Source organism: Heteronotia binoei, chromosome 2 (genome assembly GCF_032191835.1).
Source record: "Heteronotia binoei isolate CCM8104 ecotype False Entrance Well chromosome 2, APGP_CSIRO_Hbin_v1, whole genome shotgun sequence".
NCBI classification, from domain to species: Eukaryota; Metazoa; Chordata; class Lepidosauria; order Squamata; family Gekkonidae; genus Heteronotia; species Heteronotia binoei.
In genome coordinates, this window is record NC_083224.1 from 130,684,939 (window position 1) to 130,757,027 (window position 72,089).

Genomic DNA, 72,089 nt, shown 5'->3' on the forward strand with positions numbered 1-72,089 from the left:
GCCATTTTGCCACATAGGGGTCACTGGGGAAGGAGCAGAAATGTTTCCAAAATGCAGGCCCCAGAATTGGAGAAAGTGAGAGGAGGTACAGCTGCTTTCTGTCACTGAGCTGGAAGGGGGATACTTGAGGCAGGAACAGCAACAAGGTGTTATGTGGAAGGGGAGGATGCTTCCCACCCCCCACTCTGAATCACTGCTTTCAGAGTCCTCCTCTGCAAAGAATGCGAGCCACTGCAGGTCTCTGGACAATGCTAATAATGCTTGAGCCTTTGTGGGGGCCCCAGGAACATATCAGAGAAAGGAGGCTCCAAGATTCCTGATGATGCCCTGCTGTGGGTGGACTCCAGTGGGCTGGCAGGATGGGCTTGGTGCCCAGGGATGAGGGGCTATGGTATGCAGTGGATGGAGGATATCTTCCCCCCATGATGTGCATACTTTGCATCCACTTTCACTCTCATGGCACAGAGATGTTCACAATCAGGATGGGTGGGAAGGTATAAAATGTGAGTCCTCAGCTGAGGCACCCAGTAGCTAAGCTCCTCTGCTTGGCATGAGCAGAAAAACAGGATGGCTCAGAGCCCTAAGTCCACCTAATACCCCCAAACCCCATCAGGGGAGAGGAGTTCACAAACAGGAGGGAATGTTCTGGTAGTCTGCTTTTAGTTCACAAACAGGAGGGAATGTTCTGGTAGTCTGCTTTTAGTAAATTCCCTACCTCTCTGTGTAACTACCAACAGATGACAGAGGAGAGGGTGTGGAGCTGAGTTGAGCATTCTGATTGCATGTAGAAATGTCAAACGACTCAGGGTTGATGTTCATTGCACCAATCTGTCTCTGCTGCTCGTGTCTGAGTGACAGTGGTTGTGTTGCTTTATTTTTATACATTCCTCTGTACACAGTCATTGACTAACAACATGCAGAATAATGAGACCGATGTTTACCTTAGCTTGTTACTCCAAATGTGTATTCCAGGAAGAAGGTGAAAGGGCAGCACATTCTGAGGCCCTCAGCATTCTTGCATAGGGCAAAGTACATAGAGGCTTAAGCCTGCCTTCTAAGACTATAGATGAAGTCAGAACAAGGTTGGCCAGGCCATTGCCCTTCGTACATCCCATTGTTTTCTGTTTTTTTAAATGGTATCATAAACATTCTAACCCCTCACCATCACTTTCTGGAATCGATTGTATTAAAGGGGTGTATTGTTCCAATTGCTTTGCTAATACATATGCATGATTGGCTTGCAAGGTATATTCTTCTCTTGACGGTTTACATATTCTTGTAAGCAAAACACATAGTCAGCCTGAAATAATAATGCCATATCAGAAATCACAGGTAGAGTCTAAGGGGACAGTTTCTCTGCTAATGCGTGAGGCAGAGGATTCCATAAGCCAGGATCTTTGAGGCAACACCATAGCAAGGCGACTTAAACAACATACAGAAAGAGATATATTAGCAAGAATATAACAAAAAGTTCAGGTGGTAAGGGAATATAGCCATTATTACTGGTTACATTAATTGTTGCATTACATTTCCACAAAGGGGCATCTGTTTGCAGGCAACTGTGCAATGGCTTATGGTGGGAGCAATTTACCATCTGTGCACAAGTAAGATTTTCATGGTTAGCCACATATGGGATATATAGAGTTAAGGCATCCACTGGAAGCTTATAGGTGGGAATGCCCTAGTTGGGTAAAGTTGCATAAGAGATTTGGGATTCATTTAAACATTTACCAAGAGCTGTGTCAGTTCCTGGATCCTTGCAAACAGGAATTAGACAGGTTCCTAATAACGTACGTAAATCAGTGTGTTGTGTCAGACAAAAATGTGAAACGTTAATGTTAGCTAAACATTCCCAAATATTAAACTGAAGATGATCTCCAAAACTAATAGCCTTGACAGGAGACAAAATACATAAAGACAAACAACAACGTTTGTTAGCTGTGCAAATACAGCTGCCACCAAGTCCTCTGGAGATGGCTCTCATCCAGCCTCTTCCAACGTTTGTTGAGCTGGATTAGTTAGACACTTCACATTCCCCCATGTGACATCACGAGCTGTCTGGGTGTGTGGGCGTCACACCATCTCCCGTGTGAGGCTGAGATTTAAATTGGGAATCGGATTTGGGAGACCCTGATGCCACGCCATCTTTAGCGGGTTCTGGCACAACATGCCAGAACCCGCAAAGGACCTGTAAGAGAGAACACAGGAGCATGCCAGCACCCCCAGTTAATAAGGGGAACTGGACCATGCCAAGTTAATAAGACCAAATTCAATTGTTCCTGAACCTACATTTGGGTAGGAACCTTCATTTTCACTCCTTTTAATTGTTTTTGAAGAGTGGTTTTCAAAGTCTAATTAGCATGTTCCACAATAGCTTGACCTGTGGAATTATATGCAATTCTATGCTGGATTTGAATGTTCCATTGTGTACAAAAATCAACAAATTCAGAAAAACTATATACTGAGGCGTTATCAGTTTTCAACAGTTGCAGACAACCCATTACCTCAAAGGCAGAAATAAGGTGAGCCATGACATGTTTTGTGGCTTCTCCCCCACAACAGACACCCTGTGAGGTGGGTGGGGTTGAGAGGATTCTCACAGCAGCGGCCCTTTCAAGGACAACCTCTGCCAGAGTTATGGCTGACTCAAGGCCATTCCAGCAGTTGTAAGTGGAGGAGTGGGGAATCAAACCTGGCTCTCCCAGATTAGAGTTTGCACATTTAACCACTACACCAAACTGAAACATATATTTGTCACTGTATGGCACAGAGTGCTGGACTGAATGCACTGTATGGCACAGAGTGCTGGACTGAATGGGCCATTGTCCTGATCAAAAGGTAATGAGAACTGTTTGACAAATGCTTTGGCATTGTGGTGAAAATAGCAATGACTGAGAGAGGGATTAGTAAATAGAGAGGTAACACTTTTTAAGCCTTATCAGCATGCATTGCCCTGAGCAATCAAGCCAGGAAGATTAGAATGGCTTGGAATAGTAGCAAAACAAAAATTGGGTAACGCATAGCAAGAAATTAAAAACTGCAAGGTTAAAAATACAGCCAACAAATCAGAGTCAATTTGAGACGTGATACATGCACCAGCAAGTTGATGAATCAAATTCAATGCATATAAGGTGTCAACTATTAAGAGGAAAGACCTTTGTAAATAGAGTTTTTCTAGCAGCGTTTTCAGCCTGCTACACTGAGTGCTGTTGCAAAGTAAAGTGTGTCTTTTACATTTTTCTCTCCAGCAAACTGGGTACTCATTTTACCAACCTCAGAAGGATGGAAGGCTGAGTAACCTTGAGGCAGCGACCTGAACCTAGCTGCCGCCGATATCCAACTCAGGCCGTAAGCAGAGCTCAAGACTGCAGTCCTGCAGCTTTAACATTCTGCACCACGGGGCTCTTTCTGAATCCAAATTAGCATTTTCCTTGGCCAATTTCATCATCAATTCTCCTGCTGCATCAGGATTATCAACCTGTCTTTTGATTGCTGCCTGAAGACAGTTGAGAAAGTCTAAATAGGGCTCTTGAGGCTTTTGACAGACAGTTGCAAAACTATGGGCTGATTTCCCTTCTGTAGTTACTTTGGCAAAGGCCTGTAAATCACCTTTAGATATTATAGCAAGGGTTGCAACAGAGAGCACAGCTTGTGCTTCAATAGTACTGAACTGTCCAGATCCATATAGTTGTTCAGCAGTATAAGTTCCATTGGAGCCACGCCCTTGAGCATTAGCCAAATTACAATATTCACTGTCCCATACCTCATATTGTCCAGGAGTTAACATCATCCCCACCATATTTTTCCAATCTTGAGGAATCACAGAGTATCCATTAGAGAGTCTTTCTAAAAGACTGCACATCGATTCCCCTTATGCCCATGTATCTGATAACCTTTTGAATTTCACTCAAAACAGAGTGGGGCAACACAGTATAGTTAATAATCTGTTGCCTATTCTCATTCTGGGCAGATGTTACTGGGCATACTGATAAAAGGTCAGGCAACTCTTCCCCTGTCAAATGTACAGGGCAAATAGACAACATTTCTGCCAATTCTGGGACATTTCCAATTTAGCCTGATCAAGTTCCTTCTCCAAAACTTCACAGACCATGCGTCCCGGGGCATTAGATAGTGGGCCCACGGGTGGATCTGTTTGTGGAGGAGGAGGAGAAGGAGGAGGAATAAGAGGAGGGGCAGGGGGCACAAGTTGGACACCAGTGCATTTTAGGGGACAATCTTTGGAGAGCTGGCTTGTGTTAGAAACAGGCATAAATTTCTCTACTGCATACCTGCATTCATGCCAGGCCTGCAGAAGTTCAACAGAAGCTCGGGGCTCTGTATGAAGGGTCTTCCCTATCTTCTCCTAGTTCCGAAGAGAACCTCCCTCCGGGTACCAGGGGCATTGCTTACTGATCTCTTGTAAGAGAGTCTTAAGTTGCCCAGAAGTCACGGACCCGCCGTACTTCTGAATGAGGAACCGCAGCTCCTCCAAATGTTTCTGCTGGATTTGCGAGAACTGTCCTCCCATACTCACCAATGAAGGGGTCGTTTAGAACGACAGAGTGTACTCAAGGAGCCTGTTCCAGACGTTGATGAGAGGGGTCCCTGTTCGCTGCGCCACTTGTAGGAATGTCACACGACTCAGGGTTGATGTTCATCGCACCAGTCTTTCTCTGCTGCTCATGTCTGAGTGACAATGGTTGCGTTGCTTTATTTTTATACATTCCTCTGTACACAATCATTAACTAACAACGTGCAGAATAATGAGACCGATGTTTATCTTAGCTTGTTACCCCAAATGTGTATTCCAGGAAGGAGGTGAAAGGGCAGCACATTCTGAGGCCCTCAGCATTCTTGCATAGGGCAAAGTACATAAAGGCTTAAGCCTGTCTTCTAAGTCTATAGATGAAGTCAGGACAAGGTTGGCCAGGCCATTGCCCTTCCTTCAATTGCAGAGAGCAGAATAGGAACTCTGTTATTGGCAGCCAGCAATGCCTGTTAAACTCTGGAGGCTCTTATTGGTGTTTCTAAGGCTGGATAATTCCACCCCTCTGTTGCCTTGGAGTTTTGCATACAGTTTAATTTTTTCCCATTCAAATTTATTTCTACTGCTACAAATCTTCCATTTTTATCTTTAAATACGAATTTCCGATCCAATTCCTGTTTAATATAAAAAATCACTCCACTTTTGTTCTGCTCAGCCAGGGAATAAAATTCTAATCCCAATTGTTTATTCCATAAAAATTTATAATCCTTCTGTTTTATGTGTACTTCTTGTAGACAAACTATATTGCAATTTTGCTTTTTAATCCAATGAAATGTTGCCCTTTACCATGTTCACACACAGCTTACCTCGCAGTCACAATCCTGTTCCCTCCGTTTTTCCACCATCTGCACCAGAGTTACAGGAAGTGCCGCAGCTTCTGCGTAGCAAACTGGGTTTTAGCGGTTTATGTTTGCTACGCAAAAGCCGCGGCACTTCCTATAACTCCGGCGCAGATGGTGGGAAATCCGACCGGACGCTGCGGAGGGAACAGGATTGTGACTGCAAGATAAACTGTGTGCGAAAATGGTCCTTTTTTGTGGTGAATTTAGTCCATTTACATTCCATATATAATAATTTGTAATCCATCATGATGCAAATTCTTTATGTTCTTCATAAAATCTACGTAGTTCCTGTTCATTTGTAATTGAAATTCTTTTCCCCTGAAGTTCAAAACTCAAACCTTCAGGTATTATCCATCTATACCTCATTTCATTTTCCCGTAATTTCTCTGTCAGTTTTTTGTATGTTCTTCTGTCATTTATCACTTGCCTTGGTAACTCCTTCATGATTCTTACTCTACTACCTTCCACTATCAATGTCTTTTCAAAATTTTTGTTTATGATCTTTCCCACCATTTCCTTTGTCATATATCTTATGACCACATCTCTTGGCAGATTATTTTTTTTTTTGGCAAAGAATGAATTCACTCTATACATATAGTCATATATATCTTTAGTCTCTTCAGGATCTTCCTCCAAAAATTCTGCAATTGTTTTTATTATATATTCTTTTAAGTCACTTTCTTCCTTTTCAGGTACTCCTCTCAGACGTATCTGAGTCTCCATCAATTTGCAATCATGGATTGTCATTTTTTCTTGTATTTTCAACAAGGTGGAATCATGTACTTTCATTCTCCCTTCTACCTCCTGCACTTTTTTAGATGTTTCCTCAGTCTCATTTCTGAGATCCTCAATATCTTTTTTAATCTCTTCTATAATTTCTTTCTTAGAGTCAGTTATCATCTCTTTCATACCTTTCATCATTCTAGCCTCCATTGCCTCTAATTGTTCTTGCATTTTCTCCAGAGAAGTAGCCCTTGTACGGGTTTGCTTATGCTCTGACATTTAAAAACACCGAAAATTTTGCTCTAACCAATTTAAAATTTGACTATCAAATTCAAAAGATTAGAGCTTGCTTTTTCCAAGAAGCCTAATTTCACCATCCTCAGAGCCTCCTAGGCTGAGATATTAATTTTTAAAGTTTTTACTTCTTTCAAAATGGCGGTCACGGCATTCTACTTCCCTTTAAAAAAATTATTTTTCTTTTAAAAGCTTCTAAAATCCACTATTAACAATAATATCCAATAGTATTTATCTTTTTATCATCACCTCAATTGTTTCCAACAATTATTAATGTCCCGAACACCTTAAAAATATTATTTTAATTTTGACCTCCTTGCAAAGGCCGCCAATGTTTTTCTATGGTATTATAATCCTAGAGTAGGCTTTTCATCTAATGCTTCCTGCTTTACTTGCCACCAAATCCTATTTTCACTGGTAGAGAGATCTCACGATACTTGACGTACTTCCTGTGTTGACTGTGTATGCTGCAGGTCTGTGATGATGGTGCTCTTTTTTCAAAACCACAAGTAGACCAAACAATAAATTCCTTCTCACTTTTTAGCACTGTCCTTTAAATTTAAAAAGTCCAAATTTCAACTCTTCATCCCTTCTTCTTCCAAGCTTTCTAGATTTCCATTTCCTACCTTCTGAATTTATTCTGTTTAACTTTAAATAGTCCCGGAATGAAAGATAGTAATCTGTACCTTTTCTGCAAATTATCCAGATCCACACCGGTCTTATGTAGCTTTAGATGTTTAGTAATGTCGAAGAAGGTTAGGATTCTGTCAAGCTTATGTCAAATAAATGACTCTGGAAACTTCTGCAGATGATGAAAATGCAACTCTTCTCCAGAGACGCCTCAAAGGAGCCCCCCCCCCCCCGGGACTCCCTTTTAGCCAAGGTGAATCTCCTCAAATTTTTTTGTGCATATCTTGGACTAATCTCTGACTGAGAAAAGTAGGCAGTAGGCATTAATTTGCCTTCCACTACCCCAAATAGAAGTTCCAGCCTGCTCCCTTTATGAGAAGCAGCTCAGCTCAGCATTTTCCTACCCCGGAATTTATCACTTTGCAATTCATGAACCAGTCAAAATTCATGGTGAACTTTACTTCATGAGCTAAGTACAATCAAATATCTGCAGGATTAGACATTTGCAGAATTATTTAGTTGTGCATTGATTGATCCATGTGGTTTGGAACTACTTTTATGCATAGAAAAATGAAGTAATGTGTAGATAGGAGATCCCTGCAGTTGTTTGGCTATACATACATATATCTGAGGGCAAGGCCACCTTCTGCTCATCTAGTCCTGAACCTCAGCTGTCTAAAGCTGTTGTATTTAAAAATGACATGGAAATTAACAATGTGCTAAACATAAAATGTAGTTACGCTGTTAAAGCCCATGTGTTATCTTCTGTGGAAATATGTCTTGTCTCCTGGGATATTAACAATGGGCAGGGCTTGACTCTGAGCTAAGAACGGGGGAGGAGGGTGAGGAAGTTAAGTCATGGCCTTCCAGATGCATCTCTTAAGGAATGCTAATTAATCTAGCAGGAGAGACAATAGGACGGGCCAGTTCACAACCCTTTGCTTGCACAAAGCATAGAGTTGGAAGTGTTAAAATTCTAGAGAGGCTTGAAGAAGTAATTTTTTAGAGACAACAGGAAAGGAACCTTTGACCTGGATTGACTGTGGTCAAATGGGAGCAGACAGAGATTTATTAAAACCACCTTGCAAGGAGAAGGTGGACTCTCTTTTCCTTAGGATGCTGAGCTGAACAGACCTGTTCAGAGGTGGGGAGCAGGCAGCAATATGCAGTTGGACTAAAGAGCTGGAAGCAATCATTAAGATAATGGAAAACCTGTTCTAATTTTCATGTCTAGTTAGGGCATGTTTTAGAGAGAAGAACAGAGGATTTGTGTTTTACCATTTCTTTTGTTCTTCCTTGCTTCAGTCTGAGGTGGTGCTAAAAATATGCTCATAAACATTTTTATTTAAATAAATACTTTAAAGTTTTAATTCTATACCACATTAGACCCACACTGTTTTGGACATGCTATTTTAAAGGGGTGTCCCAGAAGGGTTAAAGGCAAGCAGTTGGGAATTGGCTATTCCCCCAGGAGCAAACGAGGCATTAATCTTTCCCCATGGTTGCCAAGCACCAGGCTAATGGGAGACACTGAGGTAAGGCTTCTGTGCTTGGAAGGGAACCTTAGGGTCCTGATCCCTTCAGTGGGAAATTCCTATATTGAGCAGGTGGTGGTAGTGGCTACTCAAACATAAAGGAAAAGTCCCTCCAAAGAGTTGGCAATCCCTAAGTGGGCAGGGTGGAATGGGGCATGCAGGACAGAAGTTCCCCGGCCCCTTTCCTATCTCAGAAGTTGGGGAATGATGACACCTAACTTTCTCCAAGTGGATTATTTTAAATTAGAAATTGTATTTTAAATGTATTTTAATGGCTACTTGATATGATATAATTGATTTAGATTATTTATTGTTTTGAGTGTTTTATTTTGTTGTAAGCCACCCTGAGCCCTGCATGTAGGAAAGGTTGGCCTAAAAGTTTAAAGAATAAATAAAATATAAATAAATAAAATTCTGCTACACCTCCCATGTCCAATTCATATATGCTGCAGTTACTACAAGCAGGAATATATGTAAAAGTTATAAGAAGCCCTCAAATATGCTGATAGTCCTGAAATTTCAGTGTGTGGCACTGAAGACCTAAAAATTGCCCCTGAGACCTGATTCTGAAGGTTGCACAAACATTAAGTACTGGACAGCTCGTCTGTGCCCCTCATACTTCCATAACATACCATCTTGGCTAATAGATCCAAGTGGGCAGACGTGTTGGTCTGAAGTAGTTGAACAAAGCAGGAGTCAAGTTTCACCTTTAAGACCAACCAAGAGGACATGAAAGCTTACGTTCTGAATAAAACTTGGTTAGTCTTAAAAATGTAACTTGACTCTTGCTTTGTTAATCTTGGCTAATGTTTATCCAGCATTGTCGCTCCTCACTTCAGTATGTTCTAGCCTTAGACACCTGAACAAAATTAAGCAGAGAGCTTTGCTTGAAATTCCTAGATATAAAATTGGCAAAACATGGTCTGTGGATTCTTATATAATTAGGACGCTTTCATTTAAACATGGTGCAGCAAATGCCCATGAAAGATGCACAAACATATATAACCTCAAATGGATGGCTTTTTATTCAGATATTAGCCCTATAGAAGGACCATGTTTACAGAAGATAAATGAGCTCATCCAGGCTCAGATCATCAAATTAAAATTAGCATTGTTATTTTAGCAGTGGTGCCCAATTTCTCTGCTATTAAAACCAAGGGCCTGACAGCATTTCCATTTACCATCCCTGTTTTAGGGTTTATTATCTTTTCAGTTCTGAATTCCATTAGGCTCCAAATTAGCTGTCAGCATGAATATGAGTTATGACCCAAATTGCTACATTCTGTAGGAAAACTTGCCAGAGAAAACTCTTGGGTACAGGAGACTTCTCTTTTTTAAAATCCCCTCTTAATTCTTCTGGTGGTGAAAGAATCTGTCCTGTGCCCCCTGTTAGCAAGAATAAAAGGTATGAGCATAACTGATTTCTTAACATCACTACACATATTCTACCCTACAATTTAGATGCTAATATATTTTTAGAATGGTGAGATTCTCAAGATTTGAACTTCTGTGATTCTGGGGAATAATGCAAAAATCACAGCATACACATAGTCCTATTATATGTTCCTGCAGAAATAAAGGTTCAGCATTCTTTCTGCTCTGCATGTTTATGGAAATGTGAGCATTTCCCAGACTCCAAGATAAGCATCCATTTTCCCAGCCTTATCCAGGATGCAGAAGCCTTCCTCTGCTTTCTCCAAAAATATGTAACTCCTTTCTCCCTGAGAATCTAACCTAGAATTTATATTCCTACCACTCTACTGGGAAGTGAAAATTAAACCACAGAATTCAGTCCAGGGTCTTCCCAGCTACCCTCATTGCATATGGAGAAAAACAGAAGTGAGGCAAGTCTATTTCAAACTTCTAAAACAATTCTTATGAGATAGCTGTATTCTGAGGCTTTGTCTCATTGAGATTAAACTGTAAGCATCTTCATTGAGTGTGGATATAGAATTTGGATTTCAATAGCACAGCATTCAGATCTGGGGGCATTGCCACGAATTACTCTTACTTCTGACTCATCTGTCCTCATGCACTCACTGGTTAAGAGACAAGAGGATAGAGAACATCAAGATCAAACACCTACTAAGTCCTCAAGGATGGCAAAAAAGTGAAACAAGATAATTATTGTCACTTTGCACACTAGATCAAAGGCAGCTTGAGAGAATTTTCAATATGTTTGCTCTACTTTTTTCAGGTTAAGGAACCCATTACCTTGCTCGAGAGACCCAATACACTACAGTACAGTTTCCCAAAAGAGCATTTTTCTTGAGTGATAAAATTCCTATCACAGTCATTTCTGTGCTTGATTCAAATCCAGTTAGAGAGACAGAACTGTTATGATCAAGCTGTAAATCCCCCACATTCCTACATCCAGCTCCTATGGTCCATTTTCCTTTCCTTGGTGTGTCACTTTGGGGAAGAACATTCAATAGGATATGATGACAAAGACTGAGCCATCATTGAAGCAATTTTCACAAGTGTGTGAGAGGAAGACTTTGATCTGAGTTAAGAAAGAAATGAGCAAAAAATAAAAAGGGAAGTAGAAATTGGCTAGAGAGAAGGCATAGCACATTTCTTAAGTGCTCAAACCATGAGCATAGCCTTCTCAAACATCAAGCCTGAACTGAGCATGCTGAAATGTTTAACAGTGACATTAGCATAATCATTCCCCTACTTGCATCACTTTATCTCTTTACCATGGCCACCATTATTCCAGCATTAGATTGATTCAATAATGCAGCAACTTCTAGAGTAATCCCACACTACAAAGACAGACTCAGGCGTGAGATAATTTTGATCTAAATATGTGAGACTATACTAGGGCATCACCTTTTCTACAGTGTGTGGTTTTAAAGGAGAGGTATGATTTCTATATATATGTGCCCTTCAAAAATGGAATGCAACATGTATATGTTTTTATTCAGTGTTTCTATGCCCAACTAAAATGAAACCCCAAAACAGAAAGCATGCCTTAATTGCTTTTACTGACAGGATAGTTTTTCAGAAAGATGGCTTGCTTTTAAGTCTCAAGATCTGACTTAACCTTTCAGGATTTTAGCCTCCTCCTCAGATTTTCCAGTACAAAGAATCAAATCTCAAGGTGAGAAGAAGGAGAAAGGCTATTTTCACATTTGCAGCTTTCCCCCTTTCCCCGAACACATACTATCAGTCTACAAAACATTAATGATTTAAACCTGTATTCTGTATGAAACATGTAAGATATGTAAGCTATATGTAAGAAACTATAAGAAATATGGGCAACTCAATTACTGGCTGAAAACTTTCAGTCTTGGACTCTTTCCCACTTCCCTGTTCTATTCCTCCTGCTTCTTCCTCATACCTATTGTAGTAAAATCCGTTGTATTTTACAATGTTGAGGAATCAATAATTTGTGATCACATTACCTTAACTTGCTCTAGAACACAGAGACTGCTGTACTAGATGCTTTAATTGTTGTTGATATTAGTGCTGTTACAAGTCATTAAAAATTCTGTCAGTCTCTGTGGGTCCAAAATTTTATACTACTGACTACTCACTGGGGGAACCAAGGTGCCTGCACCAGAGGTATGAAGATAGATTTGGGCCTTGAATTCAGAAGCAGCAAAACCTGGTATTAATATTATGATGACAATGATGAGATGTCAGAATAGACTGCAGAAAATCAGAGCACAGGTGAAGGAATACATTGCTCAAAGTTCTCCTATATTAGCCAAATTGCCTTCAGAAGGGGTATGGGGGAATTAGTTAGGTGGGCAAAGATGGCAAAATATATGGGGTCGATAACTTGTGCATACAGGAGTCAGTCCACCCAGAAGCCCTCTTTGAATAACGAGATTGGTGTACTAAAAATAGGTTTTTATTAGAAAAATTACTCAAGCATACAAGAAACACAATTATCAGCAATCACACAGATCTAGGAAAATAGGTAGGAAAAATTGATAGGGACATATGAGGGAAGACAAACAGGGTTATACGTTGCTTCTCAGTTATGGAAAAAGGATGAGCCTCCAGCAAAGACAGGAAAGGAAGGGGGAAACAAGAGATGACCAGTGTCACTTGCAATAATGGGCCCAATACTGATCAGGAATTGAGTTGGCTCCAGCCGCAAGGTAGAGGTACCATCAGAGACACACCTGGCTGGCCAAAAATCCAGCCTTCTTATAGTCAATTTCATATTCCAAGACAGGATCATGTGAGGGTTAACACCTACCTGAAGATGGCTTCCAGGAGAGAGGACAAAAGAATTTGATGGGCATTGATAGTTGAGTGCAAACCATATTCCAAACAAAGAAAGTAGAGTGGTCAATCTAGAATTGAATTGTTCCCTATTGTAACACCTTGGAAGAAACAATGGAAGGGGGACATGGGGCAGGATGTGGCTGTTGACATATGATTATCTTCAACAATGGTCTATTGTGTAAGAAGCTTGTCTTGATGGGCAACAGGAAGATTCTTTTGTTTGGTGAGAAGATGTCGCAGCAGCTTATTGTTGACTGCCTCTGCATCTGCATTTTCAAAGCACTGGCTGGTCTCTGGAATGTGATACATCATGGAGACATCTCTGCATGGTGATTTGCATGAGAGAGTGTTGCCTTGTTGGGGCATCTCAGGAAGGTGGCTTCTGTCAGGGTTGCTTCTGGTGCTGTCTTCTTGGTGACAGAGATGCAGTTACAGTTCTGCAGGGTTGAGCAGCTTGTCTGTGAAGCAGTATGGAGTCCTCTTAGTGTGGCAGGCATAGGCAGTTCACACAATAACAGGCACAGGCAGGAAGCTTGCTGAGGCCTGGCTGGAAGCACTGCAGTATAGTCCATACAAACTAGATGTCTATAATGAGACTGGCACAGGAGCCAAATGATTATAGTCCATTGGGGCTGAATGTCCATAGTGAAAGAGGCATAGAAGCCATATGATTGTAGTCCATTGAAACGGAATGTCCATAGTGAGTCTGGCCTAAGAGCCAGAGAATTATAGTCCATAACAGTTGGAAAGGGGGTCCAGGGCTAACATCTACATTATAATAATTCCTTACAAATGGAAAACAGGCATAATATGTGAAAGACTACCCTGACTACTCAATGTGATAATATTACTCTTGCATGAAAATTCTGTGGAGGAGGAACATGGGATGGATCCAGTTGGCTTTCTCACTCAATCTCACCCACCCTCATAACTACAGCCTTCACCTCATATTACCTTTTCCCAAGCAGGCCCCATAATCCCCAGCATATCCTTTTACATGGTCAAAGGCAACGGTGCCTACCCTTTTATACCCAAATAAAGCAGAACACAGTAGAAGATTCCAAACAAAACAATAAAGCAACTGTGTAGCCAAAACAAATCACTTAGTATCTTAAACAAGTATCTTAAACTTCCTATATAAAAGTATCCTATGCAGTCCAAAGTGCCAAAAGGCACCACATAAATAGTCTTGAAGTCCAAAAACTTGTAAAAAACCACTAAGGTGTGGTCAAACCAAGGCTGTTTCAAACATGAATGGAACGGTGAAAATGTATTCAGAGGATGCCTCTGACACGGCTTACTGCAGCACTCCTTCTCCCTTCTCTCCCGAAGCACAAAGATAAATGTGTAGAAGCTCTCAACGCATTCCTCGACTTGGCTTGCTGCATGTTTTGAACAACCGCTTGACGGCAGTTCCAGCTTTTTCAAGAGCAAATCAATGAAAACATCCTTCTCTGTACTGCATTTAGGAAAACATTTCTACAGTGGCTCACGCTCAAGGCAAAAGTGTTTCAAACAACTGCCCGAGGGAAATATTACAAAGCTTATCAAGTCTTAAAGTTCAGCATAGTCATGGTCATAGCAAACACCCTCTTCCAACAACCTAAAAGGCGACTCTACATGTGGACATTACCTGATGGGCAACACAGAAATCAGATTGTTTATATACTCTCAAGTCAAAGATGGAGAGCTCCTTACAGTCAGCAAAAGCAAGACCTGGAGATGACTGCGGATCAGATCATGAGCTACTCATCGCAAAATTTAGGCTTAAACTGAAGAAAACTGGGGAAACCATTAGGCCATTCAGGTTTGAACTTGATCACATCCCTTATGAATATACAGTGGAGGTGAAGAAAATATGGAGCAGAGGTCCATCAGTGGCTTTTAGCCAGAGCATATTATTGGAACTGTCTGGGGCAGTGATGCTCTGTATTCTTGGTGCTTGGGGGGCACAGTGGGAGGGCTTCTAGACCCACTTGTGAACCTCCTTTTGTTTTGGCCACTGTGTGACACAGAGTGTTGGACTGGATGGGCCATTGGCCTGATCCAACATGGCTTCTCTTATGTTCTTATGTTCTTAAGGTTTAAGGAAGTTAATAGACAGAGTGCCTGAAGAACTATGGACGGAGGTTTGTGTCATTGTACAGAAGGCAGCAATCAGCACCATCCCAAAGAAAAAGAAATGCAAGAAAGCAAAGCGGCTGTCTGATGAGGCTTTACAAATAGCTGAGGAAAGAAAGAAAGGGAAAGGCAAAAGTGAAAAGGAAAGATTCACCCAACTGAATACAGATTTCCAGAGAACTGCAAGGAGAGATAAGGAGGCCTTCCTGAAGGAACAATGCAAAGCAACAGAGGAAAATAACAGAATGGGAAGGACAAGAGATCTCTTCAAGAAAATTTGAGAAATCAAGGGAACATTTCGTGCAAAGATGGCTATGATACAGAACAAAAATGGTAGGGACCTAACAGAAGCAGAAGAGATCAGGAAGAGGTGGCAAGAATACATAGAAGAATTATACAAGAAGGATCTCAATGTCCCAGACAACCATGACAGTGAAATCGATGACCTTGAGCCAGACATCCTAGAGAGTGAAGTCAAATGGGCTTTAGAAAGCATTACTAACAACAAAGCGAGCGGAGATGATAGCATCCCAGTTGAGCTATTTAAAGTCCTAAAAGATTATGCTGTTAAAGTGATGCACACATTATGTCAACAAATTTGGAAAAAACAACAGTGGCCACAGGATTGGAAAAGATAGGTTTATGTTCCAATCCCAAAGAAGGGTAATGCCAAGGAATGTTCAGACTATCGCACCATTGCACTCATTTCACATGTATAGCCAAAGCAATGATATTCCCACTAGTAAAATATGGCTGTGAGAGCTGGACGATAAGGGAGGCCGAGTGCAGAAGAATAGATGCTTTTGAGATATCGTGCTGGAGAAGACTCTTGAGAGTCCCTTGGACTGCAGGAAGATCAAATCAGTCAGTCCTAAGGGAAATCAACCTAGACTGTTCCCTGGAAGGTCAGATGCTGAAGCTGAAGCTCAAATACTTCGACCACCAAATGAGAAGGGAGCACTCACTGGAGAAGATCCTGATGCTAATAATAATAATAATATAATAATAAATTTTATTTCTATCCCGCCCTCCCCACCTCAGCAGGCTCAGGGCGGCTAACAACATTTTATAAAAACATACAATGATAATAATAAAACCTTTAAGTTTAACAATATAAAACATCAACAATAAACTTAATAACATTAAAAACCAGTTCAATAAATACAGTTATTCTGCGGTATAGTTCTTCAACCGCATTGGCGGCTCCTTAATTTCTGATCTTCCTAACAGTCCGGGTGTGCAAATTTAAAAAGGACGGTCTTGCAGGCCCTGCGGAACTGCTCAAGGTTCCGCAGGGCCCGCACCTCCTCGGGGAGTCGGTTCCACAGAGTAGGAGCCGCAATCGAGAATGCCCGTGCTCTGGTGCTCTGATATTTAATCTCCTTCGGCCCGGGGATGGTCATTAGATTTTTCCCGACTGACCTCAGTGCTCTCTGGGGTTCGTATGGGGAAAGACGGTCCCTCAGGTAGGCAGGTCCTCGGCCATATAAGGCTTTAAAGGTAACGACCAACACTTTGTACTGGACTCGGTATACAATCGGCAGCCAGTGCAGTTCACGCAGCCCCGGCTGTATATGCTCCCGTTTTGGGAGTCCCAACAACAGCCTGGCTGCCGCGTTCTGCACTAGCTGCAGTCTCCGAGTCCGGCACAGAGGTAGCCCCAAGTAGAGGGCGTTACAGTAGTCTAGTCTTGAGGTGACCATTGCGTGGATCACTGTTGCGAGGTCCCGGCGCTCGAGGAAAGGGGCCAACTGCCTTGCCCGCTTCAGATGGAAGAATGCTGACTTGGCAGTGGCTGCTATCTGGGCCTCCATTGATAGTGAAGGCTCCAGTAAAACACCCAGGCTCTTTACCTGGCGCGCTGCTTTCAATAGCGCACCATCGAAGGCCGGGAAAGCTATTTCCCTTCCCAGAGCGCCGCGACCCACGCAAAGGACCTCTGTCTTCGCTGGGTTCAGTTTCAGCCCACTCAGCCTGAGCCATGTCGCAACAGCCTGTAAAGCCCGGTCGAGATTCCCTGGTGCAGAGTCGGGCCAGCCGTCCATTAGTAGATAGAGCTGGGTGTCATCTGCATATTGATGGCAACCCAGCCCAAACCGCCGGGCAATCTGGGCGAGGGGGCGCATATAGATGTTGAACAACATCGGGGAGAGAACTGCTCCCTGAGGCACCCCGCAATCCAGTGTGCGCCTCCGGGACTGTTCCCCCCCAATAGCCACCCTCTGTCCCCGACCTAGGAGAAAGGAGGAAAGCCATTGCAAGGCCGACCCCTCAACCCCAATGTCGGCGAGGCGGCGCGTCAGTAGCCGATGGTCGACTGTATCGAATGCAGCCGACAGATCTAACAACATCAGCACCGCAACGCCGCCTCGGTCCAGTTGCCGTTGGAGGTCATCCACCAAGGCGACCAGCACCGTCTCTGTCCCATGGCCCGGCCGGAAGCCCGACTGACATGGGTCCAGGACAGAAGCGTCATCCAGAAACCTCTGAAGCTGCAACGCCACAGCCCTCTCAATAATTTTACCTAGAAACGGTAAATTAGACACCGGTCGATAGTTCGCCAATTCGGCCGGGTCTGCTGTAGCTTTTTTCAAGAGAGGGCGGACCAAGGCCTCTTTTAGGGGTGTTGGAAATTGCCCCTCTAAGAGGGACCTGTTTATGATGTCCCGTAAAGGACATCTAAGCTCCCCCTGGCAAGATTTAATCAGCCAAGAGGGGCAAGGGTCCAGATCACATGTTGTCGGGCGAGCAGCAGAGAGGATTCTGTCGACTTCCTCCAGGCTGAGCGGGTCGAAGTGGTCCAGCACTAAACCTGAAGACAGGCACGGAACCTCAATTTCACTCACTGTATCCAAGGTGGTAGGCAGGTCTTGGCGGAGCAACGAGATTTTATCTGCAAAATATCTCGCAAATGCCTCACAGCCTATTTCCAATTCTCTAACGTTTGGTTTGCCTTGAGGCAACGTTATAAGATCCCCGATTATTCTAAATAATTGTGCTGGGCGCGAGTTTGCAGATGCAATCCTGGTTGCAAAGTATTCTTTCTTTGCAGCCTTGACTGCCATCTCATAAGACTTCATAAACGTTCTATAGGATGTTCTCGTTGCTTCGTCCCGAGTATGCCTAAGAAAGACAGAAGGCAAAAGAAGAAGGGGACGGCAAAAAGTGAGATGGCTGGACAGTGTTACTGATGCAACAAACACAAATTTGAGCAGACTTCGGAGGATGGTGGAAGACAAGAAGGCCTGGCGTGACTTTGTCCATGGGGTCACAAAGAGTTGGACTCGACTGTGTGACTGAACAACAACAAAGTTTAGCAAAATTCTCCCAGGGGGGCTTGAACAATGGAGCCCAGAAGCAATTATGTGGGTGGGGGTGGGGGGTAAGAAAGAAAGAGCAAAATAAAATTTAGAGGTTCTGGAGTTCCTGCTCAATATGAGGCCTGAGGGCAAGGATGATTGTATATAAATAGAGACTTGGAGACTCAGAGCAATTCTTTGCCCACTAGTCCATATTAAAAGGCCAGTGTGCTAGTATACTGGACCTGAATTACTTTTGAAATTTTTCCAAATTAGCTATACAAACTTTTTAACTAAATAAAATATTGAAACCTCCTCTGTTTGTAATTATTTATATCCAATATTCACATCCATCATATCCATAATAATATCCTAATATAAAGAAACTAAACAGCATGCAGAGCACTTAAACAATATACAAAAATAAACACAAAAATCTATAATCTACTCTAAAGCAATAATGACACAACATGTCTTACAAATAATGCATTTAAATTCAGGAAAAATGTAAATGCAAGTTAACAGCAACTGGGAGTCAAGAAGAACAAGAAAATGTGGGCAGCCAGTTAACAACCCTGTTTCAAAGCATATCTTCATCAGGTCTGAAGAAAGTTAATAGTTCAATGAATTATGGATTCTTGCAAATTTATGTGTTGAATAATATTGTTTATAGGTTTCTAATATTTTAGTTAGTATAACATATTGAGTGCATATTGTATATTTGATAATACATAGAGCATATTTTGCATGGTGTAGTTTTGTTCAGTATTAGTAGCCCAACAAATTAGAAAGAATATTGCATAATTTGTTAAACAAATTCCACAATGATTTATTAAAGTTCTTCATGAAAACAACAAAATAATCCTTTCTGCCAAATAATGTTCTTTGTGAAGATAGGGGGATAAAAAATTTCATGGTATTTAAATAAAGATGGAAATTGATATTTGTCAGCATTCAGAATAAGGTACCTACTTTGCCTGTCACATTCTGCTGTACATAAATATTGTGGTCTAATCTGTATCTTCAGGATTACAGATTCATGACACAAATGGTAAGAGCTTTCTATAAGGGGATGAAGTTAGAGATGTCAGCTTTGAATTCAATTGATTTTCTGGTTTTAAATAATACCACTTACAATATTTTGATGTACTTCCATATTTAATTTTCCAAAAGTATAACCACATATCATCCCAGAAGCTCTTTACTATAAATATTCATATAAGTACTGTATGTTTTCACATTAGACTGCTCTCCTCTAATTGTATTTTCATAATGAAATTTATTTAAGTCTAATATAAGCATAATGTATCTTCTGCATGGAAAAATGAATGCTAGGAGTGTAAGTTCATTATATTTTCTGCAGCAGATCCCCTTTTAATCTCTGCTCTGTAGACATTAAAGTAATTTTTTTTCTTGAATACACTAATGAAGGTTCAAAACGACTTTTCAGAAAAAATTATCACTCTTTAAGAGAAGACTTCTGTTGTCCTTTACTCTACAAGTGTGTCTTATTTTTGAACTTGACATGAGTATGTAGATGGAACTTCCATTATTGTCCTCCATTATCATCTATCAATGGAGACATCATTATTGTGGAAATTTATTTCTTCATTGGGAAGAAAATAAATAAAATGTTAATTCTTATGGGTGATCCCAAATGAGAAGTTAGTATTCAAGTGGCATTTCCTGGAAATTTTCTGAACAAAAGTACTGGAGGAGCAGTTGAGTCACTAAGGCTCAAAATTGGCTCTATTTGTGAAATCACATGACTTATGTGGCTGCATGTAAGTTTTACAACATAACTAGCAGTAGTTACATGAGACTGTTTAATTAGAAGAAAACAGCAGAAAGGGAAAGTATGAGAAATCTGTGCCCTTTTTTTTTACATGTGAGATGAGAAAAGGGTATGCATGGGTCTTGAGGGCACAAAATGCCCACTAACTGTCTGATTCAAATTCCTAGTATCACTCCCCCACCCCGCCCTGGCACAATGTCTTTGTAGCTTATGAATTGGTCCTAGGAATGCAGGGATCTGGGTTCAAATCCCAATGACCCATGAAATTCAATGGCTTACCCTGAGCCAGAAACTATTTCTCAACCTAGCCTACCTCATACAGCATGTATAGTGCGACATATATGCTAATTTGATTTCTCTGGAAGAAAGGCAGAATGAACATATAAACACATAGTATATCGAATTGCCTTTCAGTTCAACAAAGTTAAGCGGATCTTAATGGTATACTACATTACTTTTTTAAAAAAGAGAACAGTAGTTTAGATTCCATGGATGGTGGGGAAAATTGGACTCCCCTCCCCTAGAGAGCCAGTATGGTGTAGTGGTTAAGTGTGCGGACTCTTATCTTGGAGAATCGGGTTTGATTTCCCACTCCTCCACTTGCAACTGCTGGAATGGCCTTGAGTCAGCCATAGTTATCACAGAGCTTGACTTTGAAAGGGCAGCTTCTGGGAGAGCTCTCTCAGCCCCACCCACCTCACAGGGTGTTTGTTGTGGGGGAGGAAGATAAAGGAGATTGTGAGCTGCTCTGAGACTCCTGAGTGGAGGGAGGAATATAAATCCAGTGTCTTCTATATGAGTAGAAGATCCTCCCTGCTTTGGACCCAGCCCAGTATCTTGAATGCCCACTGAACAGATGAATTTCATATGTTTAACTGATATTCATAAACTATTTAGCAATATTTTAGCACTTTAAAAAGAACTTTTCTAATTTTCTGATAGTCATCCTTACTCAATGAACTCAGCTCAGTTATGAGGTTAATCAATGCTATTTTACCCTCCCTTTTCTATACTCAACATATCTTGTTCTCCTTGTATCATTCTGTTGACATATTTTTAAAAAGTCAAATACACTAGCAGTTTTGAAAGCTATTATCACAAAATTGATTAACTTTTTCCATTTTATTTTAACAAAAGCCTTCAGTGATGAGGGAAAAAATGCACTCTTAATCCATGAAACAATTAGACACATATTACTTCATCCATATGGTACAATCAATACAAGTTTCACTGTAACGTGCCATTTTTAAAATGTATTAATTTCAGCAACTTGAATTCATGAAGTGAAGCTGTGTAACAACCAAAGTTAATAATATGAGTACACTGCCAGCATCCTAATTAGCTCTAGTATACACAGTATATGACTGTAAAAATATTAAATTTCATCCATTTCAACCAGATAGTGCCAAATTAATATCATTAGAGTCTCATCCAACTCTCAATTTCTTTTTTGCTGTCAAGTCACAGCTGACTTATGGTGACTCCACAGGGTTTTCATTGTGGGAGATGTTCAAAGGTGGTTTGCCATTGCCTGCCTCTGCAAAGTAGCCCTGGTCTTCCATGGTGATTTCCCATCCAAGGGACAACCAGGGTTGACCATGCTTAGCTGACAAGATCTGACAAGATCAGGCTAGTCTGGGTTATCTAGATCAGGACTTTATCTCAATACCTGCTGAAAACTGAAAAGATTATAGGAAAATACTGACCACTGATGGAGTTAATGCAAACTACTGTTTGAAGAGCAAGGTGGTTAATTGGAGATGCAATTATACCCTAGAAAATAATTCATATGAACTGTCAAGCATGCGGTTTTCAAGAATGAGTCAAGTGGATACAAAACTACATTTATTGATAGACCGATATGCTCTCCTGGTACAGGTTCTTGAGAGTGATACTAAAAATACGTTGATACAATTCTTTTAAGGCATACTTCAAAGGGTTCCCAAAGGTGGGGGCGAGGGATGCACTCTAACATAAACTATCATAAATGTCTACATTCTCACAATGTTATCAGTGTCTTGTCCTTGCTTTCCCCAGATGTTTCACACTCCCAGATAGGAATGTATGGGAAGATGCTGATTATTCTTTCTCTTGTTAGTTTCGTTTCTCACTACTCTACTTCACAAGCAATAAAGCAGGAAGGGGAGGGGGAAAGAATAACAGAGCTAATACACTTTGGTCCTCCATGATGTTTCACAGACCAGCTTTATGGAGGACCCTAAAACAATTAATTACCATTGGAATTTTACCATGCTTGACATACTGCCCTCCCTTTAATCAACGCCAGGGTTTCTGAGGGAATGCTCTGTAAAATTTATTAATCAAACCAGGAGCCAAGACATTCTGCTCTGCCACCCATTCATTCTGGCTGGCAGGGAAATGCTTCCACTTGATCAAATAATACAATACTCCACGCTTAAATTTCGCATCTAAGATTTCTTGTACTTCATGATGACTCTGATTCCCAATCTGGATAGGTTGTGGAGCTGGTGGTCAAGGGTGCCAAGGAGTACCACCCGGGTCTCTGCGCAAAAGACTGCAATGAAAGACAGGGTGCATTTTACTAAACATCTTGGGTAACTCTAGTTTTACTAGAGTAATAATCTTATTGATTACCCTCTTTATTTCGAATGGCCTCAAGAACCGATAAGCCAGTTTCTTTGAAGGCTGATTCAGCGGGAGATTTTTGGTGGACACAAACACAGTGTCTCCCACCTTAAAGTCCCACACAGGGACATTTGATTTATTATACTGTTTCTTATAAGCCTCTTTGGCCGCTTCCAGGTTTTCCTGGATTCCATTCCAGCTCTTCCCCAACTTTCCCCACCACTGCTCAAATGTTGTGGGGTCTCTGGTTCTTCCTCCCCTTGGTAACAATGGGATGGGCTTGCCTTCGTACCCGTTTACAATTTGGAATGGGGAGGCTTTGGTTGAGCTATGGACACTGTTATTATAACTATACTCAGCAAACAGCAGCAGGTCTACCCAATTAAACTGTTGGTGATTCACATAACACCGTAAATATTGCTCTAGCAGCGCGTTCTGTCTGCCAATCTGTTTGGGGATGGTACGCTGAGCTCAAACCTTGTTCTATACCCATTAGCTTGCAAAACTTCCACCAGAAGTTGGCAACAAATTGGGGGCTGCGGTCACTAATTATCTTATCTGGGAATGAGTGGATTTTCACAATGTGATGGAAAAACAGATAGGCTAGCCTCTTGGCTGTTGGCAATTGCGCGCATGGGATGAAGTGCGCCTGTTTTGAAAAGGTGTCCACTACTACCAGGATTATGGTTTTCCCTTGTGAGACTGGTAGTTCCACTATAAAATCCATTGATACTACTGACCATGGCCGCGTTGCAATTTCCAGAGGTTTCAACAGACCGGGGAGGTTTCCCTCCCCTCTTTTTTGGCCATAGACATATAGGGCAGGAGGCCACAAATTCAGAAATGTCTTTTTTCATAGAGGACCACCAAAATTGCCTGTTAATCAAATGTAGTGTCTTCACATACCCAAAATGCCTCGCCAGTTTGTTAGAGTGGCAGAATTGTAAAACCTCTGCGCAGAGGCTTTTGGGGATGTATAGTTTGCCATCTTTGTACCAGAATCCATCCTCCCCCTTTTGCACCTCGCTCAGCTGGTCTTCCCCTTCATTTTCCACCTCCGTGGTCAGCCATCTCCCCACCCCCCTTCTCTGTCTGAAGATTCTGCTTTGACTTAGAACGGGTGGTCACCATGGCAGCTACTTGGGAGGGTGAGATCAGGGAATCCACCACCTTTTCCTTTTGGCTATTGTGCTGGGGAAGGCGCGAGAAGGCGTCTGCCCAATTTTTTTTTCCAGGAATGTGCTTCAGAATGAAGTCGAATTTAGAAAAAAAAACCCACCCACCAAATTCATTTCTCTGTGAGTTTACGGTGGCCGGTGAGCGCCTCCAAATTTTTGTGATCGATCCAAATTTAAATACTTTAACTTTATTAATTTTACAATTTGTCAAACTTTTTAATGTTAATACATTGTGGTACACCCAATGACCACGACAAAAGACTATCTAACCCTAATAGTAAAAGCAACAATTATTTAACAACTATAATAACTCAGATATAATTCTTCATTGCAAATTAGTCAATGCCCTTAAGCAACTAAGTTTATCTTCCACCTGCTCATATTGTTGCACAGAAGTGGGAACCATGTCATATAGTGCCTCATATTTCCTCTTTTCTACCTGTAGGCGACCCGCCTGTGCATTAGCCAATGTTAGTTTGTGACAAGCCAGGTCCCTCCGAAGTCCATCGAATAGAGACCACACACTGGGATGACTGAAATGGAACAAAGAATTAAGAGTATTGTGCCCCCACAACAGTTTATCTGGAATCAATAGCTTTATTATTTCAAACATTCTATTATAGGTGTACATGTTCTTTTTTTGAAATAAAATGTAAATACATGGTGTATATGAATTACCCACCTTGGCATGCCATGTGTACAGTTGGTAAAACATATTTGGCACTTTATAGATGGTATCTTTGTTTAATTCAAGCATAAGATCTCTATCACCTAAAACCAGAATTCTGTCTGGATTTTTCCACAGCAGAATCGTGAAGTATCAGTTTTATTTTATTTATTTATTTATTTGAGATTTATATCCCGCCCTTCCCACGAATGGCTCAGGGCGGCTTCCAACAATTTAATCAAACATAAAATTTAAACAATATTAAGTATAAAACAATTAAATATTTAAACAGTTAAAACTTTAAAACAGCATGGAATGTCAAAATGTATGGGTTTTGGTTAGGCAAATTACTGCCTGCTCTGTGATAGCTTCTCTTTCTTAAATAGCAGAAGTAGTTAAGGCCTCATAGATCTAAGAAGCTAAGCAGGACTCACTCTGGCAAGTATCTGGAAGGAAGAAATCAATAAACATAGTTGGAATTAATTAAAAAATGGTATAATGGATAATTAATCCACTGGTATTTTAAGCTCTGGGGGGCTGTTTTTTGTGGTAGAGGCACCAAATTTGCAGCATAGCATCCAGTGTCTCTCCCCAAAATACCTTCCAAGGTTCAAAAGGATTGGACCAGGGGATCCAATTCTATGAGCCCTGAAAGAAGGTGCCCCTATCCTTCATTATTTCCTACAAAGGGAAGGCATTTAAAAAGAACATGGTCCCTTTAGATGTAATGGCCAGAACTCCCTTTGGAGTTCAGTTGTGCTTGTCACAACCTTGCTTCTTGCTTCACCCCCAAAATCCCCAGATATTTCTTGAATTGGACTTGGCAACCCTATTCCCTATTCCATGGCAAACCTATCCCACAATTATAAACATCTATGGTGCTTTACATATTTTCCATAGGAAGAAGAATTGCAGATTTATACCCCGTCCTTCTCTCTGAATCAGAGACACAGAGCGGCTTACAATATATATACACGCAGAGCAGCTTACAATGTATATACACACACACATATATTGGCCACTGTGTGACACAGAGTGTTGGACTGGATGGGCCATTGGCCTGATCCAACATAGCTTCTCTTATGTTTTTATGTCCTATATTTTCTCCCCCCACAACAGACACCCTGTGAGGTGGGTGGGGCTGAGAGGGTTCTCACAGCAGCTAACATTTCAAGGACAACCTCTGCCAAAGCTCTGGCTAACCCAAGGCCATTCCAGCAGGTGCAAGTGGAGGAGCGGGGAATCAAACCAGGTTCTCCCAGATAAGACTTCACACACTTAACCACTGCACCAAACTGGGGTTTTTTCCGTGTGGGCTTCTTTCCTGTGAGCATTTATGTCCATTGGGTTTTTTCTTTGGGCTTTCTTCTTCTTCTTCTTTATTATTATATCTTCTTCTTTATTATATACACTACACACTGTTACTGTCAGAAAGCTGAAATCTTGTACAAAAGACACAGTCACACAGTCAACTTCAGAAATGTTTAAGGGTATTTTTCCTGTTCAGCATTATTAACCTCCACACCTTTGTAAAGTAAACCTGATGGTAAAACATATCCACATTGACTTTTATAGAATCTTTATTTAGATCCCCTCCTCACACATTTTTTCTTCATATCAAAAACATCACTCATCATACTGGACAGGTAAGCTTAGTTAACTGCTATGCTACAACCCCCCCCCCCCCCGCCTCAAATTTTTCTTTCAGAAGTTTAAATGTTTTGTAAGTTTCCCATATATTTTTTTCTGCATCATAAGATAAAATAAATTTGCCAGAGAGCTGATTCAATATTCATTTCCCTAGTGGGGGGGGGGGGACCTAAATTCTTCCAAACATTGCTTCAGCAAGATGGTGTAGAGGAGGTATGTGTACATAAGAGAAAGTACGAGGTGGCATTTAAATAAAAAGAAAGCAGGAGAGACATTATTACCTGTACTCTCAAAGGCATCCTCCTCCAACCATCTCCTCTGATTCTACAGGTTTAGAATATCAAAGACCTGGAATTTTAAATGGGGAGAATAAAGCTTGAAACATTGGTAAAGACAGCTGAGATTATGCTGTAATCACCTTCTGCTTTCTATCACTATCTTTAAAGAACCCATAATATTAGGTATGGGATTTAAATGTTTTAAAAACACATGAAATGTTTCAGAAGCTTAAAGTAATGGCTCTTTCTTCTCATTTTCTTTAGTTACCATGAAGCAGGGTAAGGCAATTATTAAAAATACTGTCAGTTGCTGGCTGCAAAAAGTAGATAATGAGTGCAGTATTCCCAAAACAAAGGTACATACAGAAATATTATAAAAATACGTTTATAACTGCATGAACTGAGAATAATCTGCTTTCTTTCAGTCATAAAGTCCTGCATTCAAAGGTATTCTCCCTTTGTAGATGGAAGTAGTAGGGTTTTACTAATACTGACACCATGAGTGAAAAGGTCCATGAGTCCCAGTATACACATGGCTTCCAGTTCAGTTCTATGAAAAGCAAAACTCAGGAACACTTCCAAGAAAGTAGCAAGAAGTTTCCCTTCTCATAGAAGAGATTAAGAAATCCCTTTGCACACTGAAATTTGAAACACATCCTAGACATTTTTCTCCTTCAGACTTTATAAGAATGTAAGAGGAGCTGTGCTGGATCAGATCAATGGTCCATCTAGTCCAGTATCCTGTCTTACAGAGTGGCCAACCAGTTCCTCTGGATGATCATCAGCAGGGCATAGAAGCAGAGAGCTTTCCCTGATGTTGCCTCCTGTCTCTGGGATTCAGAGGTTTAGTGCCCTGAATATGGAGATTCCCATCAGTCACCATGCCTAGTAGCCATGGATAGACCTCTCTTCCATAAATTTATCTATTCCCTTTTAAAGCTGCTTATTCCTGTGTCCATCACAACATCCTCTAGCAGCGAATTCCATATTTTAATCATTCTTTGTGTTTAAAAGTGTTTCCTTTTGTCCATCCTGAATCTACTGTCCATCAGCTTAATTGGCTGCCCTCGAGTTATAGTATTTTGGGAGAGGGAGAAAAAATTATCTTTGTCACTTTCTCCACCCCATGCATAATTTTATAAACCTCCATCATGTCCCCCCTATAGTAATCTTTTTTTTTTAAGCTGAAAAGTCCCAGACTCATCATTTTATTGTTATAGGGAAGGTCTGCAATGTCTTTTTTGAGATATAGTGAGCAGAACTGTACACAGTAGTCCAAATGAGGCCACACCATAGATCTATACAGGGGCATTATAATATTGGCCATTTTATTTTCAATACCTTTCCTAATAATCCCTGATATAAAGTTTGCCTTTTGCACTGCTGCAGCACAGTGGGTTGACACTTTTATTGAGCTATTCACTATGGCCTCAAGGTCTTTCTCCCCTTTAGTCTCAGCAAGTCCATTAGCCTATACTTGAAGTTGGGATTTTTGTCCCAGTGTGTATCACCTTACCCACACAACTTCATTTGCCACATGGTTACTTATTCACCCACTTCGTGGAAATCCTCTTGGAGCTCTTCACAGTCAGCCTTGGTTTTCAACATCCTGAATAATTTTGTGTCATCTGCAAACTTGGTAAATTAAATGGTATCAACCCATGTACCAATCCTTGTGGGACCACTGCTTTTTTCCCTCCACTGTGAGAACTGGCCATTTATTCTTGCTGCTCACTTCTCTTAGGCCCCCTATGTGCCCCTGTAAAGAGCACACTGGGTAAAAGACATCCCTCATCATCCTTCACCCCCAGTTCTTTAACAGTACAAATGCCTGCCTTGTCTAGCTCAGGAGTGGGCCAGAGTGGGGCCTGGAAGTAAAAACTAAGATGGAGTAGGACCAAACAAAACAGTTCCTAGCAGGGGTCATTTTGCAGACAAATATGTGCTGGAGGTTATTTGCATATGCCACACACCCCTGGTATCACTGGAAGGTGTACTAAATTATATCAGTTCAGCATCTACCTTAAAAGGCTTCTAGAATCATAGTTATCATAATAAAATCTCACTCCCATCATACTTTTTAAAATTATTTTCTCCTATGTGGCCACAGTGGCAAGAGGAAGATTTCCATCTGTCTGCTTTATATATTTTGGTTATTTTCCCATGTTTTTGGGGGGAAAATATTAGAAAGTTTGTCAAATTTTAGAGTTCAGCAAAATTCTCACAGGGGGGATTGAACAATGGAGCTCAGAAGCAATTATTGCAGGAGGGGTCAGAAAGAAACAGGACTGTCACACATACACAAGGACAGTAAAATTTAGAGGTTCCATAGCTCTGCTCCTATGAGCTCCTGCCCAAAATAAGGCCTAGTTCCTAGCAGCTAAGCACAAGTCTGACTCGTTATTTTGGGAGGTGGCTATAGGGCATCTCCAGGCATTAGATTCCCCCTCTCTAAAACAAAAAAGATATTCTTCTGCATTAAGAAGCCCAAAGGAGAAAACAATCCTTATCACAAAACCCCAGCTCCTGGTTCCTCCCTTCCTGATCCAGTGATAGGGCTGCCAGTTCCCAGGTGGGACAAACAATGGAAGTTAAACAACTACTGTGACGAATAACAAAATTTATTATAACCATTTAAAAACCTTCATATATTTTAATGCTCCACATTTAAAATTTTGCATAGTTCATGTTATAATAAAGGTCCAATTTAAACATCCATTCATGTATTTTAATACTTCATATTATAAATTTTGCATACTTCATGTTGTAACAGAGATCCAATATTGACATTCCCATATTGCAAAAAAAAGTCTATGAGCACCCAGATATAGGCCCATTTCATCAGTAGACTTCCTCAGGAGTAATGCCTTTCTATGGTTTTTTCAGGTTTAACAGCCACTAGTACCAACCAAATGTTCATATTCTTCTTACTACATTGTTTGCCCCCCCAGTCGGAATGAAGAGGCAGACACAAGTGTTGGGTTTTAAACCGGGCCGCTTTATTAACAATTAACCTGTAACTGGCAGGGGGGTGAAAGTACCGAACCAGACAAGCCCTGGGGTCAACACCTGGACCCCGCCTTGTCCAAAAGGGCGAGCCACCCTGCCCCCAGCACAAGCCCGCCATATTCGGGTTGTAGCTGAGCGGCCAGGCCTCCAGCCATCACCCACTGGGCTGGCATCAATCCCCATGGAAAGATCCACCCAGGTGAGGCTCCCTGTGATCTGCATCACCGCACTGAGCCGTTTAGCCCATCTACGGTTCCTGCAGACCACCGCACCAACGGTGCTAGGCCATAGGTGCTCCCCTGGAAAACCCTGTGGCCAAACCTCCTCCAGCCTGCGACCATAACAAATACCACTAACAAATCCTAACCTACTAGGCAGTGCAAGGTAGGCAAAAAACACCCCCACATGCGCCAATTGTGTGGAAGTGAAAAAATTCCTACCTGGCCCCTAATAAGGCGACCGGCATACGCCTGTACTGCCAAAAGGGAAGGGGGGGTGGGCAGAGAGCCAAAGGAACTGCGTGCTGAGGGGGCGGGAGCCAGGGCTTATAAAGCCCCGGCTCCGCGCCCCGGACAAACACCCGTATGTCGGGTGATGTCGCCCCTCCCTCCTTCCAGGGAGGCAAAGACGGCCCCCAGCCCAAGCGCCGGCAAGCCGGCTTGGCTGGGAAGGGGCCGAACCTTGCCCCCCCAGTCGGAATGAAGAGGCAGACACAAGTGTTGGGTTTTAAACCGGGCCGCTTTATTAACAATTAACCTGTAACTGGCAGGGGGGTGAAAGTACCGAACCAGACAAGCCCTGGGGTCAACACCTGGACCCCGCCTTGTCCAAAAGGGCGAGCCACCCTGCCCCCAGCACAAGCCCGCCATATTCGGGTTGTAGCTGAGCGGCCAGGCCTCCAGCCATCACCCACTGGGCTGGCATCAATCCCCATGGAAAGATCCACCCAGGTGAGGCTCCCTGTGATCTGCATCACCGCACTGAGCCGTTTAGCCCATCTACGGTTCCTGCAGACCACCGCACCAACGGTGCTAGGCCATAGGTGCTCCCCTGGAAAACCCTGTGGCCAAACCTCCTCCAGCCACCGCCAATGCCAAGCCTCTGCTTAGGCATTAGCGCCCCAACGGGTGGCCCAGAGCCAACCGCACCCCCTGCCGTAACTCGTCTAAAAAGGCCCGGTTACCCACCTCAGACAGATGAACGCCATCCGGCCGATACAGGACGGCCTGCTCGACCCATATGGCCGGATGGGGGAGAAAAATTCCCAATCCCCCCTCCATGGCTTTCTAAATGGCCCTATCGGCCTTACGCCTGGCGCGTTCAATTCCACCCGCTTGGAGAAATGGCCTGGCTCCACACCCTACGCGGCAGGATTGTCGACCCTGCCAAAATAACTCCAGGCCACCTCCGCTGAATTTCACGGAGGTCGGCCAAGCCTGCTGGGAGAGAGCCCAAGCCATTCTCCATGGCTTTCATAGGGCCCTAATGGCCTTGCGCCTAGCGCGCTCCATACCACCAGGTGAAAGGGGGGGGCACCTCCACTCTTGCATGCCGATCCAGCTGACCATACCAGGGCCAGCCGAGAGGACAAGCCCTGGGGTCACACCCTGACCCCGCCTTGTCCATAGGGTGAGCCACCCTGCCCCCAGCACAAACCCGCCAGATTCGGGTTGTTGCTGAGCGGCCAGGCCCCAAGCCATTCACCACCTGTGATAGCGTCAATCCCCCTCGGAAGGATACGCTCAGGTGAGGCTGTTCCGTGATCTGCAGTCCCCGCACTGAGCCGTGTAGCCCATCTACGGTTTATGCCGACCACCTGCACACATGGTGCTAGGCCATAGGGGCTCCCCTGAAACCGCCCAGGTGAATGCCGAGATGTGCGGAGAAGGTGCCCTCCTCTCTCCGCACTACAATGAGCGTGCTGGGTTGCCTGGACACCCTGCTGTGCGCAGATGAGAAAACGATCCTCTCACTATGAGCCACAGCACCTGAAAGATAGAAAATTGTCAGAACAGATAACAACCAGGAGGCGATGAAACCACCACCCTGCACAAATACCCCCTTGGTTACCAACGGGCGTACCTAGCACCAAAGGCTGTCGCCATCCACAGGCCAACCTTGTTGACATCCCTGGCCTGGGGCACCCGCCCCGTAGGGCGGTCTTAAACCGTACACCCACTCGCTAAAACATAGCGCCGAAAAAGGCCATCAACAAAGCCGATGAAGCAGAGCGGCCCTGGAAGGGGGGCTGCATAACCATGCCACGGAACCAGCCAACTAACATGCAGTTCCGCACTGTCGAATGCCCTCAACAAACCCAGGGGCTTCACTAATAAAGGCCCACGCCACCAGTTGGACCCGAATAGTCCTCAACCCCAAACCTCTCTTTCTGCAACACGCAGAAGTACATAAAATGAGCCGCCGAAAACGGCTAGTAATCCTGCAGCGCGCAGCAGCCCTCCAAAGTCCCGGAATAGGGAAGCCACTCTACCATAAATCCTTTTAGTACTAAGTCCAAAACCAGCTGAATGACCTAACCAGGTTCAGCTTCCCAAGATACCAGAGGGCCAGTGGCATTTGCGCCAACCGCGAGTCCACTTCCGGGGCGAGCTGCCGAAAGCGCTCCATCTATTGGCAAGATAGAACGTCCTCCACCCCATTGCAGCCTCCGGGTACGTGCCCTGTCGGGAACCAAGTATTCCACCGGAAGTAAAACAGTGTAAATAACCTGAGTACATCACCAACCCGACCTAGAGGTCAAAGAGTTGATAACTTGTCATCGCCCGAGACAAGCACAAACTGGTTGGCGAGTAGCTCACCCCAAAGTCAAATGGCCGCTAGAATAGGGACAATTTCAAAAATTACCATATCCCTACTAAACCAGCTGCCCACGCCGGTGACCCCTAGCGTCCCAAATATGCTCCCAAGAGGCCCTACCGGGTGCACCACTTTGCATGCAAATTTAAGGTGACCAACCACCTGATGTAATTAGAGCAGCGACCCCTCGCGTTGCCCCCTCCAGGGCACAAACGGCCCCTAAGGTCAGCCACCTTATTCTCTGGTCACCGAAACGCCTGCTGGCGAATATCAAGCTCAATGCTTAAAATGTAAGCACCGTACTAGGCCTCTCAGCATTCTTGTATGCCAAAGGTCCCCCAGCCGAATGGCCAACACCTGAAAAGCATGTAAGAGCCAGGCCCATCACCTTACAACCGCTGGGCCGACCAAAGAAAGGCATCCCGATAGTACGCCGTGTTATTGAACCCGACCCTATCCTATAACGTCCCCTCGACCGAGGAGCTGAAGCGCTCAAATACAGAGCAGGAGACCGAACCCCCAACAGGAGGGTGCGATCCATGTAAAATTTTGCTCTTAAAACCAAACCCAAGAACTCGAGATCCTTGTGATGAACTGGCAAGAGGCAAAATGCCGACTTAATGTCGCATATTGCCATCGCAGCCCCAACACCACAACCCCACAGTAAATTTGACCGACTGGTCAAAGAGAGTGCATCGTACCGAACATAATTCCATAATTTACCAGCCCCCCTCCAGGGTATGACCGGTGAAAATTGAGGTGATATTCCCCTGGCGCTTTATTAGGCACCACCCCCAGGGGGGCTATGCACAATGTGGGCCTAGGCCCCTGATAAGGGATCCAAAACCCCAAAGAAAACACCTCCGGCAGATACTGACCCTCCACTTTACATGGGAACTTTACATGGGAACTTAAGTAATAAGCAATTGGGTACCCCCAGTTGAATGGGGCCGGGCACCTTTTCCAGGGGGGGGCTGCTGACTGCAGCCACAACCCCCGCCGGGGCGCCTACCCCCGGGCCTCGGCTTCGACCTGGTATAGGCGGAGAAGGCGTGCCCCCCCCGTAAAGCGAACACTCGCACTTAAAATTGTAGGGTTTTCTGCCCTGCACACTAGGCCCAGCCTGGTGCTACACCAGGCCACGCCCCCTGCAGATGTGCATACTGCTGCCCCCCGGGGCAAAATGCTGGGGGGGGGGACACCGTGGGAACAGCAAGTGTCCCTGCCGGGGCAGCCTGGTGACCCACCCTGTAAGCCCAAACCACCCAATGCGGCCCGGCACCCCACTGCTCAGCGAGAGTTCCGGACCGCCCAGTACTCCAAGCCCCACCCCCTGCCGCCAGGGCGGGGGATGGCATTTTAATAGGACCCCAGGGGCACCCATGTGTCTGCTGCAAAAGGAGCTTACCCCCAACACCAAGGGCGTTCAAGCCACAGCTGGGGTCCGCTGCACCTCACCTCCAAGCGCGTCGCCGCTCACCCGATCACCCGACAGACCCTCGTTCGGGCCATCCTCCCGGTCCGGTTCCACCTGAGGTTCGGGCCCAGGTGTGTCGCCCTGTAAAGAAGACAAGTGGGCCAGCACTTCCATCAAAAGTCAGCTACAATGAGCACCCAGAGGTGCGACGATGCCCCTCCCCGATGGGAGCACCCCGGCGACTCTTCTCTGCTCGCGGGCCTCAAACAGGCCCGTAGTGGCCCATCGGACCCACTTACCCTGCCCCGGCTCTCAGCAGGACCGGGCTGCGGGCCTGGCCCCCTGGCGGGCGGGCAGGCCGTTTGCCCTCAGACCCGCCCTGCACTTTCATGGGTGCCATCAGGACACCTCCAACCCGCAGACAGGCACGAAGCAGTACATGTGCGAAACCTAAACCGGCCGGTCCCAAGTTCCCCTGACCAGCCTAATTGACACAATAAGTGGAGGGGTGCCCAAAAGCTAATGCGCCCTGCAGCCAACCACCCAACTAGGGGAGAGAAAATCAGGCCAGCCCCCAAGCAGCTCCAAGATAGGAAAAAGAAGATATTGGATTTATACCCCGCCCTCCACTCCGAAGAGTCTCAGAGCGGCTCACAATCTCCTTCATCTTTCTCCCCCACAACAGACACCCTGTGAGGTGGGTGGGGCTGGAGAGGGCTCTCACAGCAGCTGCCCCTCCAAGGACAACCTCCGCCAGAGCCATGGCTGGCACAAGGCCATGCTAGCAGGTGCAAGTGGAGGAGTGGGGAATCAAACCCGGTTCTCCCAGATAAGAAACAACACACTTAACCACTACACCAAACTGGCTCTCCCCAAACTGGGGAGATAGAAGGCTGAGTCAACCTCGAGCCAGCTACCTGCACCCCCGACTTCCGCCAGGGATCAACTCAGATGAACATATGCCCCTACGAACATATGAAGCTGCCTTCTACTGAATCCGGCCCTGAGTCCCTCCAAGTCGGCATTGTCCTCTCAGACTGGCAGCAACTCTCCAGGGTCTCAAGCCGAGGTTTTTAAACCTAATTTGCCTGGACCCTCTCTTGGGGATGCTGGGGATTGCACCTGGGACCTTCTGCTTCCTTAGCCACTGCTCTACCACTGAGCCACCGTCCACCCTGGTAAGATCCTGAGCAGAGCCTGGGCCTGCAATATTACAGCGTTAACCTCTTCCCCGCCATCAGCGGGCACAGTGTAAAAGGAGGGAGAGCGCTTGACTGCGCCGACCCTGAAACACGGCAACGTCCCTACCATATGGGAGCCACTGATCAACCTGGGAGGATGGGGGGGGTGGATGAGGCAAGGCCGGGCCCATCAGGCACAATAGAATGAGGGGGGGGGACCTTCCCAGAAGGGCACAGATTAAAGCCCCAAACCCCAGCTCACTAACACCACAGCTGCGTGATAGAGCCATAATGGCCAGCTGTCTACAAACTCCTTATATGCAACCAGTGAAGAAGGGCTCAGACTGACCGGCCAGAGAAGAAGGGGAGGGGGGGTAGGCAATTATCTGCGCCCACCAAAGTACCCACAAGCCCCAACTCCTAACCAAAAGAGCAGCTCAGTGCTTAATGACCCGAACTGGCTGAAGCCCCACTCCAACGGGCTCTAGCCCAATGAAAGGCAACTGCCCTGCAACTGATCCCCCGCTTGCGAACTACCCGCTAAGAGGGGGCCGCTGCGCGCTCCCTCGCTCTGAGGGAAAGCAAGAGTGGCCGCAGCACGCTGCCACCTAAATTGCCGCCCAGGATCGGCCCCACATGGCCAAGGGGCTGGGGAATCAAGGCCGCCGCGCTAGCTTTGCCCGCTCAGGCCTACCGGCCGCTAATCGCCAAAAACACAGTAACAAGCTGAGCCTCGCCAGCGCCAGTCAGCCGCCGCACGCGACCTCGCCGAGCGCACAGGAGCCGACGCTCGCGCTGCTGCAGTTCCCGCCACGCCGAGGTCCCTCTCCGATCGGGCCTCTCCACGCCGCAACCGCACGTGGCTCTCCTTCAGAGAGCCAAAGGAACTGCGTGCTGAGGGGGCGGGAGCCAGGGCTTATAAAGCCCCGGCTCCGCGCCCCGGACAAACACCCGTATGTCGGGTGATGTCGCCCCTCCCTCCTTCCAGGGAGGCAAAGACGGCCCCCAGCCCAAGCGCCGGCAAGCCGGCTTGGCTGGGAAGGGGCCGAACCTTCTCTCATTCTGGAATAAACCAAAATAATGATAGCAAAAGATAGCACAAAGCTGAATGGAATTAAAAATTCTAAAGATTTTGTTGTATATGTGCTTAGAATTGTAGCTATAAGCTGGAGTTCTTGCTTGGCTCACTGAGGCCTGAAGGACAGAGCTTGGGGGACTCAGGAACAATAGGCAGCAGGATCCAAATCCTTCTGCCTTGCTCCAGTCAAGAGCCCCCGACTGGTTTGAATGGTCCAGTCACAGGCAGTGTGGGAACTTTGGGTGTGTATATATAGGGGGCCCTGCGGGAAGGGGCTGGGTTACACCATCCGAAGCCTCCTATCCCTGGTGGTGCGCTGGGCTCCTCGTTTTCTCTCTCTCTGGGTAGGCAGCCCTTTCCTCACAACCACTTTGGGAGGGCACGATAACATCAAGGCGGCACATCTCATCAACCTCTCATGCAATGGTGTCCCACTGTTTCTGCGGTACAGGTCGCCACCGGGCTCTCTCCACCTGCCCTGGGGGCGTTAGGACGTGGTGTTGGACCAGATAGGTCAGACCGGGTTTCGTGGAGAACACCGAGGGGCATTTTCTCAGGACTCTGTGGAGGTCTTCCTGCTGGGTGGGGGTGAAGGCCTCATCGAACACTGGGAGTTCAGGTGTGTGCGCAGTAGTGGTCCAGGGGAGTGTGCCATCACCCAGGTTGCCAGGGTCCTCAGCCAGCAGGCCTGTCTCTGCTGGGGGGTCCCGCTGTCAGCACTCTTTCAGATTGTTGATGTGGCCGGGGCCCACATTGGACTTCATAAGTAAGAGGCCCCAATACCCGGGTGACCCAGAAGGGTCCTCTCCAAGGGTCCCCTTGCTGCTGACCCATCACTCCTCAGGAGACTAAGACGCTGTCCCCTGCCTGAAATTCCCAGGCCTTGGTGCCTTTGTTGTAGCGCCTCTTTTAGGTCTCCTGGGACCTTTCTAGGTTCTCCTGGGCCTTTTGGCGGATGAGTGTCAGTCACTCTTGTTTTTGTCTCACATATTCATGTGGGGGTTCGGCGGCCGGATCCCCGCCTTGGATCCACTGCCCTTCCACTAGCCCCAAGATGCCCCGTGGTTGCCACCCATAAAGCAACTCAAAGGGGAAATATCTGGTGGAGGCTTGGGGGGTCTCACGTACCGCAAAGACCAGGGGGTCCAAGTAGAGATCCCACGCCATGGGGTGGGCATAAGCTGTTTTTTTCAGCAAGTGTCTGATTGATCCGTTTCAGCAGCCCATCTGTCTGGGGGTGGTGGATGGAGGTGAATAATTGCTGAATATGCAATATCTGGCATACCTGCCTTATAAGGTTGGCGGTGAAGGGGGTCCCCCTATCCATGAGTATCTCATGAGGTAGCCCCACATGGGCAAAATAGTGCATCAGGGCTCAGGCCATACCGGCGCTTTTCATGCTAGGCAAGGCTATAGCTTCTGGATATTGGGTGACATAGTCCATAAGGACCAGGATATAGCAAGCCCCCTGTGGGGTATGCAGCAGAGGCCCGACAAAGTCCATGGCCACTCTCTCGAAGGGTTGGCCTACAATGGGCAGAGGGGTCAGAGGCACCCGGGGGTTGGCCCAGGCTGTCATTCGCTGGCAGAGGTCATAGGACCTACAATGGGCCTGGACCTCCCTGGCAACTGAGGGCCAGAAGAAGTGGGCCAACACCTGGGCCAGCGTGTTCTTTACCCCTTGGTGACCGGCCCACTGATGGTTTGTTGGCCCCATGAAGGAACTCTGGTCTATACCGGTGGGGAACTAACAATTGTCTATAGGCCCCCAACTGCCCCTTTACCTTGGGGTACCATACCCCCTCGTCACAGATGATCCTGGGCAGGCGTTGGCCCCAACAAGCTTTGACCACCACACCATCACAGATCGCTTCTTGCCGTCTCAGGTCTTTCATCTCCTTGTGCGCCTTCTACACCTCTATGAACTGCGGATCTCTCGGCCAGGCTGCCCAAGGGGCATCCCCGGGTTGGCCTCCGGTGGAGGGCCCTTCTTCAGGGTCCGCAGGTTCTGCCATGGTGGGAGCGGCTATGACCTGGTCATCGGCTGGTGGCCCCCCCACGCTACCCGGGATTGGCTGCTTTGAGTATATCCGTGAAGCAGGGTGCTTCCTGCCTGAGTAGGACAGGGTATGGTAGGCAGGGCACTTTGGCCACCAGAACGCTCCAGTAGCATCCCAGGTAGTTGAGGGGGATGGATAGCATGGGACATTGTTCCGTATGGCAGTGGATGCAGGCGATGGAAGCCATCCACCTGATGGGCAAGTGTGCAGGGAGCAGGTGTGCTCTCACCATGGAGACAGAGCTGCCATTGTCTACCATGGCCTGCACCTGGTGGCCCCCTAGGCCCAAGGGAAGTGCCAGAAAGGTGGGTGCCCCCCCTACTTCAGTGGTCTGCAGTGCCTCTTCCCAACCGGCATCACACTCCATCAGGGGGCATTCCCTCTTCAGGTGCCCCCACTGGCCACAGGTGAATCAGGGCCCCACCTCCCCCAGCATGTGCTGCTCGTCTGGTGGGGGTCGGAACTCATCCCCGCCCTCCCAGGGGCCAGGCCACCTCATCAGTCTAGGGAGCGGTGGCTGGTCCCAAAGCCATCGTGGACCAGGTGCCATGCAAGCAGGCGTCGGCCATGCACGCCCTCCATCCAGTGCCCGGGGTTCACAGGAGCTCCTTTTGGGGTCTTCCTGCTGTCCAGCCAAGGGGGTACATCACGGTGGTCCACTGCCTGGAAATTTTCCCACAGTTCTTGGGCTTTACCGAGGTGGGTTTCCAGCAGGCCACCCAGTGCCGGATCCGGGGTGGAAATGTTTGCAGAAGCTGCTCTATTACTATCAGCTCCACTATATACCACCCATTGTCTGTCATGGGGCACAGCCACCAGGTGGCTGCGCCTTTCAGGATGATGATCGCCGACCAGGGGCGCCCGTCATGGCCGGCTGCCAAAAGCGGAACCTCTGGCAATGGGATTTGGGTGTGACCTCTAGTCGATCCAGAGTGGCGGTCTTGAGCTTGTCATAGTCAGTGGCCTCAGCCCACTCCAGGGCCTTCATGGCGGCTTGGGCCTCACCCATAAGGTAGGATACCAACACAAAGGCCCACTGTGTCTTCAGCCACTGGGCGGCTTCAGCCACTCGCTCAAACATTTTAAAATAGGCTTTGACATCGTCGTTGGGTCTGAGCTTTGTGAGAGGGGGCAAGGGGCTGCAGCCCACCCCAAATTGGGCCAAATCCAGCGTCAGGGGGTTGGTGTCCATGGCGGCACCTAACTCCACCTCCACTATGGTGTCGTCGCTGCTCTTGCCGGACAAGGTGCTGCTGAAACTCGAACTCTGCGGTTGGCTGTCCACCCCGGAGGAGCCGGGATGTGGGGGTGGGGCGGCCCTACAAGGGGGGTGGTGCCCGCATCCTCCACCATGTTGTCACGCCCCTGCCGCCCCCCTTTGATGTCTCTTCATGGCCAGCACCCCCAGTGCGGCTCTTGGTGGTCAGCTGTGGAGGTCTCAGAACTGGGAAGGGGCTGGGTTACACCACCCAAAGCTTCCTATCCTTGGTGGTGCGCTGGACTCCTCATCCTCTCTCTCTCTAGGTAGGCAGCCCTTTCCTCGCAACCACTATTTTTCCTCTTTGACCTCGCTGTTTGGCTGCCTTTTATTCTCTCCCCTGGCTCCACCCCCACTCTCCTTTCCCTCCCTGGGCTGGCCCCACCCCTCCTTATAAGCCCCGACGCTGATGTGTGGCGTCTTAGGGTATTTCCCTTTTCTAGGTTCTGGGTTGGCTTCCTGGGGGGCTGCATCTTAGGGCGCAGTGTCGCCAGCCACCTCAGCTTGAAGGGGGCCTCCTCAGCTTGCTGCTGCCCAGGGCCTGACTCTCCATGGTGTTGGGCAGGTCTCTGCCATGTCAGGCGGCCACAGAACCTGGCACAGCTGCCACCTGGCTCCGGGAGTGTTGTGGTGAGTGAGGGAGCCTTGGGTGTTCTTGGCGTCCTACGTGGGAGGGCCCTTGCTGGCAGGCTCAGCTGGGTGGGCAGCCGCGGGTGTGACGATCCCATCCTCGGCCGAGTCCTGCGGTGGGACACCATTTTAAAACCTTAATATATTTTAATGCTCCACATTTAAAATTTTGCATAGTTCATGTTATAATAAAGGTCCAATTTAAACATCCATTCAGCTATGTGCTATCTTTTGCTATCATTATTTTGGTTTATTCCAGAATGAAAGAAAAGATGTGGTAAGAAGAATATGAACATTTGGTTGGTACTAGTGGCTGTTAAACCTGAAAAAATATAGAAAGGCATTACTCCTGAGGATGTCTACTGATGAAATGGGCCTATATCTGGGTGCTCATAGACTTTTTTTTTGCAATATGGGAATGTCAATATTGGACCTCTGGGAATGTCAATATTGGACCTCTGTTACAACATGAAGTATGCAAAATTTATAATATGAAGTATTAAAATACATGAATGGATGTTTAAATTGGACCTTTATTATAACATGAATTATGTATCCCATCCTCTCGCATAGATAGAAACCCATCCTCTCACATAGATGCAGTTATGCCAACCTCTTTGTCTTTCCCTGGGTGCTCCATTCAGCATTACCCAGCATATTGTTTTACTCCCAGTTAATTGCACCAGTACATTGTTTTTAGTGGGCAAGTACATCAGCATATCCCCATATACATTTTAGCTTATTTCTAAACTAGCACTTCCCACTGTGGGTGTGCCTTGTCTTGTCTTCCTAGAGACTTGCACCCCCAAATTCTGTTTGACCACTTTCCATATTCACATCCTCTGCCCCATGGACTGCTGTGCCTCTGAATAGTAACTGTATTTTCCCCCAAATCCCTACTATATCCTTCTCATCTCTCATTTTGTGTTAAATTTGTGTGTTTGTTTCCAGTGTGAATCTATTTTCAGTATGTGTGAATTATTGTATTATTTTCTATTAATAAAACAGCCTCCCTTGGTTAAGCAGCAGTCTGGTTAATTCTGAAAGTTCTCTAAGGAAAAATACTGGTAGACAACTTGTGTAATGATTGCCTGTTACTGCCTTTTGCTAAGCCTAAGGTCTTCTTTAAGAGCTAATATTCCCCAAAATATTAGGAGACCACCCATTCTGGTAACACTTCATGTCATTTAACTGATTTTTAATCCATAAGAAAAACAGTCTTCTTATCCCATCTGCTTAGTTTACTCAGGAGTCTTTGGTGAGGTACCTTGTCAAAAGCCTTTTGTCTGTGAGCCACTGTGGTGTACATGCTTAGTTTTTGTGTTTTGCATTATAGTTTTGTGTTTTCAATGTAAGACCCTATAGCAGCAAAAACAGGAGCAACAATATTATCCATTGAAAGTGACAGAAGATGTGAGGATGGTCACAGAACAACATTAGGCAAATAGGAAAGTGAATATTCATACAACACACTGCTTTCCTTCACATCGGAAACCTCATTCTACTAAATAAACAATGCAAGGAAGATAATTCCTATTCCTTTCCTGTACTATCTTCTCAGAACATCCTGGAGGACACAGATTTTTCCCAAATTTGACAGAGGTGGCTGGTACAAACTGCAGTGTTTCATCAGTTAAAAGGCAAGAGAAACTGTAGTGCTCTTACTCAAGCAAAGTCAGACAAAATATCAGCTGTCAGACCAATTAAGGAGAATTGAAGCTGGTTTCTACCATGGAGTTATCAGTCTGTATTTTCCTAACATACCAATATTGTGACCAATGAAATTTGCTGTTGTTCCCATAGTAAGATGACACTTCTCAGTGTGCTGTTGGCATTGACAGCTAATTAGTGTTTTACAATTCAATGAAAATGTCATTTCTGAATGCATCACTGTCCAAAATAATGAATAGCGGCTCCTAGAGGAAAAATCTAACAATAGCTAGGTAGCCAAACAAGAATCAAATCAATGACATATTTGTTGACATATTTGGAGGTAGGTGGAATTTCATATTTTTATCTTACCATATCTTACACTTCTTATCTTTTATCTATACTATTTTGTTCATCAGTGGCATTCTCAATAAGCTACATTTCAAAAGCTCAGGAGTTTGACTACCATGACTGTATGAGGATGATCTCCAAGAGACAACCAGCTTCTAACAGTCTCCTATAAATTGAAGAACTTTTAGAAATATGGGTTTGATGGATTTAAAAATCAGTCTTCAGTTGACTACAATTATGAAACCAACCACTCCTGATGAACTCTATTAACATTTAAGAGGGAGGGGAATATTACTTTGACAGAGAAGTGTGATTTTTGAAGAATTAATTTAATTGCAGAGGGCTTGCTATGTCATGCAGATTGTGAGCCCTCAATAAATCTCCTCTTAAGCTGAAAATCTAGAAGATTATGGGTCACTACCTGACCATAGTAACAGCACTGAGCACAATTAATGTCATTGATAGTCTTTTTTTTTTTTTGCATCCACTGTCTGTATTGGGCATAAAATGATATAACTATTGTGGGGAATGCTGTAAAACAAGCAATAAACTGGTAAAACCAACAGTGAAAATAGCTCACTTTGACCACCCCCCCCCAAAAAAAAGACTAACAACCAAACAAAAAGGGTATATTAATTTAGCCATAGATAAAACATAAACTTTTTAAACAAAGCTTTCCTGAATAGGTTAGTTTTTACCTGTAGTGTTGGTCATAATCCTAATTTACTCAGGAGAGGCATTCCAGTAGGGAAGAAAAAGAGATTATACAATATTTATGCTCTATTGTGTCAATTATCTTAGTCCACTAATGATTTATATTTCCTTTTGTGATAATTGAAAATCTTATATATGTGCTAATGAGTTCCTAGGAATTCTAATTCATTCCCAAACTATTTTTTAAGTGACTACATCCCCCCCTTTTTTTTTGCAAACTTAGAACTTCCTGTCTGTATCAAGAAGGCCAGCCCAACCTTCAGCAAGGCTATACTCCTGCCCTAATTGCATAGAAAAAGAAATGCTACTGTGAGATTTTAAAGGCTTTTTAAAAATAAATAAATAAATAAATCTCACTTGATAAGAACTTAGTACACAAATATTCATATTTAATATAAGAAGTAAGGGTGATGCAGTATTTTAGTAAAATTAGAACACTATGACCCATCACATTAAAAAAAACAAAATTATTTACAACAGCAATTACTAATAGGAAGCTTGTTTCTAACCTTGGCTAGGCATGGCAAGCAAATATGGCTACGCATTATTGGGAAGTTTAAAGGTAAACAGACACACAGTGGTTTGGAAGAACAATGGCATTAATTGTCTGACCAATAGGCAAAATAGCAGTGCAGGCTTCTCAGAGATTTTGCCTTACCTTTGGTGCAGAGCTTCTTACCCACCACTTTAGCTGGTTTCTGTGTGGGCAATGAGGAATTTTGTGAAAGTTTCCTTCAAATTGGCCTGGAAAATTGCCTTGTTTTTGCCAGCTGTGTGCTGCAGTTTACAAGGGTTTGGTTAAACCCTGCTGGGGTTGGCAGGATTAACAGTGTGATGATAGTTGTTTAGATTGGCAAGCAACCTGAGGTTGAGGGAAGTCACCCATACCAGCCCATGGGATGTAAGGTTCCAGGGAGCTTGGAAGGATAAATCAATCCCATAAGGCTACACACAATCTCTCGATCCCTTAAATGACATGCTGTGGAGTAAGAGGATTAATGGGCAATATCTCTTTGCACAGTTTTATGCAGGCAAGGAGAAGGAAGGTATAATATAGTCGGTTCAACGCAAAGAAGAGGTGAGGTTGCAGTGATCATAGCTCTCTTTATTCAGTACAGCATAGTAAGATTCTAAGACTAATGAACTGGGCCAATGGGGCCAACTATATACTCTTCAAGGTTCCCCCGTTAGGACGCCATTGGATCATTCAAACCAGCAGGGGGCCTATGATTGGAGCAGGGCAGCAGGGATTTGGATCCTACTGCCCATTATTCCTGAGTCCCCTTGCTCAGTCCTAAAGGCTCCAATAAGCCAGGCAGGAACACTGTTAATACCCAACATTAGTCCACATACACATTTCTCCCCCCCTATTTTGCAAGCCTTAGCAGACATAGTCCCTTAGGTAGGCAGGCTTGTGGTGCTCCTGCGTAGACCACCTCTGCGCCGGAGTGGGCGGAGGAGCGGTCACGGCTTCAGGCATGGCAAGCGGGGGGGGGGGGGGGGTGGCAAGGCAGAAGTTTCAGCCAGTGACTTGGAGTCCTTGGTGGCCACAGGCTCGGGCCTGGGGGTGGGAGCTGGGGCCACTGATTCAGCTGGCTCGGTTGGTGGAGGTGGTGAAATGACTAGCTGGTCATCGGGGCTGTAGTCCCCGACCTTGTCTTCCGGAGCCGCATGAAACCTCAGCTGGTTGATGTGCCACCTAAGGGTGAACCCACCTTCTCTAGTCACTTCATACAAGATTTGGATCCTACTGCCCATTGTTCCTCAGTCCCCAAGCTCAGTCCTAAAGGCTCCAATGAGCCAAACAGGAACACTGTTAATAATACCCAACATTAGTCCACATACACAACAGAAGGTGTGGCTGTTGCTCATACTGAGCTTTGAGCCAAGGTGCATTGCTCAGTTATTTGCAAAGACAACTAGGTTTTCCTAGGAATTCATCATTAAACAGTCACATTTTATGTCCAGTTCAAAAATTTGAATGAATACTACTTAATCCATACAGAAACATAAATCCACTGTTAGTAGGTTAGAACTAGGGGTGTGCATTCAGTTCAGCTGAACTGAATAAACCTCCAAATACTCCCTGATTCGGAAGTATATGGGGTCATATACTTCTAAATCCAATTTTCAGGCATTATATTGATTCGGAAGTATTCAGAAGTCCATAGAAAAGGCAGGAAAGGAGCTTCTGCAGCCTCAGGAGAGCTTCTTGCATCCTTTCCTGTCTTTGAAAACCTTTTCCGCCTCTCCCATAGCCTCCCTGGGATCAAGGAGGGAGGGGGAAAGGAGCCCTAGCAGCCAATCTAAAGCATGCATTTGCAAAATGCATTTCAAATGCATGCTTTGCAGGACTGTTGTGTAGCTGATGGCTGGGCTAATCCCCAGCCATCAGCAACATTATTGTTCTTTTGTTTACCTGGGTATCCTTGCCTGACCTGCCTGGAGAAGAGAAGACCTCTAGGTAAGACAGTCTTGGGGTTCTTGTTTTTATTTTAGTTAGGATAAAAGTAAAAGGACTTTTAAGACTCAGAGTCCCGTTACTTATCCAGATTTGAGTGGGTGGGTACTGGGTAGCTTTTCGGGGTTAGAGGGTTCTGCTGGGGGTGGGGGCCTGGGGTGGGGGGTTGCCAATTTGCCCATATCTTACTTTAGTGAGAGGACTTTTAAAAGTGCAGTGTCCTTTTACTTTTCCTGATTTGGGTGGCTTGGATTTCTTGGGGTTAGGGTGAAGGGTTTTTTTGGGGGGAGGGGTTGGTAAAGTTTCTGTATTGTTAAAAGTCAAGTTTTTTACTATTTTAAAAGGATTCTGTGTTTGATTTGTTGCTGCTGTGTTGTGCTGCTGTTGTTCCTTTTCTCTTCTGGTTCTGGTTCTTGGGCAGGGGTGGGGGCTGTTTGACCTAATTTTTATTGTTAAAACTTCAGTTTTTTAACAGTTAACTTTGTTGGCCTTTTCTCAGTGATTTGTTTGGATCTGTTGTTGGTTTTGCATCCTGTCCTGTTGTCCCTTTTCCTAGTTCTGGGTTGTTGTTGTTGTTTTTTTTTGGGGGGGGGGGTTGTTGTTGTTGAGTGATTTGGCCTGAGGTTTTTTATTGTTAAAATATCCGTTTTTTGAGTTTCTTGGCCTTTTCTCAGTGATTTATTTGGATTTGTTGTTGGTTTTGCATCCTGTCCTGTTGTCCCCTTTCCTAGTTCTTTTTTTTTGGGGGGGGGGGGGGTTAAAAGTTAAGTTTCTTTCTGTCACGTTTTTGGTTTTTTTAAATTACCTCTGGTTAGTGTGAGGGGGTTGGTGTGTGGGCTGTGTGGGGTGCGTCACTTTCATGTTTTTATAGAGCTATTTTTGGAGTCTGAGGGTAAATTTGGTTTGGCTAGGACCACTAAATAGGCTGCCCCACTAATAAGGGTGTTTTTAGGGATTGTGTTTTTTTGAAATTTTAAAACAAATTAATCCAGTTTAGGGCTTCTTTCAAAATTCAACTAGGCCACATATGGGCAATTTAAAAAGATTTTAGGTTTCTCATAAAAGGCAGCGTGACTACTAGGCCACATCAGGTTCCCTTTTGAAAAGACTAGAGTTGCAGTGCATCTTGCTTCCAGCCACTGAAAGCTGGTGCATCCTAAGATTTCCATAGTGTAAACCACAGCCTCTCTCAAGTTATAGGGGACACCTGATTTCTAGTTTGCAAGGAAATCCGGTTTGTTCCAGGATCTAGTTAGGAGAAGTTTAACTAGGAGGATATAACAAGGATTGCCTTCATCTCAAGGTAGCCTTTTAAAAACTGTAGCCAGGTAGAGGCAGGATCACCTAGTCTCCTAAACTTTACCAGACTACTAATACCCCAACCCAAAGAAAAACAGGTTAGGGACCAAAAAAACAAGTTTTGGTGGGAGGGTTTTAAAAAGAAGTCAGGGCACCTGTTGGTTCAGGGTACAGTGTAATGAGTTAGGTTTGTGAAAAACCCCACTCTCAGTTCAGGTTGTGTGAGACTGGCCAAGGGTGACGTGAGTGATAGGCAGTAGAAGAGAGGCCCTGGGGGCAAGGCCAAGGAGAAGACTAGAGGGGTGGAAGGGAGGGGGAGGACCCAGTTCCCCCCCCCCACACATGTGTGTAGGGCCACTCCACAGCTGCCTTCCAGCACTCTGACCTCTGGCCAGTGTGATGAAGCCCCGCCTTGGGCCCTTCATCGAGGCTGCTGCTGGGGTGCCCTCAGCAGAGGTGCCATTAGGTGCTGGCACTGAGCAAGGGTCTGCTGCTCGGGCAGTCTCTTCTCCAGCTGATGTTGCTCGACCTCAGCAGCCAGAAGAGGAGCAGCAAGAGCAGCCCTCCTTGGAGATAAGCTTTGGGGACAGTTTTCTGTCCAAAATGATCACCCCAAGGAGGGTGCAGAGTGTTGTGCAGGAGCTGGAGGAGAAGCTAGTTGAGGAGGACCAGCTCCCTTCTTTGGTTCCCTCAGACACCAGCAGTCCTTCAGGGGATGGCCAGGAGGGGAGGCCGCATGGGGTGGAGGGGGAAGAAATGGAGACACACAAGGTTCTTCCATCTCTGCCCAATTCCCCCCAGCAGCCAGCCCCTCCTGCCACCCAGAGACATGATGTGTCTGCCCCAAGCACCTCACAGGAGATGGCTCCAGACACCCAAGCTGCTGGTCAGCTTGGGCATCCATACACCTCCAAACTCTGGAAGCATTTCCGACTTATGGAGAATCCACGCTGTGTGCGTGCCAGCTGTGCAGGGCCCAGATTAGTCGTGGTGGATCCTGCCCACCTGACTCCGGGGGGGATGCGGAACCACCTGCAGAAGGACCACCAGGTGGTGCTTCTTAAGGGGGAGAAGCAGGCTGGTGCTGGGGTGCCCAAGCAGCCAACATCACCCAGCCAGGAGGTCCGTCCCATCGCGACTACCTCCAGAGCTTTCCAGGAGAGTTCCGTGACAGGACAGGAATGCCAGCCATCTCTGCCTGATATGTTTGTTGGGGGTGGCATCTGTGTGCCAAGAGGGGGAATCAGGTATAGCAGGAGGGTGATCACCTGGAACCTTGCCAGGTCGGTGGCCCATGGGCTTCCATTTTCAGTGGTCGAGAATCCTGGGGTTCTAGGGTTGCTCGAGTACCTGGTGCCCTGGTACAAAGTTCCTGCGAGAACCACCATTAGTAGGACCATTGTGCCATCTGTTTTCAGGGTGACCACATCTATGATAAAGGAACATTTGTCCAGTGCTGCCAGGGGGACTGTTCATTTCACCTCAGATATCTGGAGCTCCCAACATGAGTTTGAGAGGTATCTCTCACTGACTGCACATTGGTGGAAACCCAGTGAGCTGCAGGGTGGGGGTGGCAGTAGCAGCAAGCAGGGTCAGGGCCGCTAGGCTGGCTATCACTGGGCTTTGCTGCACACCGAAGCAGTCAACGCGCCGCACACATTGGACACTCTCAGAGCCATCCTCTCATGGCAGTTAGAGGGCTGGGTAGGCAGCGGGGACATCGCCACAGGTTTCGTGGTGACTGACGGTGGCTCCAACATCAAGGTGGCTGTCCAGGGTCAGGACCTAAAATGCCTTCCTTGCGTGGCCCATCTTCCCCACCTCGTGGTAAAGGATGCATTGGACCAGACGAAAAGCCAGGATCATCAGTATCTAGCCGCGACCCATGAATACTGTCTTCTGCTCCAGAAGTGTCGGCACATCACGGGTCACTTCTCACGCAGCAATACGGACTTGTATCTGCTGCGTGAGAAAAAGACACTGTCAGGCATGCCAGGGCACCGCCTGATCGGTGACATCAGCACACGCTGAAACTCCACCTGTGCCATGCTGGAGCGCATGGTGGAGCAGAGAGCAGCCCTGGATACCTTTGTCTCTGAGACGAGGGTCTTTCAGAATGAGAACTGTCTCACCCAAGATGATTGGGTGGTCATTTCTCAGACTGTGGAGGTTCTTGGGCCCTTCACGACCGACACAGAAATGCTCTCGTCTGACACGGCGAGCATCACACTGGTCGTCCCCATGGCCCATGAGGACCTGGCCTCATTTCTAGTGCCAGCTCAAGGCTGTGCAGAAGTTCCTCCAGCAGTGCGCGCCTTGGTTGTTAGGCTGTAGGAATGGCTTGAGGCCCGCTTTCAGACTTTCACCCAGGATAAGGTCTACATGATGGCGACCATGTTAGACCCGTGCCTTAAGGGCATGATCACCGAGTGGGCCACTGAGCTCGATTGCTGGCGAGACGAGCTCTCCCAGAAGGTCGAGCGCTGCAGAGTCAGGGCGGGCCCAGTGCCGGTAGCTGAGGAGAACGGGGGTGGAAGAAGCTCATCTGCCACTTCCACTGCTGTTCATCTCCAACCTCCCCGGCTAGGCAGTGTTTCCTACCAGACTCATGTCAAGAAGAGTGCCGAGATGACACTCATCGGGCGGCTCGTTTGCCCCTCTGGGAGCGGTAGGCTCCTGAGAGTGGAGATGGGTGCTGCGATGGTGAGGGACTATCTTTTGGAGCCCAACGAGTCACAGGAAACATCTCCTTTGGACTACTGGGTCGCAAAGGAGGGGGTCTGGCTGGCTCTCTCCTCCGTGGCCAAGATGTTCCTCTCATGCCCACCGACAGGCGTGCAGAGTGAGCACATCTTTGCACATATGGGTGACATTATCTGCCCACATCACAATTGCCTGCAACCCTGGACAGTTGAGCAGTTTGTCTTCCTGAAGGTCAACTTGCCTCTGTTCGGCTCTCCAAACATAGACTTTGAGAGTGAATGAAGTGAGCACCTACTTGTGCCTGCATCCTCTCTTGGTCCGTGCTTGGAAGGTGGTTGTAAAACGCTCTCCCACTAAACATACACTAGAGTCCAAAGACAGCACAAAAACTCACTCACAAATTGATTGGCAGTACACCACCCCCCCACCCCTCATCCATCCCCAAACCAAAAGTGAATGCTGATTTAAAATTTAAAATCCAAACTTCCCCAGTCCCCATCCACACATGCCTAATAATACTGAAAGGGCCATTGCAGCCCCCAACTTAACCGACAGCACCCACAGGCCCAGCCAGGATAACCCAGGTTTTTTTTCAGGGGCAGTGGAAGAAAGAGGGAGGTGCCAGTGATGATAACAGGCAGCCAGCAGCCATACCAATGCTGAGGTCCCTCTAATGGGACAGTGATAGCTGGTGTGCTGCTGCTGAGCTGAGAGAGAAGGAATGGTTTCCTTTCTCTCACACAATCTGAGGCCCTCCCAGTGATTTTCCTCATTTGGGGTGCAACTCTGGCTTGCCTCATCGTGGTGCACCCTGGGTAATGCAAAAAAGCCTGGACTAGCCAACCATCCACCACACAAGGTAAGTCTAAATGCTTCTTGCTTTGTGTCAGATACAGAATGATGGTGCTAGGTGTGGTCCACCGCTTCTCTTGTTTGAGAGTTGTGCTATTTGGGGCAGGGCTGGAGAGCTGGCATCTGGGTTTGCTGCAGCCAGGTATGCAAAGCAGACCTTGAGCAGATAATGTTTTGTGTGGCAGTGACATTGGCAACTGGGTTGGTTTCAGGCCAGCAGGGTTCAAAGAGTAGATAGATGGATGTAGTGCATTTGGGTCCTATAGAGATTCTCTGGTGTGAAGTTAGCTTTGGCTTTGGGTGCCCCAGGAATTGGACCCCCTGGTTTTGTGTGGGACTGTGCCCTGAAGCTGCACAGCAGTTTGGGGGGCTCTCCTCAAAACTCCCTGCTCCCCAGAGCCACTTTTCCCATGATAATTGCAGCGGAGGAAGTGGCTCTAATTGGTTTTTTCTCAACATTGGGAATAGTGTTCCTTTTGGGTGCCCACAGATGGATGCAGTCTTTTTGGGCCAGGGGGGTTGCATGCGGGGGAGTCCCCTGCAGCTGCCCTGCAGTTTTGGGGCCTCTCCCTCAAACCCCCCTCTGGCCAGAGCCACTTTCCCCACAGCAATTATAGCTGACGAAGTGGCTAATTGGGTTTTCCTCAGTATTGGTGGCAATGGGCCTTTTGGGGAGCCCAAAGACAGGGATCCCCTGGCCCAATCTTTTTGGGACTTGGGGGGTTTGTAGGGGAGAGACTCCTGCAGGTCCCCTGCAAATGTGGGGGCTCTCCCTCAACCCCCTCCTCTCCAGGCAGCTTCCAATATACCCTATTTGCCATTGATTTCAATGGCCATAGGGTATAATGGGGCCATATTTTTGGAAATAGCTGTATATCTCCTGTATATACGGCTATTCCAAGTACCGGTATTCGGAAATATACAGTATTCCGAATATTTTGACCCTGTATGTTTCCAAATCCAATTAATTCCGAATTCTTTTTTTTTTGCATACCCCTTGTTAGAACATAAGCACTGTTTAATGAGACTGCCTCCCAAGTAAGCATAAGCAGAATTGAGCAACTGTTATTTATCAAGGGCCTGTCCTGAAGCTCAATTTCCCCCTTCCCCCATTTTTTTGTGATTGGATTTCTCTGGGAGATTCAGGTTTAGATCTCCACTCTGCCATGGAAACTTTCTGGGTGACCTTGGGTCACTCACATACTTTTAGCTTGGCCTACCTCACAGAGCTGTTTTGAGGGTTAAAATGGAGGAGAGGAGACTGATGTAATCTGCTATGAGCCCCGTTGCGCAGAGTAGTAAAGCTGCAGTACTGCAGTCCAAGCTCTCTGCTCATTACCTGAGTTTGATCCCAGTGGAAGCTGGGTTCAGGTAGCTGGCTCAAAGTTGACTCAGCCTTCCATCCTTCTGAGGTCAGTAAAATGAGTACACAGCTTTCTGGGGGGAAAGTGTAGATGACTGGGGAAGGCAATGGCAAACCACCCCGTAAAACGTCTGCCGTGAAAATGTGATGCGATGTCACTCTAGAGTCGCAAATGACTGGTGCTTGCACACCTTTACCATTAACTAACTATATATGTTTTTGTGTGTGGATTTTTTTTTCATAGACCACTTAAATGGAACTATTTGGATTATTCAAAATACATTAGCTCACTTAATCTGAAGCCTAAAAAAGAGGACTGTGTACAAATCTGCACGGAATGGATAGTAAGTTCTCATAAATGCTTTGAGATGTTGGTAATGGAATGCTGCCAAATGCTACATCATATTATTGATGCATGTCAAAATTGTTGTCCAGAATGTCCTGGAAAACATTTGAAATGTGGTTTGTGCTTTGTGATTAAGATACATGTCATAACATTGACAAGAACAGAGTGCTAGTCTGGTCTAGTGAATAAAGTATTGAAATTATGTCATGGGGTCTGTCAAAGAGGTAGACACCCTACCTTGCATATGGGTATCTGATTTGCAGCTCTTATCATCTGCACAGAGACCAGGCATTGTACCATTAAATATAGTGATGTCCCAGGAAGATTCCCTCAATATATCTAATGTCTAAGGATTTTGTGTCATCTTTCTAAAATACACATATTTCTAGAAGCAAAGCAAGGTGGTCTCATGGGGCTCACAAATCAAATTTTGGCCTAGAAACTCACACCAGAACACCATCTTTCTTGTTGGACTTCAATACCCTTAACTGTGCTGATGGCATACATTGGACACTTGCCCAGTTCCTTGCACAACAGTTCCAGGACTGTCTGATGTTACAGCTGCAAACAAGCATGCTGTACATGACTAGAGACAGTGCCAAGCTGAACTGTCCATAGGAAAAAAGGAAACAGGCCAGTTAACCAGTCTGTCCATAATACTTCATACTGTAGAAACCTAGCTGAATATTAACTTCTCAAATTGGTCAGAAGTAACAGTGTTTAGCATTTTAAAAGTGATGACAGACAAACCACCACTGAATTTCCTATGCTCCAAAAGCAATTTTGTTTTTTGAGTTTTTAGAGGCACAAGAATCCTGGCAGGAAAATTAAAAAGTAGCAAACACTGTGGGATAAGAACTACTGGAAGGACAGTACAGTCTTTCCAATAATTTTAGCTTATATGTTTGAACACCCTAGAGAGGGCGTGCTGACATGCTATGGCTGCTTATATGCTCACATAATCTGGCTATAACCATATGGAAAGCCATACGGAAAACTACAGTTGTCTGTAGTGTGTGGTTATAAAATCAAACTGTCCAATTAAACAAAAATGTGGGGAAATGCACTATTGTAGTGCTCATTTCACCAGGTGATAAGATTCTAAGTGATTGGTTCTCCATTTGGCTGCCGCTTTGTGAGTTTCTATGTGGGCACAATGTTGGAAACTGTCAGATGAATCCCCCTGAGGTAAAACCAAAGAGAAAAGAAGCAGATAACTGCTGCTGAAGAGGAACCAAAAAAAGAACCAGACAGAGAAATCAGATAGGAGCTGTTGAAGTGTACAACTGATTTGCTTTTAGGGATGTGCACCGACAATGTAACTAATCAAAATCCAATACAAACATACTCTTGTTTTTTGAACACTGAAGGATAACTAATCCAAATAAAATTACTTCCAGCTTTTCAGCCAGGAACTGAAACAGTGACTGCGTTCCTGTTCTGCTTTCAGTTTCCTTGTCCCAATGCTATCTTTTAATTTTTCTGGGATGGTTATGGTGGAGCTCTGAAGGGAGAGTTAGCAGACATATACCTTATTGGAACCAGATCTAACAAGGATAATTAACCTATGTTCACATCATAATGGGTGAACAGCAAAGATTCCCCTCATCATTTCAGTCTGAGGCCAAATGCCAAAATCTGCACCATCAAATGATAACAGACATCTAGAGACACAACAGATAGAGGCTTAAGGATTGTCTAAAATGCTTCAGGTATCTTCAGCTGTCATTAATATGCACAAATGTGCTCTTCACATGTAAAACACAGTATCAGGAAGGAAATATTGTTCCTTGTCATAAGTACCTCTAGAATGGGGAGGCTTTTTCCTTCCTGACTTAAAGCTGAGATGATCCCTGAGGTCATATGCCCTGAGAATTTCATCTTGCTTGGTTGAGGGATAAGAATGCTTCTGGCAGAAATGGGTCCTCACTGAAAACAATAAAAATGCTGAACATTCATCTTTGTTCTAGCATTTGACTGTAGGTTTAGGGCTTATTACTTGTTAAACCTGAATAAAGTGAAAGTGATTTTTAAAGGCATAGTGCCAGGAGTTTTTTTGAACAGGAACACAGTTCTGGCTGGCTTGGCATTAGGGGGTGTGTCCTAGTATGCCCTGTGGTGCAGAGTGTTAAAGCTGCAGTACTGCTCTGCTCGCGACCTGAGTTCGATCCCTGGTGGAAGCTGGGTTTTCAGTTAGCTGGCTTGAGGTTGACTCAGCCTTCCATCCTTCCGAGGTCGATAAAATGAGTACCCAGCTTGCTGGGGGGAAAGTGTAGATGACTGGGGAAGGCAATGGCAAACTACTCCATAAAAAAGTCTGCCATGAAAACATTGTGAAAGCAACATCACCCCAGAGTCAGAAACGTCTGCTGCTTACATAGGGGACCTTTCCTTTTTCCTTTCCTAGTATGCAAATGAGTTCCTGCTGTGTGAAAGAATGGGGACATCAGGAGTGTGGCCTAATATGCAAATGAGCCTGCTGGACTTTTTCTACAAAAAACCCCTGCATTGTGTTTCTCAAAACATGACCACCACACCTATTATTTGTTTCCTATGAATTCTACATTTAAATTGTAATAGATGCTTATTATGAAGTTTCATTTTATAATCCATTCTGTTATTTTCTTTTGTTTCCTTAAGTCTTTAATATCTTAGTTTTTTTCTTTAGACTGAGTTTGTTATTGTTTAAATCAGTAGAGCTTTTGATTAAAAAACCCACTTTTGTTGCCATTTCAATTAGCATCCACCCCGGTTAAACGTGCATAACTGAGACAGCACAGAAAATTTACATTTGTTGCTCCTAGTTGGCTCATCTAATCACACCTTGTTTACACCTCATTAACGAGGTATAACAAGGGGTAAATTGTTAAGAATTAGAATACAATTAACCCTGAGTAGCTGAGCTCACACTTCATCTAAGGCTAGGATTCAGTCCACAGTATTCAATGATCCCTAAAGGTGGGTTTTTCTCCTAGTTGTAAGCTTATACTATGTTTTTCAAACAGGAAAAAGGTAAGTGAAAAATATAAAATGAAAAACTCACATAATTTCTCCCTGCAAATTCTTGTGTAGCTAGCTTCATATAATGAAATATACAATAATAAGGAAAATAATTTATTTTGAACAGAATTTCACATATTATGTCTGCTAATGCTGGCCAATTTTTATTTATTTATTTATTCTTTATTTAGATATTTATATTCTAGCTTTCCTCATGGTTCAAAAGTGGTTCATGATAATAGTTATAAACAGTTTATGTTAAAACTAAAAATAAAATAGCAAACTCCAATTTATTTATTTTTATTTATTTTTTAAAAACATGATATAATGTAGGATAGTATCAAGATTCGTTTGATGTGGGGTGCTGCTGGTGAGCCCACACACTCCCAGGCACTGATAAAACATCACCCTACATCACCTTGAAAAAGTGGAACATACAGTCTCACTGACATTAGTGTGTGTGTAGATAGATAGTTAGATAGATAGATTATATATGTGTGTGTGTGTGTTTGCAATGTTTTATCAATACAGAAGTATGGATGGATGGAATTAGAGGAGTGTTACCTGAAGGAATTGAATGTTGGAACAAGTTGCATATACACAGGTGTAATTCAGCAATTTTTAAAAGCAGAACAGTAAAGATCCACAGTGTATAAATCTACAAAATAAATTATATATATATATATATATATATATATATATATATATATATATATATATATATATATATATATATATATATATATATATATATATATATAAAATCTGTTACACTTTGGAAGCAAGGGCAGATAGTTTAGAGCTTCAGATGTGGAAAAATTTGTAAGCATCCTTACAGAAGGCCAATACTGACAATCAATGCTCCTTCTATGCTGTGGAGACTTGTGAAAAAAAATTCTACTTTGTGAGCTACTGGCATTAAAGTTGTGAGCTACTGCATAAATGAATTTGCTTTGGAGCCATTTTTCCTGGGCTAAGATAAAAATGTGTGAGCTGGAAGCTAAAGAACTGTGAGCTAGCTCACACTAACTCAGCTTAGAGGGAACATTGCTGACAATGTACCTACAGGTATAAAAGTGAGTAGAACATGATGGCAGCAGTGACTATGAAGGACTACTATTTTAAATATTATATTATTTTTAAAAAATCTAGAAAACTTGTATGCTGCCTTACCAAAGACCTGCTCAATTCAACAGGTCACTCATGACTCTTTTTCTTTCAGGGCACTCCCTGCCCCAAACATAACTGGTATTGAATGTGTCGGCCTGGTGTGGGAGGCTGAGGAGAGCTTGGCAATCTGGGTGATGTACTGGTTGCCTAACACCCCCCCAGAGAGCCTGCCTGCCCTGCTGGATGTGCTATTGCCCTGGGCATTGGACTTCCCCAGGTTATTGGTCCTGGGGGATTTCAATGTCCACATTGATGATGCAGCATCCGTGCAGGCGCAGGACCTAGTGTCCTCCATGGAGACACTGGGACTCAGCCAGATTATATCAACTCTCACTCACCAGGCTGGTCACACACTGGATTTGGTTTTTGGGGCCAGGATAACACCTGATCTGATAGCTGCCACTCCAGTCCCATGATCAGATCATTATGCCCTGAAAGTCCGAGTTGACCTGCAGCCCTCCTCCTGTTTAGGTGACAGGCAGATTTATATTATAGAGCATTTATGAAGACCTATGAGAAGGCAGTGAAGTCCGCTAAGAAGGCATTCTATGTGGCCTCCATTGCGTCAGTGAAGTTGCGTCTGGCCCAATTATTTAGAACGATTCGAACATTGACTACATTGCCAATAGGCAATCCAAAAGTTAGAGAATTGGATATAGGCTGTGAGACTTTTGCGACCTATTTTGCAGATAAGGCCTCGACTCTCCGTCAGAGTCTTCCTGCTACAGTTGATACAGTACAGGAGCTGGAAGCCCGTTGCTCATCTTCAGCCGTCTTACTTTGGAAAATGTGGACAGGATCTTGGTGGCAGTGAAGCTGACCACTTGCCCATTGGACCCATGCCCATCCTGGCTTATTAAGGCAGGTGGCGGGGGCATCCAAGACTCTTTAGCTGATATTATTAACCTTTCCTTGGAAACAGGGACTTTTCCAGCTAAACTTAAAGAGGCAGTGGTCCGTCAGCTTTTGAAAAAGCCATCTTTGGACCCGATGGTCCTGTTTCGAACTTACCGTTCCTGGGTAAGGTAATTGAGAAAGCGATGGCAGAGCAGTTTCAAGATTTCCTGGAGGATACTTCTACCCTCGATCCCTTCCAGTCCAGCTTCTGCTCTGGTCATGGGACAGAGACTGCTCTGGTCACCCTCACAGATGACCTTAGAAGGCATCTGAATCTAGGCGGGTCAGTGCAGCTATTGTTATTAGATCTCTCAGCAGCGTTTGACATGGTTGATTATGATCTTCTGCCTTGCCGACGTTGGAGTTCAAGGGGTGGCCTTACAGTGGCTTTCCTCCTTTCTCCATGGTCGGGGACAAAGGGTGGCAATTGGTGAGCAGACCTCTCGGCAGTATCCACTCGAATGTGGTGTGCCACAGGGAGCTATTCTATCACCAATGATGTTTAACATCTACATGCGCCCCCTTGCCCAGATTGCCTGAGGTTTTGGACTGGGCTGTCACCAATATGCAGATGACACCCAGCTCTATCTGCTGATGGACGGCCATTTGGACATCGCCCCAGACCACCTAACCAGGGTGTTAAAAGCCATGGCAGGTTGGTTGCAGTTAAGCCAGCCGAAGCTAAACCCAACCGAATTAATTAAAGAAAATGCTGACTGGTGGGCTCCAGTACTTGCCAAATTATTCACTGAAATAGACAGGACAGTGAGGGTACCTACGGGCTGGGATACTGGAATTATTGTACCTATTCATAAGAAAGGAGATAGAAATGACCCAAATAACTATAGACCCATCAGTCTCTTAAGTATCCTAAGCAAATTATATGCCAGCCATCTTAAAGAGAAACTGTGGGAGTGGATTGAGTGTAATAACATCCTGAGAGAAGAACAGGCTGGGTTTAGACCGGGTTGTTCCACTCTGGATCATTGTGTAGTATTAGACCATCTTATTTCCAAATATTCCTCTAACAGCCCTCTGCTGTTATTCCTCTGCCCTATACGCTGCCTTTATAGACTTTAAATCTGCCTTTGATATGGTTCAGAGGGACATACTGTGGGGAAAATTGAGAGGGATGGGAATTGATCAGAGGCTACTGGCATTGATAAAAGCATTATATAGGAATACCAAGATCAGGACAAGGATAAATCCGAAGGGACATCTCACGAAAGCCATTAAAGTAGGGAAGGGAGTTAAGCAAGGTTGCATCTTGGTGCCACTTTTGTTTAACCTCTTTATAAACAATCTGGGGGAACATTTAAGTGGTCCAGAGCTACATGCTTCAAAGATTGCAGATAGGCATATCCCGCTCCTGCTATATGCGGATGATGCAGTGCTGGTCTCTAGGACCCCAATTGGGCTAAGGAGAGCAATGAAAATTCTTGCGCTTTACTGCCAAGCTAATCAGGTTGAAATAAATTATCCAAAATCCAAAATTTTAGCCTTTGCAAATAGACCCAAGGTACATCATTGGAAGAGAAACGATAGGGCTATTGAACAGACACGCTGCTTTAAGTACCTAGGGGTAGTCTTTCAGGCCTCAGGGGCCAGGAAGGCACATGTGGAATATGTTACAACAAGTGCAGCAAAAAGTTCAGGAGCCATAGAGAAATTCTATTGGACCTCCGGGGGGCAGAACGTGGCGGCTGCAGTTAAGGTCTTTAAGGCCAAGGCCCTCGCCCAAATTCTATATGGGGCACCCTTGAGTATAACACCATATCAGCATCTTTGGTATTTAGTGGAGAAAGTGCAATCAAAGTTCCTTAGGCATATACTACAAGTCCCTCCATGTGCTCCCAACTCATTTATCAGAGTAGAAACGGGTATGGTCACTGTGAAAGCAAGACTGTGGATTGCTGCTATTCTTTACTGGTATAAACTAATGACTCAGCCCACCAGTTTGGCGGGGCTGATAGCAAGAGACGCGTTTGTGCCTCCGTGGATTAGAGAAACGGAGTCCAAGTTGGGTTATTATGGACTATCTAAACAATATTTGCTCAACATGGAGTACAATTTGGTTAAACCCTTTCTTAAACAGAGAATCTTGGATGTCGAAAGACAGCATGATTTGAATCAGCTTAAAGGTTATTTACCAGGAATAGAGGAGCTACATAAAATAACACCGATGCCATACTTGCATAATCTTGATTAAGTTGAGTATAGGAGAGCATTTACCCTTCTCAGACTTGATATGTTACCGTCAGCTATTATTGAAGGCAGATACACAGGACAACCATACGAGGAAAGATTGTGTATTTGTGGGGACAAGAAACCGGAAGATAGGGAACATGTATTATTCCAATGTAAATTATATCAGTGTATTAGGGCTGACTATATACTCCCGATCTGTTCCAGTGTCCCTGGGAGAAATATTAGATATCAGCTAGACAAATTATTGGTGGATAGGAATAAAAGAACCACTTTATGTGTGGCAAAATTTGCTTCGCGAGCTATAAGTCTCCGGAAGCAATTCCTAAGGGAAATATCCAACTGAATGCCTTGGCTATAGAACCTAACTAGTATTCTGGAGGGAAATTATATCATACTGTGTATATTTTATTCTGATTATTGTTTTACCTGATAGTATTTTATTAAGTTATTTGTATTTAATTTGACTGGTCTATGACCGTATTAAACTTGAAAAACCAAGATGGAGGTCCTGTACCTGGGTCAGGGGGGACCAGGATTGGGCATCTGACTACCCATCCTAGATGGCACCCCTTTGGTGCCAGCTCAGAAGGTGAGGAGTCTGGGGGTGACACTGGATGCCTCCCTTTCTATGGAGGCCCAGGTCACAACAGTTACGCGATCTGCCTTTCACCATCTGTGACAGGCCAAACAGCTGATGCCCTATCTGACATCCCAAGACCTAGCTACAGTGATCCATGCAACGGTCACTTCCAGGTTGGACTACTGTAACTCGCTCTATGCAGGTGTGCCTTGAGGCTGATCTGGAAACTTCAACTGGTGCAAAACGCGGCAGTGCAGCTCTTAACTGGATTGCCTATACAGGCAAGCAGCCGACCGGTGCTGTATGCACTGCACTGGTTACCAGTTGAGTACCGGATCCATTTCAGGGTTTTAGTATTGACATTCAAAGCCTTTTGTGGCCTGGGACCTGTGGGACTGCCTCTCCCCATATGAGCCCCAAAGGATGTTGCAATTGGCCAACCAACACCTTTTGGTCATCCCTGGCCCTAAGGACGTCCGACTTGCCTCAACTAGGGCCAGGGCCTTTTCGGCCCTGGCCCCAACCTGGTGGAATCAGCTCCCAGTGGAAGTGCAGGCCCTGCTGGACTTGTTACCCTTCCAAAGAGCCTGCAAGACGGAGCTGTTTTGCCAGGCGTTTAGTTGAGGCAGGCGAGCGTCCGCTACTCTGTTGCCTATACCAGGGTTTCCCAAACTTTTCTTTCCCATGGCCCGGTTATTTTTACACTTCTCCTTCGTGGCCCACTAAAATTTGGGGATTGAGCCAGGAGACTTTTGGGGTGCAGCTGAGAGACAGGAATTATGTCATTTCCTGTGGTGTCAAAGACCAAGTGATGTCACTTCTGAGGCACACTGAAGCAAAACTTCACCTTTTCCTGTGATGTCACTTCTAGGGCACTCCCCCAAACCCTCCTCTTCTTTGGAAGTAAATTCATTTTCAGAAAAATATCTCTGAAACTCATGCTGAGCCAAAATGGGGGTGGAAAGTGGGTGGTCCTCTCTTTTCACCCCCACACCTGCATGCACCTATCTGTTGTGTATTCTTCTCCAGCTTGCAAGCACTCCTAATGCCCATGTTCAATTGCCTGCACCACCTACACATCCCTTCCTCAACAGCACTGGCCAGTGTATGTAGCTGAGAGTGCTGTTGCCATTGCCTTCAGGAATGGCAGCACTGTGTACCACCCACACTGGGCTGCTCTGCCTCAAAATATGCTGACACAATTCATAGGCTCTTCCTTCAGCTGCTACCACTGGAACCCTGCCTCAAGCGACAACCAAGCTTGCTTGGTTTCAAAAAAATCTTTTGACAGCTATTTTTCATACTTTTCTTTGGTTGAAATTGCTATGAAAAGTAGCAGAGAATTGTACTGCAATTAATGAATTAATTTCAAGTTATAGGAAGTTCATACAAGGTTTTCTGCAGTTATCCCAAAAGGATATTTATGAGGGGCTTGCAGCTTTTTACTGGCTATGTTTCCCATGGCTTTAAAAGCAACCTGTTGTGTAGATACTTAGCCAGTGAACTACTTTCATCCTTTTTAATATCTACAGGAGGAGTTTAATTTTGGTGTCAGACAGCTGTTAAAAGCAGGACTAGTAAAATGGTGCCAGGTTCATAGTACCATCTTTTCCAGTGCTGTTGAGATATACCACAGTAATCTCCAATAATCTCTTTCTACCCCACACCTCTTACTCTCACTCACTCACACAGAAATCTCATAGAAGGCCACCTGGCCACAACTGGGGGTGCCAACTTTTCATTGGCAGAGCTCCTATGTCTGCAACAACAGCATGATGAACAGAAAAGTTTCATCCAGTAAAAATGGAAGGAAAGAAAGAAAGAGAAAGAATGAAATGGAAGGAAAGGAAAGGAAAGGAAAGGAAAGGAAAGGAAAGGAAAGGAAAGGAAAGGAAAGGAAAGGAAAGGAAAGGAAAGGAAAGGAAAGGAAAGGAAAGGAAAGGAAAGGAAAGGAAAGGAAAGGAAAGGAAAGGCATGAAAAGAAAGAACATAAACATAAGAGGAGCCATGTTGGATCAGGCCAGTGGACTATCCAGTCCAAAATTCCCTCATACAATGATCAAAAAGCACCAGAATGTCCACCAGTGTGACCAGGGCACTAGAAGCCCTTCCACGGTTGCTTCCCCCCCCTCCCAGCACCAAGAATACAGACAGATCATCACTTGCAGGGAAAGAAAACAAGCAAGAAAGGGGGGGGGGGGGAGAAAGAAAGAAAAAAAGCCTTCCTCACCATCAGATGACCCCAGCCAGCAAAAATTCTGTCCAGGGGTTGTTTGGTAAAAAAAATAGGTACTGGAATGCCCACTCCCCACCCCTCCCAGCTGAAAAAAACACACACACCCTTCTTTGCTGCCCAGGCCTCCTGGGGAAATCTCTCCAAAAGAACATACTGCAAGGCACATGAAGGCTCATACTTTGAAGAACACTTCATGGGTCTAAAGTGCCAGTGGATGCTAGCTTTTCTTTCAAACCCTGGGAGCAGGGGAGAAGAAAGGAGAGGCAGCCCAGCTCCTCTCTGCACAACACAGAGATGGGGCGGGGCTAGCTTTGGCTTTTCTTGTGACCCGGTAATGAGGCTTCCATGACCTGGTACCGGGTCACAACCCTGCAAATGGGAAACACTGGCCTATACCATTGGCTGCCCCCCCACAGTGATCTATCACAGCGATCTGTCATCTGAATCTTCATATTTGGGCCACTGAAAGATTACACCTAAAGTTTCACTATGTGCCGCCCGCCCCTGCTATTTAATGTTGTTGTAATGCTATTGTTTTAAACTGTATTTATTGGTTTTATTGATTTTATTGTATGTGATTGGGTTTTTTATCTGAATGCGATCTACCCTGAGCCTGTTGGTGGCTGGGTGGAAAGGGGCTGACCTAATGTGCCTAATCAAGTTTTGGGCGCAAAAGTCTTGAAACTCACCCGACATGAATGCTGTCCCATTGTTGGAGACAAGGGTGTCGGGCAGGGCGTGTGTTGCAAAGACCCTGCAAAGAGCACCAATTTTGGCCTCGGAGGAGGTGGATGCCATGTGGATTACCTCGAGCCATTTCGAGTAGGAGTCCACAATGAGGAAGAAAGTCTGCCCCTGAAAGGGCCCCAGAAAGTCCAGATGCAGGCAGGACCAGGGGTTGTGCATGGACTCCCACTGTTGGGCTGGTGCTTGGGGTGGTGCCGGGCAGATCTCCTGGCATGGTTGGCATCGGGCGACCCAAGACTCAATTGCATCATCAATCCCGGGCCACCAGATGTAGCTGCAGGCAAGGACATCATGTGCACGATCCCCGGGAGGGTTTCATGCAGTGCAGTGAGGACTCGCTGTCACAGGACCGGGAACACCACCATCCCACTTCCCCACAACAAACAACCCTTATGAATTTAGAGCTCATCCCAGCGGGTGAGCCACCCCCTCCAAACCCAGTCCAAAACTCAGGAGAGGGTCTCATCCCTGGCAGAGAAGTGGGCAATGTCCTTGGTGTGTGCAGGGAGGTCTGGGAGGTACTCGATGTGCAGAATCTGGTGTGCTGGGGAAGGATCCAGGTCCTTGGATGGCAGCGGCAGGTGGTTCAAGGCATCTGCATGGTCCATTGTCTTCCCAGGGTTGTATTGGAGGGCGTGTTGGTACCCCACAAGGAAGATGGACCACCACAAGACCTGTGGCAACAACATTTGGGACATTTGGCAGTTGGAGGCAAAGAGGCCCAGCAGGGGTTTATGGTCATTGAGGATGGTGAAGAGTTGGCCATAAAGGTAGTCATGAAACTTCTTGACTCCCACTACAATGGCCAGATCCTCCTTCTCAGTCTGCATATAGTTGTGCTCCAGTTTCTGAAGGGTCCTGGAATAGTAAGCCACCAGGACCTCATGGCAGTCCGGCAGCACGTGAGCAAAGACCACCCCCACCCCATATGGAGAGGCATCACAGACCAAAGTGATTGGCAGCCGCTTGTTGAAATGTGCCAGCAAACTGTTGGAGGTGAGGAGGTCCTTTACCACCTGGAAGGCGGTGGCTTGTTGGCAGCCCCAAACCCATGAATCCCTCTTGTCCAGAAGCCTGTGGAAAGGTTCAGCCACAGCCGACTTGTGGGGAAGGAAGGCATGGTAAAAGTTCAAGAGGCCATGGAAGGCTTGTAGCTCCGCCTTATTTGTGAGGGCCAGTGCATCACAGGTGGCCCTGATCTTCTCCTGAGAGGGGTGTATTCTACTAGCATCCACCAAATAGCCCAAGAAGTCTATTTTTGGGACTCCCAGGAGGCACTTTTCCTTTTTGACCTTCAGGCTCACGGAATCAAAATGCTGGAGCACAGTGCGGAGGTGGAAGGCAAAATCCTCCTCAGCGGCGGTGATCAGCACATCATCAAAAAATGACTGGACCCAAAGGATACCTTTTAAAAGAGAGTCCATTCAGTTCTGGAAAATCTCTGGGGCTACACTGACCCCAAGCTGGAGGCGCTTGACTTAGAAAGCATTCCTGTGCGTCATGAACGTTTGTGCCTCAGCCGTGGCAGCGTCTTCTGGGAGCTGCTGGTAGGCCTAGACCAAGTCCAATTTGCCAAAGATTTTAGCCCCTGCCAGAGATGCCGAAACGTGGCTGACCACTAGGACTGGGTAGGAGTGGTCCTATAGTGCCCTGTTAATGATACATTTATAGTCTGTACAGATACGGACACGGCTGTCGGGCTTTATGAGCGTGACTATGGATATCTCCCAATGTGTGATGGCGACCGGCTCTAAGACACTTTGTGCCGTGAGGCAGTTTAACTCCTCTTCTATCTTGGGTTTTAAGGCAAAAGGAATGCACCAGACCTTCAGCTGTATGGGCTGCACACTAGGGCTAAGCTGCAACACTACTGGGTGGCCCATATAAATCCCTAGGGTCCTGTCAAACTCAGATGAAACTCCCAGCAAATTTACTGAAAGTCCATGCTTGTGGGGGTCTGGTGGATTCCCGTCACCCAGATTCCCAAGGGATCGAACCAAGCCAGCCTAATAAGCTACAAAGGTCCCTATCCACCACTAGCAATGGTGAAGATCCTGAGAACTGTCCATAATTTACCCAGAAAAACCCGACCCCTAGAACAGCGACCTCCTGCTTCTAGAAGTCCCAAATGATGACTGGGGATGGGTGCAGCTGGGGTCCCCCTCCAGGCACAGTTGTCTGAGAGTCCAGGCCAAGATGAAGGTATAGGTGGCCCCTGAGTCTATTTCCATACTGCATGGAGTGCCCTCTATTAGGACTGTGGAGCAGTGCTAATGGGGTTCTCTGCAGCTGGCACACTCTCAGGCCAGTGCTGTTTCAGTGGCATGTGGTGGCTAGCACTTTGGGGGGCGCATGGTAAAGTTTGAAGGTGTCATTGCTATCAGAGTCTTCAGAGGCAGAAGTGGCGGTGGCCTGGTGTACCCCAGTCACGGGTTGCTCCTTATGGGATTTCTCATAGGCAGCAGTGTCGATGAGTGCCTTTGTTAGCATGAGGTCCTCGTGGATCACCAGCTTTTTCTGCATCTTTTCATCCCAGAGGCTGGTAACAAAGCAGTTGAGTAGGGCTTCCTCGAGTTTCAAGAATGTGCAATGTAGGGCCAGGTGGCGGAGCTTCACAAGGAAAATGGCTGCCTATTGTTCCCGAGTCTTCAAGCTCAGTCCTTCTGGCTCCAATGAGCCTGGCAGGAACACCCATATAAGTCTTCACTCTGGTCCTCATACACAACACTTGGATAAAAAGAAATGTTTTGACTTGGCAGCTACAGGAAAGATAGGCACCAGGCAAGCCTTGAAGGGCAGGGCATTCTAAAGACAAGGCATCATCACTGAGAAAACCCTCTCTGTTGTCAACACCTGCCTGACCTCTGCAGGCAAGGGTACAAAGCGCAGGGCTTGATAAGAAGATATTAACTGGCAGGCTGGGTAGTATGGGACAAAGTGATTCCTTATGTACTCAAGCACCAGGGGTCATTTCATAGCCCAAGTTCCTTTGCATATTAGGCCACACACCCCTGATGTAGCCAATCCTCCAAGAGCTTACAGGGCTTTTTTTTTTTTTTTGTAAACTCTTGGAGGATTGGCTACACAGGGGTGTACCTAATATGCAAAGGAGCTCCTGATATGAAATGACCCCTGTCAAGCCTCAAACTATTTAAAGCCTAAAAGGTTGGCTTATGGTCCCACAGCCAAAAGGTGCTGTGAATCCCATGACATGGTTCTCTAGGTGCAAAGGTAACCTAAAGTTGTTTAGTCCTTAGAGCCTGGTCCAAACTGGATTCCATTTAGAGTTTCTTTAAGTTTTGAAAGTATTATTATTCTCTGAATATATCTCATAACATGAAAAATCAAATCATTCATTACTCTTCAGTTTTAAATAGCATCATTAAGACAAACTGAATATTAACACAGTAGTAACCATATAGCCTGAGTCTCTTTTCCGCACTTCTTGCAGTCTGTTTTCCCCACTTCAAGGTATGCCTATTGTGCATCTCTTAACAGAGAAACACTTGTGCCGAAGCCAAAACCCACCTCAGGATCTTGCACAGTGGAAGGGGTCAAAAATTTCCTACTTTAACATTACCTTGCATAATAGAAAGAGAATTGGCTAGTAAACTACATATCCTCTTCCACAGTAAACTGCGGAGCCATCTAAAGTATCCCTGCCTAAAGCAGGTACATGCCCTGACCTGGATGGCCCAGGCTAGACTGATCTTATCAGATCTCAGAAGCTAAGCAGGGTCAGCCCAGGTTAGTTCTTGGATGGGCCATTATGCAGATTCAGGCAATGGCAAGCCACCTCTGAACCCTCTTGCTTTGAGGGTCACCTTACGTCAGTTGTGACCTGACAGCACTTTACACACACACAAACACACACACACGGTACAACTCTTGGATACTGCTACGACAAGGAAATTGAGCCAACCTCCCTTAGGACTTAAATATGTACCAAATTCAGTTATAAAAGAATTCTCCTCAGCTTGAGAATTTTGAGGTCTATGTTGCCATTATTTGTTCTAAAATCTCAATAGCAAAGCTCCCAGGAAATAAAACAAAATGAAACAAAAGAAAATTTCAAGCTTCTTCCTCTTGCAACAGGCCATGTCAGGGGATCTGATGCTGGAGGGAGTTAGTTAGCTGTCAGAAACTAGCTGCCGTCCCATCTGCAGAGAATTCAAAAGCTCATTTTTCAAGGTGGCATATTCTGATAAACTTGCAAATGATGTATACTGCTTTGAAAAAAAAAAGAGGGCTCCCTCCCCACCACCCCCAACTATTTTAACATGCTACTTTTTATTGTCAGAGCCAGTTGTCCAGGTACAAAATAGATGCTATTCACCAGAGCATATGTGCCTTTAAATTCTTGTGCTTTTTGGATAAATACATAGCAGCACTGATCAGAAATGGATTTTAAGAAAGGTGGTGATTTTAACTTTTGGCATGCCATTCACAGGTCATGTAAAGTAAAGGGATTTTATGAGCACAAGAAGCTGCTTATACTGAGACAGATTGTTGCTCCATCTATTGTGACTAGCTGCACCTCTCCATGGCTTCAGCTAGAGAAAGGCCTTTTCTTATTCCCATCACCTAAGATCCTTTAACTGGAGATGCCAGAGACTCTGTACATGAAAAGCATGTGTTCTACCCAGGCCTCAGATTCAGTGGAAGCTAACAGGAGCACAGCTACTGAACCTTTCTGAGAGCTCCTGCTCCTCCTTCTGAGAGTTCCACCTCCTTGTCCATTGAATAGTAGGTGCAGCTGCATAACAATCCCTGGATGAGCTCCACCACCTATTTTTCTGCAAAATGTCACCTGGTTCTACCACTGTCACTGCCCCTCTAATTCTATAGTGGACTATGTATTTAGATGCCGCCAGCTGAGTACACATTACCAAAATTTGACCTTCAAAAGGAATTTTTCTGCAAGCACCCAAAGTCCAATTTTAATGTTCCATATGACTGAAAATACCATGATTAGTTATTCTGCCTTTAAAAAAAATCCCATGTGTATTCACACTTTTTGTCATAATCTAAAATGTGATGTGATGATGTAAAACAAAAACCCAGTGGCACATTAAAAACTAAGACCAATTCCTCATTAGCAGTTGCTTCACCTCAGAGTTTCTGCTTTCCCTGGCTCAAGTGATCAATTCTTGTTTTTTAGAGAACATGAAGCCACAAGGGAAATTGGAGGGAGTTGCAGATCAAAATGTACCTGTGCAGCAACCGTCCGGTGGCAAACTGATCACTTGAGCCAGAGAAAGCACAAGCTCAGGGGCAGAACAAATGCTAATGAGTTATCAGTCTAACAACACTTATTTCAGTATTAGCTTTTGTGAATCACAGCTTATTTCAGTATTAGCTTTTGTGAATCACAGCACATTTCCTCACATATTTGATGAAGTGACTGGGACTTACAAACTCACAGGGAAATAAATATTGCTAGTCTTTAAGGGGCTACTTGAATTTTGTTTTACTTTGCCATAACAGGCAACCATGGCTTCCCCTTTACAAGTAAATGTAAATGGTCAAACAATGTGCCAATCTGAACTTTTAGGAACCTCAGATCATTCCATTTAACTGCAGCGCTGCCATTTATTGTCCCTGCAATATTAAACACAATGGCATAAAATAAATGATGTTCACTGTGAAAGAATAATCTATTTTATTGTATTTTTATTTGGAGATTTCTGTTTCCTCTTCCAATCAATTATTTGAATAAAGAAAGTGAAATCATAGTGTTTATCAATATTCTTAGTTTTCAGTAACAGGTGTACTGTACATCACAGTGATGTGTCCTTTGAAAACGACACTAGATCATTGTCAGAAAATGTGAACATTATTAATCTTTTCCTATGTAGGCTAGTAATTTTGTTTTAATTAGTTTTAATGTTCAGTTTTCCCATCTTTTACTTTAAGTTCTGCTTTCCTCAGAGAAAACAAGAGTCTGTGTTGCTTTATTTTCCTAAATGTGATTTCTCCACCAACACTTCCTCCTACTTGCATGATTTCAATTCTTTTTGCTCTGGCAACAAAATGACTACAGGAAAACTTCTCTCTTGAAGTGATGACAGAGGCAAATTTTATTCTTTTGCAGAAAAAAGAAACATTTGAAGACAGACTTCTTTGTTCATTGTTAAAGGAAGCTGGAATTTCTCCACTTCTTAAACCATTAATCCATCTGATATTTTTTTTTACTTCTCAAAAGATGACTATTTCAGATAATGAGGAAATGGACTTTGAAATTCTTTTAAACAGTACTTCTTTTCCAGCAGCCCATTTAAGACATGTGATCACTTGTATGATGACTGTTTAATTTGCGGCTTTCTTCTACAACTCCCCCTCCCCTTTTACTGAAAAATACATTATAAAAATAATTCTCATCAGTCCTGTCTTGAGGACTGGTGCCCAGAATGGAAGAATTCTATATATTAAGCATAATGTCATTAATTTTTATTTATACAGGCACATATCACTAGAAAAATTAACCTGCTTCTTTGGCCTTAGGGTCTCAGAGAAGCTTTTTACAGCTGAGAGTTACATTTTGTGAAAATGCTTCTAAATTCAGCACATTCCTTTCGTGTGTATTCAAAGGAGCTGGCTATTTGTCCCCTCAAAAGCTGACTTTCAGCCCATGTGGGGTCATTGGGGAGTTACTGATCTCCTGCTGTGGAAATTTTGTTTTGTGCCCATCAACTTTCGGGGGGGGGGGGGGTGCGGCTGGAGGAAGGAAATCAGCAGCTTAGACCTACCTGGTCAGCTGGAAGTTGAGCTCTTCTGATCAGGGGTCATTTTGTAGAAAAAGAGGTGCTGGAGTTCATTAGCATAATTCATTTGTATATGCCACATACCCTGAAATCACTGGAAGTGCATCAGAAGGAGTGAAAGAGAGAAAGAAAAAATGAAAGGAAGGAAGGCAGACAGACAGAATGAAAGAAAAAGACAGAAAGGAAGAGCTAGACAAAGAATGAGAGAAAGAAAGGAAGGGAGAGGTAGAAAAAGATGAAGAGAGAGGAAAGAGAGAAAGAAAAATGAAAGGAAGGAACAAGAAAGAAAGAAAGAAAGAAAGAAAGAAAGAAAGAAAGAAAGAAAGAAAGAAAGAAAGAAAGAAAGAAAGAAAGGAAGGAAGGGAGAGGTAGCAAAAAGATGGAGAGAGAGGAGTGAAAGAGAGAAAAATAAAAAGAAGAAAGGAAGACAGGCAGACAGAATGAAAGAAAAAGACAGAAAGAGAAAGAGAGAGAGAGAAAGGAAGGAAGGAAGGAAGGAAGGAAGGAAGGAAGGAAGGAAGGAAGGAAGGAAGGAAGGAAGGAAGGAAGGAAGGAAGGAAGGAAGGAAGGAAGGAAGAAATAGAAGAAGATGGGAGAGAGTGAAAGAGAAAAATGAAAGGAAGGAAGATAGAATTAAAGAAAAAGACAGAAAGAGAGACAAAGAATGAGAAAGAAAAGAAGGGAAAGGTAAAAAAAGAAGGGGAGAGAGAAGGTGAGAGAAACAAAAATGAAAGGAAGGAAGGAAGAGACGCAGACAGAAAAATGACAGAGAGGCAGACAAAGACAGACAATAAGTCAAAAAAAAAGAAAGATGATAGGAAAAAAGGCAGACAGACAGAAAGGTAGACAGGAAGGCAGGCACCCATAAGAACCTGTCAAGTGGGGGAAGCAAAAGGGAGCCTTGCAATGGCTCCCCGCCTCTTAAAGAGAGCAACTAAGTGGGTCCACCCATTAGCTGCTTGCTTTAAGGGGCAGGCAGCCATTAGAAGTCTCCCTTTTGCTTCCTCCTCCTGCCAAGCAGAGGGGTAGGGTTGCCAATCCCCAGGTGGGGGCAGGGGATTCCCCGGTTTGGAGGCCCTCCCTCCGCTTCAGGGTCATCAGAAAGCGTGGGGGGGGGGGAAATATCTGCTGGGAACTCTATTATTCCCTATGGAGATTTATTCCCATAGAAAATAATAAAGAATTGATCCGCGGGTATCTGAGGCTCTGGGGGGGCTGTTTTTTGAGGTAGAGGCACCAATTTTTCAGTACAGCATCTAGTGCCTCTCCCCAAAATATCTCTCAAGTTTCAAAATGATTGGACCAGGGGGTCCAATTCTATGAATCCCCAAAGAAGGTGCCCCTATCCTTCATTATTTCCTATGGAAGGAAGGCATTGAAAAGGTGTGCCGTCCCTTTAAATGTGATGGCCAGAACTCCCTTTGGAGATCAATTATGCTTGTTACAGCCTTAATCTTGGCTCCACCCCTAATGTCTCCTGGCTCCACCCCCAAAGTCTTCTGGCTGCACCCCCAAAGTCCCCAGATATTTCTTAAATTGGACTTGGCAACCCTACAGAGGGGAGCAAAAGGGAGTCCTTCAAAAATTGGTCTCTTTCATAGTGGGAATGTGCAGGGGGGGGAGGCTCCCAGAGTGTTGGGATCTGCACAGCTGCTCTGGTGAGCTCTGCCCCAACTGAGGCCTGCTTCTGATCTCCCATCCTGCAAGTTTGGCCGACTCCCAGACTTTCTGAGATGCAGCAGATTTGTGAGAGGGGTGATTAGAAGTTTAGCTGATTTCTGTTCTTTTCTCCCCATCCTAAGCCATTGGCTTTGTAACTTAATTGCATAGCTATTTTGCTGAAGGGATATTTTGCAGAAGTGTAGCTGATAAGAACTCTGCCTGTTGATCCCCCAGTCATATGTGAGTTAGTGTTGCCAACCTCCAAGTGGAGGCTGTAGGTTTCCCAGAATTACTGATCTCCAGGTACAACAAAGTTTAAATTCAGTGGCACCGACAACATTTTATTCAAGGTATAAGCTTTTGTGTGCAAGCGCACTTCTTCATCTAGAGTGAAACACAATTTCCTCAACCATTACATATAGAAAGAGAAAGGTTGGGGGGTGTTTAGTTGCCAGGAAGAGCCAACTACAGTCAAGACAGAGGCAGAAACAAAAATGGAAATCACCAGCCTATACATATTCTGACAACCCTACTGTGAGTCCACTTCTGATCAACAGGCAGCTGCATGCTACATGTCTGAGAGCTGTTTGAGTTGTCCAGTTCAGCCCAGACATATCATAGATCAGCTCACAGGCTAATCATGAGTGTCCAGCAAGACACATTTGTCTGCCAAACAGGTTCACCATGATATTTGTGACATACTAAAAAAAAAAAGTATTAATTGAAAGGGAAGTCAGGAGGATCCAAGCCTTGGGCTCTTATAATATCCTCCAGTACAGGGTGGCAGTCAAACCCATTCAAGTTGACAGCTAAACTTCCTTTCTCTTTATTGATAATCTGCCTGGATAGAAACAAAACAGCAAAGGCAGTATGAACATATTCACAGGTTTTCTTGCCCCAGCTGATACATTTTACATTATTGGTCAAAGTACTTTAACAGTCACTAGACAGTGTGACACATCTGGAAGTGTGAACATGCAGATCATTCAAGACTGTGAATTTTCCCATTTTAACAGTTACAAAAATAACCTGTGCTGTGAAAATCTAGTGTTCAATAGCCTCATAGCTTCTTAGTTATTAAATGGTGTGGCATGGTCACAGTGATCACTACAGTATCTTACAGAAGCATGCAGGTTCAGAACACCATGATGCTAAGACTGGGAGGAAGAAAGAAACTGGGTAGCAGGTCACACTTTCTGCTGGAGTCACCAGGACTCAACCTGGGGCCA